Here is a 72089-nt window from a genome sequence, read left to right as displayed (position 1 = left end):
GGTACTAATTGATCCAAGGATGGATATCAATCTTCATAATTTAATTTTGTCCAGTGAATTTACTTATATTGGTGTCTCTTTCCCTCCCCAATACTCCCTCTCTCTCTGTACACACACACACAAACACACACTCACACTCACACACACATCTCCTATATATCCCATTAGTTCTGTTTCCCTGGAGAATCCTAATATGGCAACGAACTCTTAATGGGCCAGAAAATTAAGCCACTCCTGCCAGCATAGAGAGCCTGGTCCCAAGAGAAGTTGCATGTCAATACAATACAGTTTTTCACATAGGAACATGTTTTCCCTAGCTCTGACATTTCTCCCACGTGAAGGGACGTCCTTTCATGTGACATTCCTGGACCTTCCCACCCTTCACCTGGTTGGTGAGTTGGAAGGAAGCACCAGACAGAGTCATCCAGCCCCTTCCTCTGTTTCTTCTTATTCCCTTCTGCCTTCTTATGCTCAAAGTCTTACCTGGAAAAATGTCCCCTGCTGGGACAGGGTAGGCAGGTCTGCCCAATCCTGTGCTCAAATAGCAGGGTCATTTGTTTCTCACTGTAAGTTGCTTCTCCCCATGTAGCTTCTAGCAGTAATAAAGATAATATTTTTGTCTCCCTCTTTGCTGTTGTGTCTCCTGTTCAGAATCCCAGGCAGGGAGGAGGCCCCCAGGCAATGCATGTATCTTGACTTCACAGCTTCTGAAGTGTGCCTACCTAATGAATAGCCCAAGGTGGGCCCTTGGACAATGCCCAAGAACACTGGAGTGATGGAGCTGAAGTGGTCTCAAAGGTGTCAAGTCCAGCCCCACTTGGTACTGAGGAGGATTATTACACTTGCTTCTACCACATGGGAGGCCATGAGGAGCAAATAAGAACATATATGTAAAAATTACTGTAAAGTCCATTCTGGTATAAAATGCAAGGCGGAATTACTATTGTGGCTGACGTAATCCTGTTGATGTGGGATCCCAGATACCCACCCCACCAAGCTCCACCCAAGTCCCCCTAAGGCCATTACATTCATGCCCTCAACAAAGACAGTTTTCCCAATCTTATACTTGGTTCCTGGCCAAACCGCTTCCAAACCTGACTTTGAGGCTTCCCTCCCTCTCCTTCCTACTCCTCTCCTCCATCCCCTCCCTCTCCTTCCTTCCCTCCTTTACTTATCCAGGACAAGGAGATGGGGTTAGAGGGGTGAGATGTGGAGAAAGGCACAAGCATGACCCAACCTGAGGGTATTTTTCCTCCACTGCTCAAGCAGATAATGTATTTTATAGTCTGCCAGTCCCCAGAGAAAGTTGGGAGCTTTCAGGTTTTATGCCATACTTGGGTGCTCTCACCTCCTTTGGGGAAAAGGAAAACATTCTAGCAGCACAGAGCAGTCCTGCCTGCACAGAAAGTCCTACAGCCTTAACTCACAAGCCCTCAGAATTCCTGTAGGTGGGGCCAGGAGACTGGTGAGTCTGTGAAAGGGATGGTGCACCTTGCTGCTGCCCGCTTAAGCTCTCTGCCAGAGAGCAACTCTGCTTCCAAGATGGCAGCAGCAATCCCACCTCTAGCTCCCAGCTCCCATTTGGTGGAAAACTATCTGAGCAAAAATCTCACCCCGAGCCAGCTGGTTTCCTTCTCTCTAGGTCAACCTCTAGAGAGAAGGGTGAGGGAAGAGGACCGAGGAGGAGAGGGGTATTTAGAACAAGAAAAGGGTCAGGAAGGGTTTTGTTCTCTTCCCAAAAGGACCGAACCTGCAGAGCCTAAGAATTCCTCTTTACAAGCTAGGAGGATTGAGGCCACAGCCGACCAACGGATGCCATGCATTTGGCACTGATCATCCCTCATCTGGACCATAAGAGGCCTGTGATGCTTCAACCTCACCCCTGCTGCCAGAACATATGTGGCAAATGCTGTGACTGCAAATTCCTAAGGAACAGGGCTTTGGAGCAAGTGAGGCCCTTACTCTGGGTGGAAGTTCAAACCAGGAGACACATCCGGGAGGACACGGTCCAAGGGTGATCTGGAAGGTGCCCAAGGGAGCTCAAGGGCACCCTGGGACTAGGAGCCTGTGTCAGGGCACAGTTTGATGTTATACTTTCTCCCTTCCCAGCTGTCTTCCCCACTTTGACAGAAACAAAATATCAAGCACTATGAATGAATATTAGTCCACAAACTTGGTTGTACAAGAAATAGAAATGTCCTACAGCTTTATTTACTTTCATTTTAATGTGCCTCTGAGTCCCATTCCCTCCAGTCTGGTGGGAAATCCAGTCCGGTCATTACTGCAGCCCCCACCTACCCACTAGGGTTATGCAAAGGGCCCGGGCATCAGGTTCTCTAAGCAAGCTTGGGCTGCATGAGAAACTTCCTTCCTGTGGAACTTGCAGGAAAAGCAATGCAACCAAGTAGAAGAGGGGACACACTGTCACTCTGGGAAATGTTTTTAGGAACTTAATTATCATGGCTTTGTGATAACTCAGCAAAGGAAGTTTTTGAAAGAAGGATTTTGTCTTTCATTTAGAGATCCAATTCTAGTCTCCCAAATATGGTCTAGATTTTGCTTATCCACTCATTCAACAGACGCTCTTCTAGGTGCTGGGGATGCATCAGCAATGCCTGCTTTCATGAAGCTCGTATTCTAGGAGGTAATGACAGAAAATAAATAATAAAGCATAATAAATCAACTAGATGGTATGGTAGAAGGAGATAAATGCTTTAGAAAGAAAATGTAGAACAAAATAAGAGATCAGCAGTATTGGCAAGAGAACCAGTCACACTTTTAATAGGGAGATCAGACAGTTGAGTAAACACTGAAAGAGGTGAGGGAGATGAACGACCCAGACAGAAGTAACAGCCAGTGCAAAGACCCTGAAGTGGGAGTGTGCCTCGGTGTTATAAGAACAGCAAAGAGGCCAGTGTGTCTGGGGCTGTCAGAGGGAACACAGGATAAAATAAGGGGAGTTGGAGTGGAGAAGTAACAGGGTCCAAGTCAGATAGGGTCTTGTAAACCTTTTCCCCAATTTGTAATCCACCACCTGGAATAGCAATTGCCATAGGCTCCACTTTCATTTCTGTATCCCCAATCCCTGGCATATTACCTGCCCCCAGTAAATACTTGTCAAGTGGATCATTGCAGGTGCAATGCACTCATGATGTCCTACTGCATGCATCAGTGCTGAGTCATCACTGCCAACCAACAGGGGATGCCATTTCCCCTCCCCAACACTTCCATGTCCCCCTCCAACCCTGCAGGCATCCCTGATGCAATATAAGACTTAGTGTAGTCACAGCCTGTGTCTTCACCCACTCTGAAGGGGGACACCCCAGGTCTCCAGAAACCATTTTATATTAGATTCTTGTAGAAAAGGGCTGAGAATGCAGGTCGTGAGACCAAAGAAACAGGTGAGCATTCTTAATTGTCATAAGTTAACTTATCTTCTGGCCCTGTACTTCCACCTTTTATGGCTCTGCATCAGCGTCCCCCTTTCTCCCTCCCTCTTCCAGAGACCATTCAAAGAGCACTTAAGATTTCCCCAGGAAGGAATTCCTGTGCAGAGTCAAAACATGTATAAGACACACTAATAAGCAAGGGAGATGAGGTGTACTTAGTCTATTTTCACTTGAGACAGCGCAAGTCAGCATACCAAATTTATCCTAGGGCCCAGCCCTGTCAGCCAACAATTGAAAGAAGAAAGGAAATATCACGGTCCACCCCACTTCTACTTTACCTCACGACCTGACAAGACCTTGCTTCTTGCCCCTCAAAAGTCAGGGCTCTACATTTCTGGGAGAGACCAGGGGTCAGATCAGGTCAGCATATCCTTACAGGACATTTCCTCCCAGAAAAAAACTAAAGCGTCACCTTTGGGCGCCAGGGCTGTTGCACCTGGGAATTAGATATGATGAAACTAGGCACCTTCTAATAAAGCTTTGAAATGCTTTTCAAATTTTCAGGCCCCACCAACGTTTTTATTTGACTCTCAGTGCGGCATTAATCTTGTCTCTCCCCACACGTTCTAAAAGCGCTCTTGCATCCTCTCTCAGTCACTGCTTCCTGGGGCAGGTGCCACCTCACAAATCTAAGAAGGCAGGCCTCTGCCAGCCCCTCAAGGACTCACAGACAAAGGAGAACAATGGGAATGAGTATAAAGGTGCTCTAGAAAGGTAAAAGCTTTAGACAAATGTTACTCAGAGGTCAGTGCAGGTCGCTACGCTCTTTAAAATATACATCTGTTTGGCTCAAACCCCTATATTATGTCCAAGGGAAAAATCTAATGCCTCCCTTGAGATTTCTGCAAATTACAAGGGAGTTTATATTCTCCTCTCACCTCTGGCCCCAATTTCCTGCCCTTGCTGAATTCTTATTCTCTGTTCTCCATAATTCTGCACCTTCTTCATCCAACCCTATCCTCTCACCTAAAAGCAATCATTTTTAAAAGCATTGCATATTAGCAGAATTTTTATTGATGGTTTGTAGGTCATGAGGGATGGGTTACATTTTCTCACCACACAGCAAACAACCTAACATCTGATACTAGATGTCCCATTTCTTGAACATTCTCCGGGGATTTCTCACTGGCCATGCCTTAATGTGCAACACCACAGCTCCTCTCTCCTTCTCTCCCCTGAGAATTCTTCCTGCTTCTGGCTGAGAGCATGGTAGTTCTCTCCCCTGCCTTGCATATCTGAAGCGCATCTAGGTGTGCAATGGAACCAAAATCCTTTGGCTCCTTTAGAAGCATCAGCTTTCAAAGACAGCTGCTTTCAATGTTGATCCTTTTTCTTCATTTTGCCAATATAATGACGACTTTAATTCTAATTCATTAGAAAGCAGAGAAAGAGTCTTTCATTTCATTTATAAGCCCACTCTCTGATTTGTAGCATTCTCTGCCCTACTATCCTTTAGGCACTGAGCCTCTAATTACATTCATGGCTAATCAAGTGAACTTTCTACCACAATCTACCTGCCCAAACAGCATCAGCACACTGCATCTTGTAAGTAATCCAAGACATTACTATGTTATAACTGCTGCAAATGTTTCTGCCACCAAGTGGTCTTAACCTGGGGTCATGGAAACCCTAAGGAAGCTAGGCACAACTTCAGGATGTCTGTGACTCTCCTAAAACTGTAGGCATTTAAGTGCATTTTTTTAAGGACAGGGCTTGTAACTTTAATAAGATATTTACAAGCATCTACAACCTAATAAGATATTCATTGGCATCTCCAACCCCCTCTCCACCCTTAAAAGGCTTTATCTACTATTGATAGCCAGTGAGCAGGACTGTGTCGAGCTCTGCATGAACATTACAGCCTAAGGTGGTAATGTAGCCTTAAACCAGGTCACTCTTTAATTGGTAATCTGGGAAAAAGAAGAAATCATTATGAAAAGATCTAAATTTTCAAAAATGCCTGCTATGGAAGTTGTGGAAAATCAACAGGAGTTAAAAGCAGGGAAAATAAAAATATTACAAAAATGTTAAGACAGATCTTTTAAAAAATGTAATTCAATAAGCTGATGCCCAAGAGCTAATGCCTTTTCTCAGACATTGACAGAGTAATTCTGGAATGCAGAGACTTACTCCTGTATTTCATACTCTGAAGAGTCTGGTTTTATAACTTAAAAATATTAACCATAAAAACAAAGATGAACCAGATACAAAGATTTATTGTATCCATTGGAGATGGGCTTAGCTCATATAAAACAATTGACACAAAGGTAAGGATAGATGGAAGCCTACAGCCAATTAAAACTAAATGGGAAGGAGATTTAAGTCTGAAAACTGGAGATAAGGGCTGGCAATTATCCTGTCATCTAGCCAAACACACAACTGCTACCATTCTGGGTGACTTGATGTACTTTTAATTATCATATCATGCGTTTGAATCTAGCTTTAAAAAATTGACTATTAAAAAATATTAAGCTCTTTTCCCAATGAATTTGGGGGAGAAATATTCCTTTCTGTCCACATGGTTTCTTTACACAGAGACATAGTGGTGCAGTGCCATTAAAACTGTATCGTAAACTACAGAGAAAGAACTCTCACCATCTCCTGATCTGTGTTTACCTAATATTAATTCTCAGTTGAATGTGGAAATGGCTAGTTTCGCCTCATTTATATTGTTGATAGTCTTATACCAGATTACAAGAAAATAGATGAGAAAGAAGGCCCTTAAATGGTAAGTAGCTTAAAAGTCTTAATCAAACTTGCCCAGTGGGATATAGCACTACCTTTATGTTCTGGGCAAGAGAGTCCCTGCCCCAGACCTATGTGTTAGAGGGTCTCCCATTTCTCACATTATACACACATACACTTATTGAAGATAATATGAACACCTCTGTCACTTGGGATCTGGTGCTTGACTCTGATGCAGAGCAACCCACAACCCTAAACATTCACTCTTGTTTCTAGGACTCTTTGGGCCTCAGGGAAACATTTTGCATCTCTTGCCCATATCCTTGAAACAGAAGGCAGCTGCATCTGAATGCCATGAAGGTTTGTGGGGTTTGTCCTGTGGTGAACCATAGGGACAGTTTGAGCAGCAGAAGCACTTAGGTGTAAAAGACAGATTAACTTGTCAAATTCTTCCTTTCAGCTTAAATGCAATACTTCTTGCATGGCAAATCATTGTTTCCTAATAGTGCCAGATGTCTATTTTCTTCCTTCTCTTTATATTCTAATTTGAGGTTCCAGAAATATTCACAAATTAACACAGTATTTGCAACAGATGCAGGTAGAAACTGAGGTGTATTTTGCAATATTAAACAAATCATATTGCCCTTAAATTTGTATGTAGGAGTGATCTATATGCTACCAATATTTTTATTGTCAACTAAACAGATTTTGAATACTAAAACTATAAATTATTTTATTTCTATAAAAACACTTAAAATATACAATTAAACTGTTTAAAGTTAAGTTAAAATTCAGCTTCATACAAAATTTTTATTTAAAGTATTTGCATTCAATACTTCTACTTCCAGGAAGATGGAATAGACATACGTAGACATATCTACATCTCCCATTAAGTACAACCAAAAACCTTGGAAATTACATATAAAATGAAGATAAGAAGATACTGAAAAGTACAGTGAGGAAAGCAGACTGGCTAAAGACTCCAAAGCCCAGGGAATAACAGAGCAGTGAGTTCTCTGGATTTCTTTTTGCCTCATATATCTCAGATTTGGAGCTAAACAAAACAACAACCCAGAAACATCAAAAGGCATGGACAAAAAAAAAAAAAAAAAAACCACAAAAGGAGCAGTGTAGCATGACAGGAAAATTTTACACAATAACCACTCCTCTCTCATCAAACACCACAGAAAACAAACAAACAAACAAACAAAAGCCTGTGGCCCACTCCTACCTGTGACAGCAAAGTCCAAGTAGGAGCCATTTCTCTACCGTTGAGAGACTGTAATGAGTGTCTAACACATCTACTGGAGTGGTGTCAGAGAAGGTCACATAGGCAGCTGAGACTTTCATCTCCACTTGCCAGTAACAAGCTTCCCAATCCACCTCTCACCATGGTGTCCATGGAGACAACATTGGAAGCCTGAACTTCTACCCCCTCATCCAGAAGTTACCAAGAAGCTCTTTTCCTCTCCTCTGAGGTGGTGCTGGTGGAGGCCACACAAAGAGTCCAGACTTTCATGACTACCCAGCAGTGAAAGAAAGCACCTTTACTGCAGAATCAATGGAGATGACATGGGGAGCCAGAGCTCCAATCCTCACCTCACAGTAATGAGAAGCAGCCCCCTCAGGTGTCAGTTGTCAACAGAGAACAAAGTAAAGAACATGGTCTTTACCTTCATTTTGCAATAATAAGGTGGTGACCCTCACCCCTGTCCCCTGTACAGTGGTACCAAAAAGGCCAATAAAACAAGAAAGTTTAAATGAAATAGAGTCTAAGACCATGATATGAAAATGTTCAGGTTTCTATTGAAAATCTTTCCTCATACCAACAGCCAGGAACATCTCAAACTGACTGAAGAAAGATAATCATCAATAAATGCCAATGCTGAGATGAAATAGATATTAGAATGGTCCTACAAAGATTTTGGAGCAGCTACCCAAATTGAAAAGTAAGAAGTTAAATTATCCTTGTTTGCAGACAATAAGATCTTATATTTGGAAAAACCTAGACTCCACAAGAAAACTATTATAACTGATAAATAAATTCAGTTTGCACAACCAGGATACAAAATCAACATATAAAAATCAGTAGAATTTCTATATGCCAACAGTGAACAATGTGAAACATAAATTTAAAAAGCAATCCCATTTACAAAAACCACACATAAAATTAAAAACCTAGGAATTAACCAAACAAGTGAAAGATCTCTATAATGAAAACTATAAAACACTGATGAAAGAAATTGAACAGGACACTTCATGGATTGGAAGAATTGATATTGTTAAAATGTTCATACTACCCAAAGCAATCTATAGATTCAATGCAATACCTATCAAAATACCAAAGACATTCTACAAAGAAATAGAAAAAACAATCTGAAAATGTATATGGAACCAGAAAAGACCCAGAATGGCCAAAATTATACCAAGCCAAGGAAAAAAAAAAAAAAACTGTGCAAATCACATTACCTGACTTAAAACTATGGTACAGAGCTATGGTAACCAAAACAGTGTGGTGCTGGCATAAAAATCAACACATAGACCAATGGAACAGAATAGAGAACCCAGAAACAAATCCACACACCTACAGTGAATTTATTTTCAACAAAGGAGCTAAGAATATATGCTGGGGAAAAGGCAGTCTTTTCAATAAATGGTGCTGGGAAAACTGGATATCCATATGACCCATATGCAGAAGTTGAAACTAGACCCCTCTCTCTCACCATATACAAAAATCAAGTCAAGATGGATTAAAGACTTAAGTTGATGACCTCAAACTATGAAACTACTACAAAATATTGGGGAAAATCTCCAGGATATTGATCTGGGCAAAAATCTCTTGAGCAATGCTCCATAAACACAGGCAACTAAAGCAAAAATAAACAAATGAGATTGCACCAAGTTAAAAAGCTTCTGCTCAGAAAAGGATACAATCAACAAAGTAAAGAGACAACTCACAGAATTGGAGAAAATATTTGCAAACTACCTATCTGACAAAGGACTAATAATCAGAATACATAAGGAGCTCAAACAACTCTGTAGGGGAAAAAAAAAATCTAATAATTAGATTTAAAAATGGGCAAAAGATTTGAATAGACATATATCAAAAGAAGACATACAGATGGCAGACAGGCATATAAAAAGGTGCTCAACATATTGATCATCAGAGAACTGGAAATTAAAACTACAATGAGATATCATCTCACCCGTTAAAATGGCTTATACCCAAAAGACAGGCAATAACAAATGCCAGTGAGGATGTGGAGAAAAGAGAACTCTTGCATGCGGTTGGTGGGAATCTAAGTTAGTACAACCACTATGGAGAAAGGTTTGGAAGTTCCTCAATAAACTAAAAATTGAGCTACCATTTGATCCAGAAATCTCATTACTGGGTATACACTCAAAAGAAAGGAAATCAGTATATAGAAGAAATATCTCCACTTGTGTTTGTTGTAGCATTGTTCACAATATCTAAGATTCAGAAGCAATTTAAATGACTATCAACATAATTTGTATGTATTTTCAAACTTTAATATAGAATTGTAAATTCTTTAGAAGAAAACTTTTCAATAATGTACCTGAAATATAATGTTAACTCTGCCCCGTAACCTATACATTGATCTTGGTACCTAACAGTTGCTTCTGTGTCTTTCTTCCTCTTCAAATCTGCAAATGACTTGGGGGTTATTATCCATCTGCGTATTATCCATCTTTGCATTTCCAGTACTTTAAATACTGCCTGGCACATCTTAGGTAGTTAATAAATATTTGTGGAATGGCTGAATATCCAGCTTAAATGATTCTTCCAGTCTGTTGATTTCCTTGGTCTCCCCTTTTCTCATCCTTCCTCCTATATATTTAATTTCTTACTTTCCTGAAGTCCCTTAGACTTTTTTCACATAACTAATATGGAATTAATATATCATCTTGCAGTCAGCTCTGTGCATACTTGCCTAAGAGTTCCTCACAGGTGAGTAGCGTGCATTTTTTAGGCACTTTCTAGACACATCAAAGGGAGCAAAATTGATTGACAAATGCATTAACAAATGAATGACCATGCAATACCTTATATATTATACAGTATTGATAATTCTTTTGCTCTATTCCAGGACCTTTTATACATATACACACACATACAAAGAAAGAGACAGTAAGACAAATAAAAACCACATAACCCACAAGGAAGAGCCCTGTTTAAGCAAAAGCACAAACAAAAAAGAATGAATACATGGTTGGAACCATTGTACAGCTTTTGAGTTTGGGGTTAGTTCCTGCAGATTATTCTTTGGGACTGGTAGAAGGAGGGGGAGGTGTGAAATCTTCATATCATGCTGCTTAGAGAGAAATCCCAGTATGAGTCCTATTTTTCACATACCGGGAGAAAAAGAGACACAAACATATGTTAAAATCACCAAATGACACATTTTAGTTTCAACAGTCCCAACCTTGACAAATTTACAATCTACTTTCAGCCGTAATCGTTTCAAACATTTGCCTTTAATAAAATTTGGCTAGTTCAATGTAATAAGAAAATAATATGTGGGAAAGAGTGTGAGCTTTGCTTCAGATGGGCCTGAATTCAAGCCCCGGGTGGTCCTTTCTAGTTATAGGAACCTGCCATCTCTGAATCTGTTTTCTTAGCTGTAAAATGTAATATTAGAACATCAACCTGTGGGATGGGTGTGAGAATTAAATAAGATAATGTATGTAAATTGTGAAGCATAATGCCTGACACATAGTAGGCCAATCAATTATAACTGTCCCTTTCCCTGTCAAAGGCACCAATCTCTGGGTTATCAATTCCAAAACACCTTCACATGAAACATTTTTCTCATTTAAACCATATTAGAAACCAAAGTTATAACACCAGGAAAATACTTAAGAAAAGTATGATATGCTTAAAAAATGTTATGTTAGATACCCCACAGGGCTCTCAGTAAATACTTGTTGACTGACAAATGTGTAGTCAGAGCATAAAATCACATAGATAGAAAGAGATAAAAAGTAATTTGGAATCTGCACAGGATAATGATTATACTTCAATAAGTATTTGATTTTTTTAAAGCAAAGTAAAGGAAACGGAAAATCATTTTTTAAAAAATCAAGTTTTCTTTTATAGCCACAAGTTTATATAAACATCTATAGGCACAGTACCAAAAATACTGGCATCTTATTGGAAAAAACTGCTGCATTAGAAGCAAAAGTGTTCCAAATATAGAGGGACATGTGTATTCACGACATGTGACCACCTCTTTCCAAGTGACACTGAAAGCACTGCCCTATGCACCCATGACTAAAGAGCCTGCTAGAACATTTCCTAGAACATCATTGCCCTGAAGACAGGGTTTACCTAACAAATAGTTATTAAGATTCCAGGTACCATGCTAGGCTCTGGAACACCATGATGGACAGGTCATGAGCCCTGTCCTCAATTAGAGAGATAGTCCAATAAATAAATAATTGACAACAGAGAGTGATTAGTTGTTCCGAAGGCATGTATGACGACACATGGTGGCACAAAGAAAAGAGTGGTCTGTTTTACCTGAAGGATTAAGAAATATTTCGCAAACACAGTAACAATTAAGCTGGACCTTCTTAAAAGATAAGAAACTTGCCATGCCAACAGAAGGAAAGGGTAGTCCATGCAGGGAGAACCTCTTGGAAAAGGCTGAAATTATGGGGTAAAATCGGGGAACTGTGGATAGCGCCGTAAAAATTGGGACATTTATAAAGCATACATTATGTATGTGTATATATTGTCTAACATGTATAGTATAAACAAATCTTAATATACTTGTGCACTCAACAGCAAATAATTATTCTCATTTTGTTGATGCATGCACCATACCCTTTCCCTCCCTATTCTGTGATTCACCTAATCACTCATCAGATTCACCTTATCATGTTAATTTTAACACCTGAAATGTAACCATTTATAGATCATTAAATGGCCCTCAGTCATCGATACCTTGTTTCTCACAGGTTCTTAAATTCTTATGGGACAGACCACCCACAATTATGATGACCATGGGAAGGGATGGGAAGGAAGGGGGCTGAAAGATAAAGGGATACAACTTCCCAGTGTGTGCATCTCCATGGCCCAAAAAAGCAACCCAGCGTCCTAAAGGAATACAGATTTTGGATTGTTAATAAAATGATAGAGCTACGAGTAGTATGTAAGTCAGCTATGTACACAGTGAAACCTAAGACATAGGTTGTTTATTCCACAAAACAGAAATAGAAAAATTTCCTCCAAGATTAAAAATAAAGACAGTATATGACAATTTGTGGGGAGACCCAAAACACCCTAGGGTTTTGTGCTACTACAGATTACCTGACATATGCTGCAGGAACAGCCAGCATGTTACGCATGGGCCCGCACTGTGGAAGACATCACTAGATGATCTCAGTTGTTTCCCCACTGAACCTGAGAGAAGGGGATATGCGAGATCAAAGAAAAGAGTGAAATTGTTCATTGTGCTCTTAAAAATAGTGCTTTTTAGGTGTCAACCTAGGCCCTGTGGTTGAGTTTAAATTACCACTTCAAAATATCATCTACTCAATTTTATGTCCCACATCTACCACAAAGTCGCTATGTGACCTTTCTCAAGGTCACATAATTTATCTGGGCTTCTCATTCCTCTTCTGTAAAAGGAAGAAATGAACCAGGTAACCTTGAAAGTCATCTCCCTTTTTGACAGTTTGCCATTCTTTCCTTTTTCCCTTTATATCTAGTTATCTCAAGGCTCCGTCTGTATTAAGAATCAATTGTCTTGGGCAAAAGAAACCCAACTCTACATGAGTGGATTTTTGGCCCAAACGGTATAGTTCAGCTGAAGTGCTCCAGGAGCCTAGAAGGTCTGTGCCTTTGCCCCCAACCTTGGACAAATGTGTGCTAGATGTACAGCTGCCAAAATACTGACTGCTGCCCCAAAGTGGTAACTTGAAAATCAAGACCTCACTTGTACCCTGTGGTTTCACTTCCTGCCCGGAAATGGAGCTCAGTGTTGCGGATGTAGCCTTAGAAGATAAACACTTCTAAGATAGGTTCTGCATTCAGCATGGTTTCCTTTGCTGGGAGATATTGGTAAACGTTCACAGAGCCTCTTCTTTTCATGGGGTCAGGCAGAAAGGACAATTTCAGTTACCCTCACTTTGGATTCCCTACTTCTGGATGAATGAAATGAGTGTGAAGCACACCCTGGAATGTGAAGGGCACCCTGGTGTTGTGGTGTTGGCTGGGGATCCCCCAACAGTGGTTTCAGGCTCCGGATGGGGAAAAGAGCTCTTTAAGTGTTCCAGCCAGCAGGCAACAGGTGCAAGGAGCACAGCTGCACTGAGTGCCCCTCCAGGAAGACCACAGCGTTGCCCTGGGCAGAGACCTCCCCCAGCTCAGCAGCACTGGGGATGGCCTTCCAGGGCAGTGAACTCCGTACATTTGTAAGAACATATACAGCAGTGTTTAAAAGCATGAATTATAAAGCCAGAGACCTGAATGCAGGTCCTGCCACTTACAACCTCTAAGATTTGAGTTTTCCAAGCCTCAGTTTCCTCATCTACTAATAGTAGAATCTAATCACAAGAATCATTGTGAGGATTAAATAAGACAATGAACATAAACTGGCAAGGTATAGTCTCCAGCACACAGTGCCGTGCTGAGCCTTACTGGACACTGAGACGAAAGGAAAATTCCATAATAATGATCCAATCTTTCTTTAAGATTTTGATATTTTGTTCAGCATGAAATTTTTGCATTTTTTTAAATATTTTTATTTTTTAAAATATTGCATTAAAATATCACTTATCTTGATTACTGAGGCGGTTTTTTACGCTCCTTAAATTTTGCACACTTGCTAAACAAGTAAGGTAGTAAATGTCAGTTGTTACCATTTTACAATCACCACACAATAACTACATGACACAATTTAGCATTTAATTATCTAATGTCTTGTATTAGCTACTGTTCCAAATTCTTAGGTCTTGTTTTCCCAACTAATTTGTACACTGATTAATGGCAGAAATTATGACACGTGTCTTTTATCCCTAAAACTGCTGAGTACATAAGAGGCTCAAGTGAGTACTTACCCAATGATTGCTTATAGCACATGGTAGACAATTTATGACTCTACTGTTCTCTAACTGCTTCATGTGTTTGAAGGTTTTGGTTTATGATCCTTGAGGGCAGGAATGACATCTGGCATTTTTCCTGGGCCATGTCTGACACAAAGCTGGGGGCACAGAACCAAAGAACTGGCAGGGACCTTTTTGTTCATCTAATCCCCTCTGCTCATTTTACAGATAAATCATCTAATGCTCAAAGAGGTTGCATCACGTGGCCAAACCAATCAGTGAATGAGCTGGGGTGAGAAATGAGATCTCCCAGGATCTTTCTCTTCCAGTATTTTGTTAATTTTCTTTGATTTCTCTATGCCCGTGATTATCAAGCAGAGGATTCTGCATGTAGAAAAAATTTTGTTAAATGATGTAGATTATTGAATTTTGGAACTTAAGTAATCTTTGCTTAAAAGTGGTATAGGGAGTCATTGCTTGGAAAAGTGTATGTATATTTACCAACTATCCAAATATCGTGGTTCTGTGTGACAAGGTGGTTAAGAGAACACTGGGTTTGGAGTTGTTAGAGGGTTCTGTGTTCAAGTCCTGGCTTCCCTATTTCCTATTTATGTGACCTTGGATGAAATTAAGTTTTTAATTTAATTTTCCTCATCCAAATCATGAACATAATAATGGTACCTACCACACAGAGTTATGAAAAATTATACAAAATAAAAACATGTAAATAATATAGTAGACTACCTAACACATAGTAAAAGCTCAACAAACATTAGCAAGTATCACTATTCTAAAAGTAAGCCCTAAGAGTTAGGTGGACTACAAGGCAGATGGATAGATTTATATGCATGGTTCAATAATATGTCCACATTTTGCTATTACTATGTATGGTTCTATAATGCGCTCACACCTTTTGATAATGGTTGGGAGTGGAGAGTTAAATTATCAGTCAAGCCAGCACTTACGAATTATGCTATATCTATTTCTTGAAGTCTCATAAATAACTCTTATTCGAGTTATTCTGTGGGATCTCAGTGCCTTATAACCAGGAACCCCCAGCCACCTAGCTCGTGAAATTTTTCAGATTTCCCAAAGCACCAACAGTCCAGGTCAGTAGAGTATAGAGGGACCTGCCATAGACTCAAGAATATTTAACCATAATTTCATTTTCAAATGCCTCTCAAGAGAATATAAACTATGTTAGCAAGGATGCCCACTTAATAAGCAGAAGCCCAGACAAATATAATAAGACGTTTCATGACTTGGAATATTGCCAGTGCAAAGTCAGGGCCAAGAACAATGGATTGGGTAACTCAGAGAAACCAATTGCACAAATGAGATCACACCACACCTCACCTGTTTTAATTCTCTTTTGGCCTCAGCACAAAGCAAGAGTCCAAGTCCAAACTTATATGACTCCACAGGAAGATGTAAAGAGGAAGTCTGTGTGAAAAGCATCCTGTTGTTTTAAGACTTGGAACTTGAGGAAAAGAAATATACCTGGATATACCAAATTACCAAAGACCACAATGTTTCGCACTTTTGCAGCTTCTTGATTCCAAAGCCTTCAAATCATTTCAACCTTATTAATAATAACAATAATTATTTTTAACATTATTGATTATTATAATTATTTATTATTAATTCAACCTTCAACCTTCAACATTAACATGTCAATGAAGCAGCTAAGAGCCCGCTGGTGTCACAAAGCTTTAAAAAGCACTTAATATTCAAAGCTCTTTGGTAAAGAAAACAAGAGAATATTATAAATAAAACTCGTTTTTCATCCTGAGTCAAACCCTCCAGTGGCAATCTGAATGTTCTCTTAAAATGCAGTGCCCCAAAAGCAATGTGGTATCCTAAATTGAATCCTAAAATATCAAAAAAGGATATAAACGGATAAATTGTTTAAATCTAAAAAACCACCATAGTTTAGATCATAGTTTAGTTAACAGTGTTATACCATGCTAATTTCTTAGTTTTGACAAATGCACCATTGGTTACATTGGATGGTAATATTAGGGGAAGCTGAACGAAAGGTAGACAGGATCTGCAGCCATCTTTGCAACTTTTCTATAAATCTACAAGTATTCCAAAGTTTAATTGATTGTTTATTTTTAAAATCACACAAAAAATAGTAAGTTAAGGTTTCTTTGCTGAAGAACTTTTATTTGGTGAGTGGGAGTAATGGGAATTATAATTATTTCTCTCTAGAAAAAAGCATATTAAAAGGACAACTAGCTTCAGCGTTTTACTAGACGTTAAAAAAAAGATGGTGGCCAACTTCTTTTCCCATCAAGATATTATGTTGGGAACGTAAAGAGAATTGGGAATTGGGCTCCCCAGTCTGTAAAATGGGGATAGTAATACCTCTCACCACCACTACTGTGGAGAATCAAAGAGAGAGTGAACATAGAGCACTCCACACATCTGAAGCTAGGTAAGGGGCCTTTCCCTTTGCTCCTTCTCAGGCTAACCCCACAGACCCTCCTGCCAGCCTCTCAAGGGAGTTTTATAAATCAAAAATTAAATTCTATACCCCCTAGTCATCTGAACAGACCCTCCCCTCAGCCAAGGGCATTCCAAAGTTAATCTGAAAAACTAGTTCAGGCCTTAATGAGAAGGGGGAGCCAGACATACCTCATTATACCCTCCTCCCTTTTGGAATTACTGATAGAGCAAACTCTTTAATTCTGGTAAGAAACATTTATAATTTATTCTCTCCGAAGCCTGCTACCTGGAGGCTTCATCAGCATGGTAAAACTTTGGTCTCCACAACCCCTTATCATAACCCAGATATTCCTTTCTATTGATAATAACTTTTTTTATTTTATTGTATTGTATTAGAGACGGAGTTTTGCTCTTGTTGCCCAGGATGGTGTGCAATGGCGCAATCTCAGCTCGCTGCAACCTCCACCTCCCAGGTTCAAGCGATTCTCCTGCTTCAGCCTCCTGAGTAGCTGGGCATATACCACCATGCCCAGCTAATGTTTTTTATTTAGTAGAGACAAGGTTTCACCATGTTGGTCAGGCTGGTCTCGAACTCCTGACCTCAGGTGATCCACCCTCCACAGCCTTCCAAAGTGCTTGGATTACAGGCATGAACTACCGCACTTGGCCGATAATAACTGTTTCAACCAATTGACAATCAGAAAATCTCTGAATCTGCCTATGATCTGGAAGCTTACTTTTCCCACCCCCATTTCCAGTTGTCCCATCTTTCCAGATCAAATCAAATGTACATCTTATGTATATCAAGGGATGTCTTATGTCTCCATAAAATGTATAAAACCAAGCTGTAGCCTGACCATCTTGGGTGCATGTTCTCAGGATCTCCTGAGGGCTGTGTCACAGGCCATTGGTAAATCATATTTGGCTTGGGATAAATCTCTTCAAATGTTTTACAGAGTTTGACTCTTCATTGACAACACTCATAGGTGGGCCCTCTGGGCGCAGCAACTGCTCCTCTGTCTCATCAGGCAGGGTCCCCTGTGTTCCTGACCTTCCAGGGAACTGCTGGATGGCTTAGCCTCTTGACAGTGAGTAGTGGCCTCTCAATAACACTTCTAGGGACCAGCTTGCACTCTGCTGGCTCCTGCCAAGCCTGCTGGCAGCAACTCTGTCCTTGCACCACTTTTTAAAGAACAGCCCACCCATCACTCTGCTGAGATAGGGAGACAGAAAAATCTACCACATACTTGCTCATTTACTTTAGTTGAAAGTGAGAAGGAAAACAATGAGCCATGAGCTGAGGCTAGGGCCCAGCCCCTGCTCACTGAGTGTTACTTTCTCTACAGTACTACACAGTGGCTCATTTCCAGAACAACACTTGCTCCCCTTGGCTCGGCACAAACGTTAAGTGCGTCCACATTGACTCACTGTCCTTTGCTTCAAGGAAACTCTTAAATTAATTAGGCCTTGTCATTTTGTGACAGTGTAGAGCCCATCTGCTCTTCTTGGCTTTGTCTGGTCTTGTGAATAGACAATATTTAGTGAAAGTGCCAAGTTTCTTTGTCCTACCTCCATACGGGGTGAATTTTCTTGAATAATCTCTATTTCAAATATTCTGCCTTACTAGAAACAATCCAAATGTCCCAAAAATTAAAAATATTTCAGCATGTAAAGTATGGTCTCCCAGACAGTCTCATCTACCTAATGGTGGCCACATATTCTATACTAGCTCACAGGCATTTTCTGAAATGGTCAAGATACCCATTGGGTCCGTGGGTTCTGTCAAGAACGTTTGTCATGCTTTTTGGCCACTTGGCATCTGAACCCCCTTCCTATGTTTGGGGAGTCCCTCTCCCTGTTAGATAGAGCTGATCTCCCTCTATGGAGGCTAGCAATCACAGATATTTGTTTCACCACTTTCCCTTGCAGCTGGAGGGCTGACCATGAGCTAGGCACCAACAATCAAATGCACCTAACCAAGACTTTAAATTGGTAACTAGTGATGCATCAAAGCAGGAGTCACTCTGGCAATGGGAACAACTCCATCCAGCTTGCTGATGCGTCAGTGGCAGCAGATTCAAGGCTCGTTTCCAGCATCTACTCTCAGTGTGGCATGAGGACAAGCTTCGGTATCTGCACCCAGCAGGAGCAGCACTGGGTTTTCAGCAGGTCAGTTCTCCAGCTGGGAGAAAAACTAGTTCATAATTTGCATATTGTTCGTGGCTTCATAGCCCCTGAGCCAGGCCCCTGGACCTTTCTGGAAATTCTGTGAGCCAGGGTCAGCTTCATAGCTACGCAACCTGTGCCATCACACAGGGCCTCAGGTTCAGCAGGGCCCTATGCTTGGTTTAACGCTCTGCTGTTGCCATCTTGCAATTCTTACAGTTCTTTTAACAAGAAGCCTCACCTTTCCATTTTGCTTGGATCTTGAAAATTATGTAACCAATCCTGCTATGAGCTAGCTAATATGCTTTAGGTCAAGGAGTTCTTAACTTCTTATGCTCATGAGCCCTTGGTAGTTTGGTGAAACCTATAAAGCTTAGGAAGAATGTTTTTACATGCACAAAATGAAATATATAGGAAACCAGTTATATTAAAATATAGTTTAAAATTAAAAATAACAAATATAGCATCGTGTGTGCCTTTTTGTATTAATGCTTTAAATAAATCTAATGGCAGATTTAACAACTTCTGTTACTAAAAAGTAGTAACGAGCACAAACAATATTGGGAATGTCTGCAACAAGTGAAATATGACTTGAAAATATCTATGATGTGCAAAGATGACAAAGTCACAGGTACCTGGTTTGTTGTATACATTCATAACTTAAGGAAATGTTAAAAACAGGGAAAGACTATTGAGACAAAAAAAAGGACCCATCCAAGTCACAGACATCCTACATTTTAAGCAAGAAAAGCAAGAGCCCTGATTCAAATGAATTTCATTTTCATTTATATCATCCAATGATGTTATTTTCTGACTTACAATCAAGAACCCTGTCAGACACAGGGCACCAGGCACCAGGACCAGCCTAGATATGGCCTGATTCTCCATGCAAACACAATAGTGGTAGTGGGCTCCAGGTGACTCAAAGACATAGCCAACACAGCCCTGCCCTCAACTGTTAGGATCCTAGAGGGGAGAGTAAGTGTCAGTGACTCCACTGACTCCAAGTTTCCAGACTCCAAGACAATGTCTGGAAAACATGTCATAGGCACTACATGTATAGTATGAACCAAGTAATCTAGACGGCTGAGCAAGTGGAGGTCCCTTCCAGCTGGGACAATCAACGATTAATAATGGCAGTACACAATGAAATGGGAAATAAGACACATAGCAATATAACTGTTACTCCAAAGCCCACAGCAAGCTAACAGAATGTTGAATATTTCCCCTGCTCTAATCCAGGATCATTTATTAAGGCCTCAGTCACCTCTCAGGTATTTCTTTTTATTTTGGGGGGTAGGGGGAGGGGCTTGCTTTTTTTTGTTTGTTTGGTTGGTTGGTTGGTTGGTTGGTTTTGGTTTTGGGGGGATTTTTTTAGATACAGAGTCTCACTCTGTTCCCCAGGCTGGAGTGCAGTGGCCCAATCTCGGCTCACTATAACCTCCTCCTCCTAGGTTCAAGCAATTCTCCTGTCTCAGCCTCTCAAGTAGCTGGGATTACAGGTGTGCACCACCACACCCAGCCAATTTTCGTATTTTTAGTAGAGATGGGGTTTTGCCATGTTGCCTGACTGGTCTCGAACTCCTGACCTCAAATGATCCACCTGCCTTGGCCTCCCAAAGTGCTGGGATTATAGGCATGAGCCACTGTGCCTGGCCAATTCTCAGGTGTTTCAACATGAGTTTGTTTCTAGCATATTTCATTGGAAATATCAAAATATGCTCCCCCAGGTACTATTTTCTTCTCCCCCTTCTACTCTTCCTTTTGGGAGAGAGGGAGTGAAGAGCCCTCTGGGGCAAAGGAAGTATCTATCTTTTGGACACACTTGAGAAACTCGGATTTAGCAAAAGTAGACAATGATCCATCCACTTATACCTTGAACTTCTCAAAGTTGTTTCATATCCATTATCACATTTGCGTTCTAGGCATATGTTGTTATCCCTATTTTATAGATGAGGAAACTGAGGTTCAAAGAAGTTGTGACTTGCTCAAGGTCACAAAACCAGGTAACAAAACTGGAAGAAAAACTGAGGCTTCTTGCCTGTTAGCTCAGTGCCCTCTCCTCTGGCCATGCCTCCCCTATGAATACATCATAAGTAAGCGGAAGGCCGCATCTGAAAGGAAAGTACCTCCAAGCAGATCCTCTAAAAACCAAGAAACATACACACTGCTTTCTGGACAGCAGGTATCAGCTAGGAGAGGAGAGGCTCAAAAAAGAAAACAGATCACCAAATCCTCTGGCCCCTAATGACTCAATTAGATCCCTCGACATAGGATAGAATGCACTTGGCCGGTGACCAGTGCAGTCAATCCCCTTCCTGCCTAGGAGTTACACTCATAACAACAGCAACAGCAGGAAAAGGGCTTCATGAACATAAAATAAATAAACTTTCTATTTTTAGCAGGGCCGCAGCTGGGAGAGCTTCATTCTTTGCTCTTTAGCTGCAGCATTCTAAGGGAGGCAAGGGTTGAGGGGTTGGGGGATGAGGAAAAGTAGGGGCAGTCACGCTGGGAGCCACATTTTCTGTTGCTGAACTAGTTACATGCAGGCCACAGAAACCAATGTCCAGCCTGGAAGTCTCTGGAGTCTGCAGATCTGGAAAAACTGGAGAGCGTCAACCAGGAAGCCAGCCCCTGTGACTGGGCTATTTTCTGGCCATATATAGAAATAAATAATATTTTGCCCACATGGTTTTTAGAGCCACTGAAAACTGTGTTTCCTAATGACTCTGTTGGAGTGGTGGAAGATAAGCTTGTAGATTTTTTCCCCTCTTCACTTAGGCTCTAGTTGGAACCTGTGTGATTCTCACAGGAACTCAGATCCAGCATTTTCAGACTTACACTCTGTGTCCAGAATTCCTGATGAGCCTGCAGCAATTTTTCCCTGCCCAGCCCTTGCCAACAGCTGGCAACATCAGGAGCCCAAGACAGAACACTGTAATGCTGGAAGTGGAGAATAATAGCAGCTGCAGTGTCTTTCTGTTTGTCTGAAACAGGATTGGATGTTTCAAGAAGGGAGTTCCAAGGCAAAGGAGCAGCAGAGAGGTTCTTTCCTAGAATTGGCACAGAGGCTTTAGAAAAAGTGTGCACCTGATCCGGTTTCAGAAGTGCCTCTTAGCCTTGCCCTTGCCATACTCTGAGCCCATGTCACCTTTAATTATGTACTTTCCCCTCTCGTGATTTCTTTTTCATGCATAATTCCAATTATACTTTCCGGCTTTCATGAGGACACAGAACTGCAGACCCCAGAGCCATACTGAGGAAGGAAAGAACTCAATGCTTTGGGCACTCACAAGGAGGTAAGTGCACAAAGAAAAGCACCATGCTCATCCCTGCTCAGAGAAAGCTTCTAAAGCTCCCAGATCTGGCCTTGTGGCCAAGGGTCTTCATTCACTAACAAATGTTGACCAACAGCTTACCATCTGCCAGACACACCCTGCTCACAAGAGCTCACAGTGCAGTGTGGGAGACAGAGAAACAGGCAATTTCATTACTGCGGGGCAAGCTTCATGCTGGGTCAGCACAGAGTCCTGTGGGAATACAAGGAAGAGGCTTCTACCTCCATCTTGGGGAGTCAAGGAGGTGGTGGCTGAGCTGGGACTCAAGCAGGTAGAGATTGGGTAGAGGTGAGAGTTTCTCCTTAAATGTTTCCCATGTAAGGGCAGCTCCCAAATAATAACACAGCAGTGCTAAAATCCATATGAGCTAAATCCAAGCCCCTCAAAGTTAGTTGATTTCTAGTGCCCAACAATATTTGCTATGTTACCCAATAATATATACTAAGCAAAGCAATTGCTGTCAAATCATAAATAAGAGGAGAGAACTCATAATTTATTTGAATATGAAATTTCCACAGCTAACAATATAAGCCCTGGAATCTTGGGATTGAAAGAGGTCATATGGACTACTGAATCCTCTCTCCAGGTATGGCAGTCCCCTCCACAGCACCCCTCCAGGCGGTCATCCAGTCTCCGTGTGAATTGCTTCAGTGATGGAGAACTCATCATTGATCAAGGCAACTAGTGAGTTAACTAGTTAGTTTTAAAGGCAGGAGCTAGAGTATAGGGTGGCCTTTTACTAGGTTGAAGTTTCTGACTTCAGTCTCCCAGTCTCTCCCCACTCTAGTAAATCCTGCAAAAGGCCACCAGATTAACTGTCTTTGAGATTGGTCAGTCCACTATTCAAACTTTGCAGTGGTCAAAATTACCTACGTACAAACTCTGATCTATTTCTAAAAGACAAAAATAGCCCATACCAAAATGCTACATTTTAGTTACCAGAATTATGGATGTTTTGCTTTTTTCCATTGTTTTGAGTCTTTCCCTAGTTTTCTGCATAGACAAGAAAGAGGTGGGTGAAGAGGAGAGAGAGAGAGAATGAATCATCAAATGATTAACATTACTTACCAAAAGAGTCCTACCATGTTTATTCCTTCTCCACACCTTTGTTCAGGCTGTGGTCAACTAGAAACCATTCTGTCTTTCCCTATCTTCAAATTCTTCTGCACCTCCCACATTCTGGTCAACTCACCTCCACCAGGAAGGTTTCCATGAATGCTCCAGCCCTCACTGCACTCAAATCCAAATGACACAGTTTAGCACTTCATTATAAGCAGTTTCTACTACTGCTAATCATTTCAATGGTCAGTTCCACATTAGATTGTAAATTCCTCAGGAGCTTCTATATCCTATCATATCGTATCATAGTGCCTACCCAGCACAGTGCCAAGGTTGTGGCAGGTTCTTCATAAATATTTTTCAGTGGATGGATGGATGGATGGATGAAATTCTATGGCTGTATTTATTAGTTCATTTGGTTAGGGCACAGTTCTAATGCAGTTTCTTAGGTCATCTGATACTATGCTTCTCACAGTGTGGTGCACACGTCCCCAGAGGTGTATGAAAATGTGTGTCAAGTGTATGTGAAGCCACAAGATATTAAATAATGTCTTCCTAAAGCAACAATTTCCTATCTTTTAGGGATACTTCAGTGCGGAATTTGAAGCACTTTTATAGCCATTTTATAGCTTTCCCAAGTGGAAGAATTCCCTCCAAGGTTAATGTCCATACTCTGCATGAGTTCAACAGTCGGAGCTTTGATTCCAGTTACTTTCTGATGACCATTTCAGTATACTACCAAGAGATATTCCTGGAATGTGTCTCTCCAGATACATTCTTGCATTCTGCAAGTAGAGATTTTTGGATTAGAAATCAGACCCCCTGGTTTTAGCCCAGTCATGCAACTACCATGGGCAGCAGCCTCTCCAGGCCCCAGCTCCTCACTGACCTTGCTCCCTTAACAAAGGTTGGATCAAAGTAAATAATCTACGTGAAACATCTCTGAAAACTTACAAAGCTCCAGGTATTATGATTGTCATCATAATGTCATTATTATTATTATCATCCCAGAATCAGTAATTTAATTCTGCCCCATGGACATCCCACACCCGTCCAGTTGATTAAGGTGAGTAGCATTCAGGCTCTGAATTCAGAAAATTCTGGGTTGAAACTTTAGTTTCACTAGACCAGAGTCCCATTCATTTTTGCAAATCTAATATTTTGCATGGTACTGGGAACATATCTGTGCTGAATAAAAGTATTTCTCACTACTATTTATTAAAATCTCTGTCTGCCACTTACTGATCTTTAACAAATTTTTAAATTTTCCAAATCTCAGTTTCCACACCTATTAGATTGGTATTATAACAGTACCTCACAGTGTTGTTAGAAATTTAAAGGCAATATGTATAAGCAGTTTAGCACAGTGCCTGGCACAGAGAAAGTCAATAGTAATTAAAACACAGAGAGTGAGTGTACTTTTGCAACTTGATAAATGAAGGCTATCCCATTGTTCTGTGATGTTTTTGTCAGTCCTTCCTTTAACCTGTTATGAACAAGCCAGCCTTGGAAGAGGAAGTTTGTTTGTGGCAACTTTGATGTTCTGAGTCACTGAACTAGTTAAGGAAGTAAATTTCAAAGCCATATTACTTTGTGGGCCCTCAGGGCAAGAGGAATGAACAATTTCAGCCTTCACAGAAACTTCTGCCAGAATGAATGCACTGGGCAGGGCAAGCTGGGGTTTCCCAGGAATCTGTTTGACAAAGTGACAAGAAGTGTTCTACCCAGACCATGTAAATGCTACTACATGAAACCCACATGATGGGCTCGCTCAACAAGTTGATATGTAAACCCATCCCCAAGGGAAGAGCAGATGACAAGGGAAACCACAAAGAGAGGCAAAATGAGAACTCTGTGAGGCTCTCTCCCTGGCCCGAGACCCCAGCCACAAAATGGAATCCAGAGGCCTGTTGTTTACATCTGAACAAAGCCGATGCTGAATCCCAACAAAGGGTCCTGAAGAGTAGCCCTGGCCAGTTTATGACTGCCAGTGATAGTGCTATAAAAATAGCTTTAAAGACATAACTCGGGGCGGGGGGCTGTGAGCCAGAAACAGAAAATGGAAACGGAGCCCTTTCGTGCCCCAGAAGTATAAACAAAGGGCTTTAAGCCACCAGCCCACCCTGACCCCCATACTGGAAGAGGTGGGGCATGGTGCACTATCTCTAGAACTTATAGGAGTGCTCAAGAAAGCACAGAGTGCACGGAGCAGCGGGGCATGTGTGTGGAGGAAGACAGGTAGATTATTAGAGGAGACATTCAAGAGCTTCCTAAACCTCCTCCAGTGCCAAGATTTGGAGCTACAGCTGAAAACTGTAACACTTTGCCAGGTATCCTGGATGTAGCATTGAAGACATTTTGGATGCCACATTAAAAAAACAAGCTCCCAAGGAAAGTATATTGTTAACTCCGTTTTTTTTTGTTTTTTTTTTTTTAAGGTTTCATAATTAGAGTAACTTATGTCAGAATTAGATAATTTAGGAGGAAGACCTGGACAGAAATCTAATTGCAAGAGCTAAATATGATAACCAGTGGAAGCAGACACTCAAATCTGTTTAGAAGTTGAAAGTCAAAATAAAGAAGCAAAGCATTTTAAATGGGCTGTAAGGCTCAGGTAAAAAGAACATGGTTTTGCTGCCTTAAGGCAAAAGCCACGGAGGCTGAAGAATTAGGGAGGTAGTGTTTGTGCTGCCCATCAGCTCCAATCCAAGCCCTGTGGAGGCCAGGACTCTTTGACCACAAAGACCCCCAGGTATACACTGTGTAAGGCCCCATTGGGTCACCCTGAACTCCCCACCACATGGAGTATATCTCTGCTTCCTGCAGCTTTCTTTATGCCTCTGCCATTCACCCTTCTGGAATCCATTTATGTTGCCAGTTTGTACCACCTCTGGGAGATAATTCATTCCATACATTTATTACCTGCTACATGAAGTAGTATTTCCGCTGACTTGTCCTGAACTTGCCCCACTTGCGGTTCCAAAGCACTGCTATATTTCAGGATCTGATGAACAAGTCTGTGCTCATCGTATCCACACCATTTATAGTCTGATCATTTCCTCCTAACAGCCTTCTCCTTGTAAGCAGCCCTGTGACTTCTACTCAGTTCCTCAGAGCATCCAGGTTGCTGTTTGGGGACTTTCCCTATCCCCATTTTAACCTTCTAGACCCTCTCACAGTGTTGCAGGCAAGAATACACCACAGCTATTGGTAAGAGTAAAATAATGTTTTCAACTTAAAATTTCCCACACCTGAAGAATGTGTCCAATTTTGTGCAGCACTGTTCTGGGTGCAACCACATTATGAACGACATAGTTTCTAGACTCTGAGTTTGCTAACTCACAGGAAACTGTCTCCAGGCAGCACAGGTGGATCAGTACTGGCCAATACTGCAAGTTAACCTGTCTGAAATAGGGATTGCCAAGAAAGAAATCCAAGTGTAGTCAGTCTTAGCTTCAAAGCAGACTAAGTTCAATACTTAGCACTCCACTGATTTTCACAGTATCTGAGAGGGAGGCAACACCTGTTTTCCGCAACATATTGATGTGAAACCAGAGATCAGAAGGTGCTAAAGCTAGTGAGCAGTGGTCAAAAGGGGTTTCCAATTTCCAGTCTCAGTGCACAGATCTGCTTATTTTGGCTTCTTTTTAAAAAAAAAAAAAGTTAATATTTTATTCCACTCCATTTAGTGCCCACTAAGCTCTTGACCACCTGCAAATATCCTTACTGAAAACAAGAAAAATAATAAGGATTAAGCAAAATGTAATAGCCCTGTTACTGCCTGGGGCTGTCCATGAGTTCACAGGAGTTGGGATTTTACTGCCAAGAGAATAAAATAGTAGGTGGGTGCTCCAACCTGCTTTTTCATAAGGAACGCATCATTCCCAGGGTGAAAACATCCTGGCCAGATGCCCACTTCTTTTCTTCTGCATAATTGCATCTTCTAGTAGTGTCAATACAGCAACAGACTTTGCAGCCTTGGCAGTCTAGTGTGAGTAAATCCACCATCCAGCCCACCTATAAGTCCCTGATTTCTCTGCCACAGAAGTTGCTGGTTTTCAGCACTAGACTTTTCTCCTTATGAATTGAGATAGCTAGAGATACCATCTTATGGATTGCCCCTGGTTTCCTTTCTACTATCAGACAACCATGTCCATGAAGCCCTGAGCTCAACTCGGTTGCCCCTGTTTTTCTCATTTAGTTTCTTCCTCTTTTCTCTTAAAAGCAACCCTACATATCCATCACCCTGGCCAGAATCAATCTGTAATGTTTCTCCGGACTTTCGGGAAAGTATTTTCTATGGCCTCCCTGCAATAGGCATCATTCAAGACCTGCACACTCTCCCTGCTCAAGTGTGGAATTCCTTCACAGAAGGCAAATTCCTCCTCTACTAGGTGCTATGGTGGTAAAAGGATGCACTGGGGGTGGGGGGGTTGGAAACACTTGGATTCAAGCCTGGCTCTACCATTTATTAGCTATGTGACCTTGAGGAACTTCCTTAGCTTCTTCTCAACCACAATTTCCTCACCTATACAATGAGGATAATACTACATCTCATAAATGTGTTGTGAAAAGTTGAATGATACACTGTGTATCAAAGTGTCATTACAGATTTGATCTTCTCCCAGCTTGCAAATCTAGTCTTCCTTGGTAAAAAAAAAAAAAAAAAAAAAAAAAAAAAAAAAATACTTTTATTTTCCTCTTTTTCTAACCATTTTTGGCATTTCAAGCTGGATGGTGGGTTTTCTCTTTGGCCTTTCAACTCAGAACCACGTGGTTTCTACTGAATAAACAGAAAGGAACCTCTTGAATCTCAGTTGTGACAGCTGGTTGCGGTAGGCATTTTAATGCCCACTTACAGAAGCCAAAGGACCCCCATACTCAGGCGCAGTGGATTAGGGGCAAGTCCCGGCTCAGCACCTGGCACCTGGTACCTGTGTACCCGACAAATACAGTCGAGGGAACAGCATCTCAGGCCCTTGTCAGGGAGGACCTCCCAGGATGACACTGAGGAGGCCCCTGAGATGCTCCACAGCCAGGTCCTGGCATCCCCCTCTTTTCCCACCCACAGTATCCCTGGAGGCACTGAACAAGCCGTGAATCATCGGAGCTTTGTGTCTGCAGTCCCCTATTCAACCGGGAGCAGGTCTTTTCATTTCCTAGCATCCCATGTGCTAGGAACTAGAGCCAAGAGATCTGAATAAAAAGTAGATGGAGAGCAGCTGAGGATGAGAGGAAGGAACCCCTGAGAACTTTTTGAAGTCAGCTTTCCCCTCCATCATTGCTTGTGACAGCTCCTGGAGCCCAGTTTTCCTTAACGCCTCCAGGAGTTAAGACTGTTCAGAGACTCTTCTGAGATGACTCAGAAAGACTCTTCTGAGATGTCACCTGCACCCCTTGGAGCAACCGGCGTTGGTTAGAGGGGACTGTCATGCTCATTTGTCCCGATAAGACATCAGAGCCTTCACCCAACCTGCCGCTTAGTATTCCTCTCCAACGCCTCCCACCCCTTCCAGGAAGGCCGCTCTATTTAGGAAGCTGTTTTCCCTGAAGCCGGGTTTGCCCTGAGTTCTATGTCCCGTTCCTGGAACACTGGTGCGTCTGTGAAAGACACTGGGGCTGGCTCCGCAGCGGCTGTGCCCTGAAGGAGGCGTGTTCCGGGGCTGAGGGGGCAAGGACACGTAATGGCGGGGGGCGGGGTGTGGGGAGCCACTGGCGGGAAGACAGGGAGGGAGAGCGCGTCTGGGGAGTGTGCGCCCAAGGCCAGAGGCACCCGAGGTGGGCTGGCCCGGGGTGGAAAGCTGGGCCGAGCCCCTGGAGCGGGCGGAACGGCGAGCCAGATTCAGGAAGTTGTGCCTGTGACATCAGGGGCAGGACAGAGTTGGAGCGAAACCTCAACTATGCAAGGCGTCGGCCCGCAGGAGGGCAGGGAACACAGAGGGCGCTGTCCTCGGCTGCAGCGGCAGGTACGCGCGGCGGCGGGGCGGGGCGGGGCGGGCTGCTCCCACGACCTCGGCTGACGCCGGGGCCCTACACGCCAGACCCGGCTAGCAGTGGGAGTGCAGAGGCAACCAAAAAGGAACCCACACCTCGCTCCAGGGCCCGGGGCGCTGTCAGACGGGGCAGCACCCAGGAGATTCCCTGGGCAACCACGCCTGCAGGAAGCCCTTCCGCGGACCGAAAGGTGAGTTTCAGGACTTTCTGTTATGTTTTTTAAAAATACATTTTTAAGCGCCTTCTGTTTGGAAGGGGACGCCCACTCAACTGCTGTCTTTAGAAGGATGAGACCTACCCCAGAGATACAAGGAATTATTCCTAAGTAGCCTCTTGCGCCTTCACAACTTTAGTTCTGGTGTGTTTCCCTCCTTCTTGAGGACTCGCAGGAGTCTTCCCCTCTGCGCCTGGGCTGAGTCCACGTGAACTCCTCGGAGGTCGGCGGTGGAGTTACCTTACTCCAGCTGCCGGTAGGAGCGCTTTGAAGGGGACACATGGATATTCTGTTTTTTACTGAGAAAGGCCAAGGCCTGAGACCCTCTGGAAAGCATCGCGAGTTTAGGTGTTTCTAAACCATTCTAGGTGAAGCTAGATTTTCTCTGGGGCTAAGGAACTAGCCAAAACGAAAATATGGCCTGGAGCCAGGGGCGGAGAGGAAACCTGTTTGCTATTCTGAGAGTTTCCGGGGAGCTTGCTGTGACACAGATTACTTTCTAACTTCTCTCTCAATGGTCCCACTCCCAGACCCCCCATACCACCCATGAAAGTAGAATGGGGGACATAATAGGACCTGTTTCCCTAACATTATGAAGAGCTTTACGAGGATTCTTCATATGATAATAGAGTTAAGTAAACTACAGATGATAGCTAGTGGGAAGACCAGTCCTGTCTAACCGAAAGGGAAACTGAAGCACAGACAAGCACTCACCCTAATTTAACAGAGAACACTGGCAGCCAGTATGCCATGCTACGTAGTGGGATTGTGCCATCGATTGTGTTGTACGAGGAAGGGAAGGAAAAGACCACTGGAGCATCTTGGAAGCACCTCCCTTCTAAAGCAGTTGCATTTCATTTGCTCAGCTACAGCTCATAAGGACCTGAAGCGAATTTTAAGGTACCCTCATTCTGAAGTTCTGTTAGATAATGGGAGAGCCTTGAGTTACAAAGAGCAGGACTTAAAAATAGCATTGATGTAACCTGTTCCTAACCCTTTTGCAAATGGTTTGCAAGTTCTACCTAAAGACTTCTGCAAGAGTCTTACCAGCCTTTAAGCTGGATCAGTTGCATCAACCACTTAGTGTGATGTGCCTGCCCTTCACCCAGTGCTGGGTTGTAGAGGCAGCTGTACAGGAAAATCTGACCAAGTCTTTCCTTTTGTCTGAAATTCTGCCTCTGTGTCCCCACCCCAGATACAATTTTAGGAAAGAGATGTATTGTAAAACAAATGTTTCTTTGGCCTCCATACATTGTCAATATTTAGCCTGTGGAATGAGTATGACTTCTATCTTCTTCCCTAAGACTAAACCCAAGAGAATAATAAACACTCAACAAGCTAAGTTATTGATTTCACCAAAGAGGAAGGTACATCCATTCCATACATTCATTCAACATTTACCAAACCTACTGTGTGCTGGCCAGTATACCAGGTCCTTGGAGTCCAAAGATAATGAGATGGTTTCTGCTTTTGAGGAGCTTCGGTCTGGTAAGTGAGACAGATACAGAAATAAACTACAGTTCAGGATAATATACATTATAATAGCAGTAGCTACAGGGCACTGACTAATCCACGGGAGAGGACAGGAGATTCTTCCCCAGAATTATCTGTGAAGTCCACACCACAGAAGTGATGGATGAGCAGGTCCTGAAAATGACTAGGAGTTCCCAGGGAAAAGGTGTTTTGAACAAAGGAAAGAGGGTATGCAAAGTCAATGGCAGGTAGGGAACAGCATGTAATAGGAATTACACTGCTAGACTGAGAAGGGTGAACTCCTTCCTATGGGAAGCAATTTTAGTTTTTAAGCAGAGGAAGGATCCGATCAGATTTGTGTTTAGAGAAAGAATTATTGGCCAGATGGGGGCTGGCTTAGAGAGATGGGAAGCAGAGATAATTAAGATCTCAGCTAAGACAACGGCAGTGGGAACTGAGGAAAAGGAATGGATTTTAGGAAGTAGAATCAAAAGTACCTGGTGACCAAGTGAATGTGGTAAAGGAGGAATGAGTTGAACAGAGGGTGATTATAAGGTGTTGAGTGGGATAGGCAGGAGAAGGTACCTAGTGGAGCCATTAATAAAAATCATGTAAGGTAGAGAAGGAGTGGACTTGGGAAGCAGATTGTGGAGAAGGCAGTGATGAACATTTAGACATATTAAAGTTGAATATGCCCAGGAAATGTCCAGATGGAGATAAGCAGTTGGGTATACAGGTCTGAAACATAGGTGGAGGTGGAAGGCAGCTAAAGAGGCCTGTGGTAGCACCACATTGGTGCTGAAGAGTCTTGTATTTGTCAGTAGTGGCCTATAGATATTATTTGCATATCATATGGTGACTTCCAGATTACTTTCTCCAAATGCTCAAGGCTTTCTCAGGATACCTTCGAGGATAATTCCTAAAATGAAGGAGAGAATTCTGGGTTCATGGCACATAGACAGTAAAAATGCATTTAATTATCACTCCCCCATGTGAAAAATTAATACTTAGTTCAGTTGTAAGATCTATGAAGACCTTTCCAGAACTCACATTCCAAGTCTTTAGTTACCAACCCCTGTGTGGGAGAGTCCTGACTTCATAAAAACAAGAAGGATGACCTGCTTTGACTAATTTCAGACCATTACAGAGTAGTTCTTTAGGTCTGGCTGCCAATGCTCAGCTCACGATCTTGTGTGACCTGCATGGAAGAAAAAACCTTGAGCTTGGAGCTAGACATTCATGGATTCAGTTCCTGGCTTAACCACTTATTAGCTGACCTTGAATAAGTTTCTTGAATCTCTCAACTTCATTTCCCTTATATTTAAAATGAGGATAATTATTACTCACCAGGGCAATGGTTAGAATCAGGATCAAATTGAAAAAGAAAGTGCATTTAATATTCTGCATAAATTATAAGACTCTATAAAAATGTGAGGAGTTTTATTATTATTTCTAATCTTGCCTCTTGAAACTACCAAAATTAGATAGACTGTGTAGGTATAGGTTCTGGGCAGCATCTTCATCTCAAAATTGCAGTTTTCTTATTGTATGACATATTTTAAAGCAGTAATTATAAGTCTCCTTCCATCATATCAATGACATACATCTACTCTGGCCTCTTTTGTCCTCCTTAGCTAAAGTGGTCAGAGCCCAAAGAAGTCAATGCTCTGCTATTGCTTATGCAGGTTGTGTACTGCACAAGGACTCCTGGGAGTCTATGAAGCTGAAAGCACCAGTATTCCACCTGCTAGGCCTTAGACCCACCCCACTTGCAGTTGAGTCCACATGGAGGGGATGCTTTTTTCTAATTCTCACCAAGGTGCTGGTTTAACCCATTTAATCCAATGGCCCTGAATCTGAGCATCAGTTAATGGTTTGGATATATTTGTGATTTTTCCCTGTCCCGACCAGGGAAGCCTGACTTATTCCAACCCCGTGAAGCTGGAATGTTATGCCAACATCAAAAACCTTCAAGTAAACGAGTTCTAATAGAGGCTAAACTGTTGATGAAAAAAAAAAGAAGTAACCACAGATTCAGAGACTTCAAATGGAAAAACACTTGTGAGAGGAGCCAGCCCCACCCCTTCACTTCACAGATGTGCAAACTACAGTTCAGGGAGGGGAAGTGTGAGCCCAGTCACACAGCTGGTTAATGGAGGGACCAGAATTCTATCTGCCTCTGCCCAGGAATACCCAATACCATCCTGGGTCTCTATCCCCTTTTGTATCTCGCACACAAGAACACAGCTAGGCATTCAAATGCCTGCGGAAAGGTAAAATGAAAGGATTGTACCTGAAGTTCGAATCCTCCCCCAGTGGCCTCCGGGGCGAACTAGGAGCAGACCCTCAAGGAATGCAGGTAGTTTTCCACTTTTAAGGCAACCTCTGAACCACACTTGTCTCTTCTGTTTCCTCAGTTTCAATCCTTAAAGTTTTCTCAGAAGTTCCCAAAGACTCCTCAAGAAGAGAAACAACACCGGGTGCCTTAATTAACTAAAATCCTTTCAGCGTTTCCTCAAACTTGTCAGGAAGAGTGTTTGCCTCAGAGATAAGAACGAGCTAGAGACCAGTGGATGAGTCGGAATTACACATCCAATATTGATATGTCATTTACCATTCAGTGAGAAGGGTTCCAGGTGAATAATAGGCATTCAGGAGACTCGTCACAGGCACAGTAAGGGAGATAAAGACAGTGGCATGATAGACTTTTTCCCTCCCTGGACAGCAAAAGGAAAATCGAGTGCAAATTCTTTGAAAGACAATCCCGAGGGCCAGAGCCCAGGCCAGGTTTCTGGCTTTTCCCCCACATCAGTCCGAGCCATCTGAACAGAGCATCATCTGGGGACATGAGTGGACATTTAATGGAGACCAGGAAAGGGCAACTAAGTTCCCAAATGAACCTCACACAAACACAAGATTTCTTTCTCAGGGGCAACTCCCAAGGGACATGGTGGCATCCAAACCCAATCCCCACCCCTGGGAAGAGACTTTCTCCCACGATTGTGAGCAAGCCACTCCATGGAGTTTGTCACTAAGAAATAAAACAAAACCTAACCATTGCTGTAGCTCTTCGTCAAAACTGAAGAGATGATTGTATTTTGAAGCCACTGCAGACATGCCCTTGCTCTTGACTATAGCTTCCTCCCAGTGGGATGTTTTTCAGTTACGTTTTACTCTCCTCAAATACAACCCTAATTTCAAGCTGGATCGTCTTCAGAAAAGCCCTGCAGCATTTTTTTTTTTTTTAGTTTCCCAGGCAAGTCATAAAAAGAAAATTGGCAGAAGAGAGGAAAATAATATACAAATATAACAATAAGGATAGTTGCATGTGATAGTGTGTTTAGTCTTCAAATTGTCCTCACAGGGAAAAGAGCTGTGGGCCACAGGTTCAGAGGTGGTGTAGGGGCAGGGAAAGAGGGGCAGGGTCAGGGAAGGAGGCAGTGGGAACAGAGAAGTCCCATGAGCTTAGTATTATGGAAACAGAATAGTACAGTGGATATGCTGTGTATTAACCTGAATGACATGTGACAGTGGCCACCATAAATAAGAGAAAAGAATGCTGCACTCTGAGTCAAGAGCTTCTTGTTCCTCCCCAACCCAAGTAAGATACTGAGTGTGCATCCATCTGTTCATGGTTTCTAACCTGTGATTCCTCTGCAGCCCCATGGGCCAAAGTGCCAGCTTTCAAAAGCCCCTCTGCATGTGATCATCATGTACCAAAACCCTGGCTGTAGCCTTCACGCTCCAGTCAGCCACTCACGCACACTGGCCTGAAACCACCCAGGAACTAACGCTGGGGTCAAAGTGCCCTTCCCAGTGATTTGGAACCCAGAGTAAACAAATGTACATCCAAACTTTCTTGGCTCCCACAAATTTTCAGTGTGCATGCTAGGCTCTCAGTAACCACTTGTTAACTGGTGGTGCTAAGAATTTAAGGCATACATTCCTGCCCACCCCCACCAGAAACATACGTAGTTTCTTCAACATTATGTTAGGGAAATGTGTCAATAACAAAAGAGAGTAAGTTACTCTTAAGGCCAGTCCTGCAGACTTAGCTTATCTATGAAACCCCTTTCTTGTAAATGACTGATGGCTTCCACCCTCCCTTCTCTTTCCCCACCTTCCACTCCTGACCTGAAACTTCCCTCCTGCCCAAGGCGCACAGTCTGCTGAGTAGCAGTTGCCAGCACAGCACAACAGTGGCCTAGATAAAAGCCTCCCATCTCATTACATGGGCGACCCACACCATCCCATAATGAAACCTCCACTGGGAAAAGGGAACACACTTGCATACCACCCCACCAGGTGCAGCCTGCTCAGAGCTTTCCTAGTTTCCAAATTAGAAACTCAGATCTTGCCCTGCAAGATACTTGGACCAAAGCCTTCACGAGTACAGGAAGAAAGCAATGCGTTACCGGGTGCCTTGCTGATTTCCAAAGACTGTGCTTCTCTTGGTTTTGCATAAGGACATCATTGACCCCTTTGAGGAGAGAGCTGAGTTTTGACTATTTTCAGTGGGTGGATAGCACAACTTCCCAAAGCTGGCCATGGAAAGAACACCTCATTTCCAGACAGAAGCACTGCAGTCCTCCACACTGTCTGGAACAAGGGAGGAGACATAGTCACAAAGCATGTGTCACAGGGGAAGAAGGTCAGATGCTCCCGACTGACATTTTCCAGGAATAAGATTTTGGTGGTTTATAAAATATTATTCCTTCAAGGTAGGGCCTGAGGGTAAGGGGAAAAGTACTTAAACCACTGGGCATGTGGTCATTCAACACTTGGCATTGGAATTGATGAATAAATACACACTAAAGAGATCACAGACAACATTTTATATTTCTCAAACAATAAGGGAAACTCTGCCATTCTTTCCCATGTGACATCTATTAGTTTTCCAGAAATTTTGTTATTTCCTCTTGCATTTTTTTAATTGAGGTGAAATTTATGTTACATAAAATTAACCATTTTAAAGTGAATAGCTTAGTGGCATTTAGTACATTCAGAATGTTGTGCAATCGCCCCTCCATCTAGTTTCAAAACATTTTCATCACCCCAGAATAAAACTCCATCCTCATTAAGCAATTTCTTCCTATTGCTCCCTTTTCCCAGCCCCAAGCAACCACCAGTCTGCGTCCTACCTCTATGGAGTTGCTTATTCTAGATATTTAATATTAATAGAATTATGCAATACGTGACCTTTTGCTACTGGCCTTTTCCACTTAACATGTTTTCAGGGTTGATGTATGTTGTAGCATGTATTGGTACTTCATTCCTTTTTATGGTTGAATCATATTCCATTGTGTGCATATACCATATCTATTTATTCGTTGACCGACATCTGAGTTGTTTCCACCTTGTGGCTATTGTGAATAGTGTGCTGTGAACAAGGATTTGTTTGAATACCTATTTTCAGTTCTTTTGGGCATAAACCTAGGAATGGAATTGGTGGATCATATGGTAATTCTTACCTTTACCTTTTTTGAAGAGTTGCAAAACTGCTTTCCTTTCCCCAACATTTTTATCAACATACTTATAAATTCATTTTCCTTTCTTGAAGATAATACACATATTAAGTGGCATACCTTTTCCTGTCTGGTCTCTTATTTGATGCATTTGACCTTATGCTTTAATAAAAGATATTAAATACTGCCTCTCATTGCCCTAGAGATTCGGGAGTATTTGGATGTTCAAGATAGAAAATATTTGGGGGTAAACTAAAGCCCCAGAAAATATTTGGGGGTAAACTAAAGCCCCTTCTTGGTATAACTGAGTAGGAAGCAACAGCTAGCAACAGCAATATTTATGGGGTACTCTATCTGTGCTGGGGATAACATTAAGTGCTTTACCTATTTTCCCTTATTTAACCCTCGCGTCAACTCAACAAAATAGGTACTACTACAGGTTGAGTATTTCTTATCCAAAATGCTTGGGACTAGACATGTTTTGGATTTCAGATTTTAGAATATTTTTATTTTACTGGAATTACCAGTTCAGCATCCCTATTCAAAGTCCAATGTGCATTTCCGTGTCCTATCAGCACTCAAAAACTTTTAGATTTTGGAGCATTTGGGGTTTTGGATTTTCAGATTAGGGATATTCAACCTGTAACGTCCCTATTTTATAGAAGAAATTGAGGTCTCCACCAAGAGCTAAGTGCTCTTCCCCAGCTCCTACAAGGGAACTCTGCAGCTGCCACTACTGATGAATAAGAAGCCATTCTGTTTCTCAGGGGATTACAGTCATTTTGGCAGACAGATAGGTCAAGAGGCAGTTATAACGCAGTGTTACAAAAGCTATGATAGGCATCATGACAGGGACACAGAGGCAGAGCACTTATGCTGGACCTAAGCTGTAGAATTTTCAAAGGAGATGAAATCTAAGTCTCTTATTTTCTTGATAACCCCGTGGGACCCTAGGTAATGTTTGACCCTCCCCAGGCACCCTTTGACTTCATTACTCCATCATTGCATTGCCAGTGCACAGTGTCTGGTACACAGTTGCCACTTATTAAACATAGGTCCATAAACATGTGTGCTTCTGTAAAAGGAACTCCCAGCCCTGTCACACTGTCATGGAACTCCTATGCCTTAGTCCTATAATTCAAAACTCATAGGCTTTCTCAAAACAGATGTGTCCTGGGATGGGGAAAGGAGACGAGAAAAGGCCTCCAATGGCTTTGGCTGTCCTCTATCTCTGAACAGACACTGTGTGCATGAGAATAAGACAAGGAAAGAGAGAGAAGAAGGGTAGGGAGCGGGGCAGGAGGCCTTCTGGTGGCACTGTGTGAGGTCGGCCCATGACCAGGGGAGGAGACCCTGTAATGTCACATGAAGTCCCAGAGAAGAAATGAACTGGGAAACCTCTTCCCTAAACTCTAATTTCTCCTTTTCAATTCAAGGTTTATTGTTGCCTCAAAGATTCGTAGTGTATGGCTGTACATATATTTGCCAATTCATCTCAGCTGGCAGGTACAAGAAGCAGTGACTTCATGGGAAGGTCTAGACTCTGTCCAGTTGGCAATTCTCACTCCTCTCTCCCAGGCACTGTCAGGGTGTATCACTTACTTTGGGTCAGTCATCTGCAACTCCTCTTTGCATAAAGAGAATTTCAAGGACTCCTAAGAGGCCTGGTAGCTTTACTTTACATGGCAGAAGCTGCCCGGACATGACTCTGGCTGCTTCCATTTTTTCCCATACACAGTTCTCAAGCTCTTCTGTGTGTACCTGACACTATACTAGAGGCTGTGGAGAATTTTTAAAAAACAAAACAAAAATGCAGGCACAGATTCCACCCTCAAGGACCTACCACCTACCACCCAGGAGCCTGCAAGCACCTTGCTGCAAGCTATGCCCCTCTCATTGAGAGCTGTGAGAAAAGCCCGTTCCTGGGATTAGTCTATCCTGGGATCTCTGCTCGCTAGTGCGGCCATCTCTTCACCCACTGCTCAGGCTGTGGCTGTGCCATTCTGGAATCCCTGAGTCCTGCTTCACCCTTGTTCGGCTGGCTCCCCAGATGTCCGACCAACTTACCTGAGCCAGAAGCTGCTGCTGTGAGCTGCAACCCCAACTGTGAAAGTTCAGCCCATTGCAAGGTCTTCCTGCTCTGCCCAGGCCCGAGTCCTGGACCCCTCACCCTGCTGGAGGCCCACCCTGCTATCCCACCCCATCACCTGACTCTGCAGGGCCTACAAGAAGCTTGCATAGGTATGAGAGCTTGGGGTGCCAGAAGCGAACGTGGGCTTCCTGGCCCATGGAGACAGCACAGCCGTCACACAGATACTCTTCACTCTGGTTCTTTCTCATCCCCCCAGACCATAACCAGTCAGTCAGTTACTTAATCAAAAAGCATTTATTGTACATCTAATATGTGCCAACACTGAACCAGACCCTGGGGATACCCAAAGGAGAAAGCTCAGTAATAGCTTAATGTCAAGTGGGAAAGCAGACAGGTGCAGCCTCTGTACTATCAGTGAGCAAGCATTGTCAGGGAGGTGAGGTGGTAGAAAAGGAAAGAAATTTTCAACTATGATATCTCCGCGCTACACATGATTCCAGAAAATGGCCCCGGGGCTAACAAATCCTCCTTTTTCTCGCCTATTTAGAGGGTGCTTTGTCTCAGTTTTAGAGGCCTGAGCATTCCTCAGTCGCTCTGAAATATTGAAACAGTGGTGTCTTTCCATGATGCACACAGGATTCATCACTGTCGTCCCTTTTGCATACTTGAGCTCCTCAGCTTTGGGTCCCAGCAGAGGTCACAAGCTCAGATGCCCACAGGGTGCCTGACAGGTAAAGCCAACATGCACTGAAGATGTGCTCTGTGCCAGGCACTGTTTCACCCACATCACACAGAGTATTTAACTCCTCTGATTCCCACAATCCTACGAGAGAGGGTCTATTCTTATCCCCCTTTTATAGTTGAGGAAACTAAGGCACAGAGAGGGAAAGGGGCTTTCCGTGTTCAGAAGCCAGTGTGTGGTGGGCCCAGGCTTTGACCCAGGCTAGTCCATCTGAGAGGGTCACACAAGCTGGGTGAGAGCATAGACTGAGAACTGCAGATCAAACACAATCCGCTCTCTGGTGGGAGCTGCCTCCTGGGCTTCCGTTGTACAACCTCTGACCATGGGCCAATCTAGGCTTGACTGTTAGGGCAAAATGTCATTTGGTTTCCACAAACTTTGTGCTAAATGTTGGCAGGCTGAGTGTGGGGGAGGAGGCAGGGAAAGAGGGATCCCTTTGAATGTGAGCCAAGTGGAACTGGCTTTGGTTACCCAGGGCCTTGTGACACCCGATTTGAAGTCAGAATTATCATCAAATGTAAGGATATGCTGTATAAAGAGATAAAATGTGGTTGGGGTGAGGGTGAGGGACAGGGAGGAGGCAAAAAACTCACTATACACTCAAGTTTCCTTAACACAGTAATCTGCCTTCATAGTCAAATGTGAAAACAATTTGAAATTGTAGCCCTGAATGTCCTTAAGCCCAGTATGTCATCAGTCACTCCGGTCCACGGCCCTGTCCCCGGACACTCAAGTCATAATATGTTATGAGGTATGGTGGGAGAGAACATCAGGAGCAGCCTCCTCCTAGAGCCAGAACCTTGAAGAATCCCCTTCAGGTGCTGGGCTGGTCCCTGGAATGCCATGGCAATTAAAGCAGTGGCTGCGAGAAGACCCTGGGAGAGGGGGTCAGGTGGAGCGAGCTGTTTTAGTGTTGCGGCCATAACATTGGGAGGTTGGAGGCCTCTAGAGCTGAGTTGGAACATGGGCCACTTTGACTGGATTCTGTCCCTGAGCCAGTTCAGTTTCTTGAGCAGCCTGGAATCACCTATCTTTCCCATCTATGCACCTTGCAGGTGCCAACTCAAATCACACCCTCATCAAAATCTGCCCTGGATTCCTCATTGGAATTAACGGCTCCCTCCTTGCTGCTTCCATAAGCATTTGTTTGAATTTCCCTTGGGACACTGAACCAGTCATGCCTTATGGTACTTTGCCTGTGCTTGCCCAGTTCCCCAACAAAAAAAATAAATTCCTTGACTTTATTCCTAAAGTCTCTATCAAAACAAGAAAAGTTCAATTTTGATTTCCTTACGCAGATAGCTGGCAAGTTTTCTACTTCTCACTAGGCAGCATTATCTGGGAATGCACATAGTAGGTACTCAACAAATGTGAGTTGAATTGAATAATTTGCTGCTGTACAGCAGAGAATGGAAATGGAAGTTTTTGGCTTCCTCGGCCACAATGGTGTCAATAACCCAGAATCAGTGAAGGAAGAAAAAGCCAGCAAAGGAAGTTCCTCCCTCCAGGAAAAAGCAGGGAGGTCTTTTTACAGTAATAACAGGGAGGTAGTGAGCCCCCCTACGTACACACATACTCTACTCAGTTGACTTTGCAGCCAGAAATTACCAAATGAAATCATATCAATTGAAGAACACACAGAGGCCAAGCACAGTGTCTCACGCCTGTACTCCCAGCACTTTGGGAGGCTGAAGCAGGAGGATAACTTGAGGCCAGGAGTTCAAGACCAGCCTGGGCAACATAGGAAGACCCTGTCTCTACCAAAATAATAATAATAATAATAAATTAGCCAGGTGTGGTGGTGCACGCCTGTAGTCCCAGCTACTTGGGAGGCTGAGGCAGGAGGATTGCCTGAGCCCAGGAATTCAAAGATACAGTGATCGTGCCACTGCACACTAGCTTGGGTAACAGAGTGAGACCCTGTATCTTTTTAAAAAGTAAAAAATTAAGAACACCAAGAAGTCAGAAACACAGCCAGTCAGGGCTTTCTAACAACATGGGGGTAGTCTCACTTCCAAGTGATGTAATCTTGATATTCAACATGGCACCCCATGAAAACAAAGCTTGATGTCCATTTGAGACCAATGTTCTTTGGAAGTCGAGCCTCAGCTGCTCTCATCTGTTTCTTAGTCCTGACAGCCTCACTGGAGATTAAAAAGTAGCCAGTCTCCGAAAGAGATCTGAGACTCAGGAGCACCCAAGAATACCTGGTATTTGAGCATACTGCCCAGGCTGAAAGAGCTCTCCAAACCCAAAATACTGACATTTCAACTGGCAGACTTTATTTTCCTGGGTATCTCCTTCTAACTGACCAGCATGATCTGTGTGAACCTAGAAACTAGTGTGGCAGAGCAGAAGGAAAACTGGCTATTTAGAGGTAGAGGAATTGGCACATGATCTTTTCTTAGGTATGAGACCTTAGACGAGTCATTTAATGTCAGTGAACCTCAGAGCTTCTTCATCTATAAACATGTTCATTTGTTAATGCAGCACATATTTCCCAAGGGCAAAATATGTCCCAGATGCAGAGGATGCCATGATGGGAATAGATTCCATCTAGAAAGGAAGAACAATGATTAAACAATTATCCTACCACAGACTATGGGTTGTAGCGACAATATAGATATGGCGAAGGGCACAGAGCAGGGGCTCTGACCTGTAATGAGGTCAAGGAAGGTTTCCCCAGGGAAACAATGTTGAATAGAGGCCAGGAGATGGGGTAGGGGGCAGTGGATGGGCGTGGGGTGAGAGACAGCTACGGTTGCATAAGGATCCAAAGCTGGAGGGGAACCCCATATCTCACAGAGTTTGAGAAATGGGAGGCTTTGTAAACTGTGAAGGGGATTGGTTGCCACTGCTTGCTGCCCTCGTTGTTGCATTTTAGGAGTTACTTTAGTGCAGAAAGCATCTCACTGGGGAAGTGGAAAACTAGAGCCCTGTGTGCCATTGGCCACTAACCAGCTTTACAATTTTGAACAAATTTGGAACAAACTTTTACTGTGAAAAGACTTCATCTGTGAAATAGGGCAAGAGATCCCTCCCCTCTACAAATTACAGTAGATTGAAGGAAGCAATGTTTTCAGGAGCCTTCAAAAAACTAAACTAAGTTATCAGTGTAGGATATTGATCGGACTTTCACCAATCATAAATAAACCCAAGCCCATCTGGGTGCCAGTTTGAAGGAGGGAGAACTGATTGCATCCTGTTTTTAATCCCTCGCCCCCTATTCCCAAGGGATCAAGAGATAAATAGCCATTTCCTTCTGATTGGTTTCATGATATTTCATTTCAGTTTGTAATTAGATTTTTGTCTAAGGGAGAACGGATGCTATTAATAAAAGTTTTTTTTAATTGTGGTGTCTGTGATTACTCTGCCTGACTAGTTAGGGCAGATTGCCAGTGAGCCCATGACTGGGAGCTTAATCCTGCATAATCCCGAGCTCTGGTAGGGTGTACTTTCCATCACAAGCAAGATCAGGTAAGAGAATGTGGCCACTGAAACAGTGAGGCTGTTAAGTCTCCTCTGCTCACAACTTTCAGGGCCTCCTTGAGGCTGTTGCACCAGCCCCATGTTAGGCTTTCAAAGCCCCCTGTGATCTCACCAAGCTTGCCTGTGCTGCCTCAGTTCTCACCCTTCCTGAGAAGGCTTCTTCGCTGCCATCCCCATCTCGAACTCTGTACCTATTGGCCTCTGTACCTCTGTTCTGGCTTTTCCAACCTGTGGAGCTCACCTCAACTCACCCTTTTCCCCACCAGAATGTCCAGCCCTCCATGTAATCACACAGCCCAGGAGCTGGCACAGCCTCCCTCTCCTCCATGATGTCCCCCGCCCCCTGTCCCCCGCTCTGATAAAACCTAAGCCAGCATTGATCTCTCTCCTTTCTAACGGTATCTGCATTTTGTCACTTTCTGGTATTTAGTTTAGTATTTAATTACTATTATTTTTGAAAATTCAACTTTGCAGGACGTTCTCAGTTTACAAAGAGCTCTCATATATATTATCATTTGACTTTCACAACCACACTGAATAGTGAGGGCAATTGATGTTATCATCATTGTCTTCCCATCTTAGAGACCAGGAGCCTGAGGCTCATGAAGCTTTGTGACTTGCCCTACCACTTGGCTAAGCAGAGCAGGACTTCAGTGCTCTAAGGTTCATGAAGAAACTCTTTTAGGATAAGAACCAGTTGGTACAGTTCTTTTTCCCCCTCCAGCACTATGTCAGTTAACTAGTAAATACTTAACTAATACTTCTTGACCATGAAATCCACATGCAACTACAGGAAGCATCATTCAAATGGCATATTTTATTGATGCAAACAGTTGTTATTAGTGCTATTAGCCTCTTCATGTATAAAGAACAATATGCTTGCAGCATTATTTTTATTATAGGGACTCAGTAAACAACCTAAGGGAGACTCACACACATTTTATACAAAGCTCTCCCCAGCCTCAGAGGCCAAGCAAAAGGCAGCCACAAATGTAGGTACCATTCCCTCTGCTCACACTGAAGGTGCTGCCCCCTGCCCCCTGGCAGTGGATGGAATGTGCTTGTCCGAACTTGCTCAGCAGAGTGGACATGCTGGCTAGCCCTTGGAAATCTGGGGTCATTTGTACACATGGAGGATACAAGTTACCCAGCAGCGGCCTCAGCTCCACTACACAAGTAGGTGAAGGGGCTGGCCTGGTTGTGGAGGGGGTTTAGGGATGGTCTCCATCCAACCATTCTGGGTTGGAGGCAGGAGGACCTCCCAACATTGGACCAAATTTTCCAAGAATTTCAGGCCACTTTGACTACCTGGCGGAATTGAGGAGTGACTTTTTTTTTTTTTTTTTTTTTTTGGCCATACCCCTGCAACTGCTGGGAATAATACCAATTATGACTCAAAATATTTGTACAGTTCCTAACAGCCCAGACACACATTACATGCACTATGTGCTTTTACCTAAGGACCCTGTGAGCAGGTACTCACTTCCAGTTGTTGGTTTAATTTAGAAAGTGTATGCATGTGATCAGACATTCAGAATGGTACCAAAGGAATGAGAGAAAAAGCCAGTCTCCCTTCCAGGGCTGCCCCCAATTTCCCTCCAAAGGGGCAGTACATGCTATCATTTTCTTGTGTATTCTTCTAGATTCTTCCCCATTTTGGAGATGAAGAAACTGAGACTCAAAGCAGCTGAGTGACCTTCCCAAGGACACACACTGAGTGAGTCATAACTGCTTCTCATTCTTCAATCCATTAGCTTCCTGTGCACTCAAACTACCCTTGAGCCAAGAATTTGGCTCCTAGGGCAAGTTACGAGAATGTGAATAAGTAAAATCAGATAAAAGTCAAAGCCAGAACAGGGGGCCTAGGCCCCACAGATTCTCCATTAAGAAGCATAACTGCCTACCCCTATGAGGCACTACAAGGACATTCACTTTCTTCTCTGGCTGCTGTAGGCCAACTGCCATTCCTAGGGCATATTCTGCCTTCTAACTGTCATGGGTAGAGTCTAACATTCAGAATATCTTGCTCTATCAAAGCATTCCCACCTAACGTGTTACTTCTTCAAGACCCTGATACTTTGAGGGTTGGTCTGATAAAACATATGTCTGGGCTGCTAAGGGGAGATAAAGCCTAAAGTCTGGTGGGCAGCCTGCAGATAGCTCAGCCCTGAGACCACACCATGGAGAGCTCAGAGACAAGGGCTGAGTTCCCTGGCCTCTCCGACCATCCCCACCAGCTCCCAGTGGCCTTAAGTGCTTTCCAGAGGTTCTCCTACAAAGCCTTGAGGTCTCCAGGCATGGATGGAGCAGAGGTGGTGGACGGGAAGGAATGAGGGGGTGAGGCTCAGGGAACCCTGTGTCGAGAGGGGGAAATATGGGACACCCCCCTGCAATCCCCAGCTTAAGCAGTTTCTTCCATACATACTCCCAATTCAAGAATTTGCAGTACCTGCCATCTCCTTTGGGAAGGGCATTTCAAGGATGGAGAGGAAAACGTTTGGGCATGCTGAGGGCATCAGGGAAGAGGTGACGGCTGTTCTCAGGGACAACAATATCTGCACGCAGGCAACTAAAGCTGCATGTGATGAGACTAAGCATATGTCATCTTTATCAAAGAAAGAAGGTGCTGAAGCAAAAAAAAAAAAAAAAAGCACGCTACTTAACCTGACACTGGATGGGTATTCAGTAAGTATTTTAGCTCACTTATATATATTCTCTGCATTCATCAACCATTATTTATCAAAACCATTAAAAAAGAACACTCCCTGCAACATTAGGAATGCAGATTTAAGCCCATGCAGAGAGGAAATAAAGATTTATCTTCAGACACATGAACTCCTCTGCACAGCCCACCCTCTAGGGCGGAAGCTGCAACCCAAAGCCTGGCAAATCTGAAATCCACCACACTGAACATTCCACAGAGGTGAGTTATTTGTAATGAGAATATTTATGCTCACTCCCTCTATGATTTGATCTTTGCATTTTAAGACTTAATATTGCAGTAAGGTAGCTTTTGGCTTTTAATTGCCCAGAAATTTTGTTAACATTAAACGAAGGGACAAAATGGAAAGGAAAATAGAACCATATCTGTATCGCTTTTGAGTTGCATAATTGTATATTTTTGCCACTCCATTAGTTTTCAGCTATTCCAGCCTATAAATGTCTCCCCCACCACCACTAACGAAAAGAAATATGTCAGTCATTCTGTTATTGCCACAAAGTTTGCAGAACTCTTAAGTTCCCGTCTCTAGTATTAAAGAGAATTATGCAACTTTTAATTACTACCTGTGTAGGAGACCCTGAATGACACAAGTGTTTGGTTGTTCTCATGCTTTTTCAAAAAACACCTTTTCCTTCCAAGAGGATGTGATGTTTGAACACTTAAGCATCAGTTATTGGAGTCGGCCAGAAGCAGAGGTTTCCCTTTATTTGTGGAACAGAAAAGGCAACGCCCCGCTAAACCGCTCCTAACTCACAAATGACCTCAGAGCCTCGGCTTCTGGCTCTCCAAAAACAAAACTTCACCTAGACACTTTACCACACCCACAAACATTGGCTGCAAAATCCTTTACCAAACTATTTTGAAAAATGAAAATGATAACTGTATAGCCAAGATAGTTCACTGTAACCATGGCTACAGGTTTTATTAGCACTAATACCAGGATGTGGTCAGATCATGTGTGTTTGTATGTATGTGTGTGTGTGTGTGTGTATGTATATATATATACAGATGATGAACAGAAGTGTGAGTGGGTATTAGAGTTCCCCTATGAATTCTCCACATTGGAAATGTAGCTTCTAATGACTACAGACTGGGGGGAAGAGAGGGGATAGGAGGGTGGAGGACTGCATCAGTAAGAGAAGCTCAGTTTTCTACTTTGAGCTTTAATTCAGCCTTTTAATATAATCCCCTGTAATACCACTACCTTGCATTGAGATTGCAATTTTCCCTGCTCAGTGTTCTTCCACATGTCTTGTCTGTTCTTCACAATAATCTTGAGATATCTCCAGGTTGAGTGATAACCTCATTTCTCAGATGAGGAAAGGGCTCGGAAAGCTTAACTGATTTTGCCCTAGGTCAAAGGCCTGGAGGACAACTGAACTGGGACTAGGAGAGGGTCCTCTGACTCCTCGCTTAATTGCACCCTTGGGCCAACTGTTTGTATTGTGCCCAGGGGTGTTTTGATATGTATTAATTCCTCTTGTACATATCCCTCATCCATATCATTTGTCTGATTAACTACAGATCAGGATCAGTCTATCAAACTGGAGGTTAAATCTGCTATGTGAGGCTTGCCTTTTGTCCTCATTTATATTTTTTAAGCCCCCTGCATGGCTCTTCTCTACACAGATGACAGCACAGAGAACATGTACCATAGTCCCTACTCCTGAGTGAGTTAAATCCAGGGGAGGTGAGCTTAAAATGCTTCCAGGGACCAGGCGGGTGAACAGGACTGGGTGAAGCAGGCAGGATGGGGACTGGGGTGTGGGGTCGGGGAATGGAGAGAACACAGGCCCTTTTAAAGCTCCAGCAGATTGTGGCCATGTGGGAGGTTAATGTGGCCAAATCTTAGGACAAGCTGAAGATTGAGAATTTGGTATGAAACGGAAGGAAGCAGAAAAATAATACAAAGTAAAAGTGCCTGTGGGTTGGATATAGCTCCCAGACTGCCAGTGAGTGCTACGCCTATTTAGTGGAGTTTCATGCCTTGGGGCTCCAGCATATATGGGGTGGTACGTGTTATGTGGGATGTTGTATTACACTTCTATTCAACATGTTTGGTCCTATTAAAACATGAGCTCCTTGAGGTCACAGAAGGCATCGTAATCAAGAGTGCACCCACAGGGTGTGACGCACGTGGCAGGCTTTTACATGTTGATGGATGAATAGTTGGATGAACACCCCATCATCTTAGAAGATCCAGAAATTAAAGTCCTCAGCATTCTGAGAATGGTGGTTACAGCAGGATCTTTGGACTCAGAGAGGACTAGAGTCAAACCTCTTTCTGTGCTTGAGTAGTTCCATGTCTTTGGGCGAATCACTTAATCTCTCACAGCCTCAGTTTCCTCATCTGTAGAATGGGCATAGGAAAAGCCTACCTCTTGAATTGTTGAATGAGACCATGTCTGTAAACCGTTGATTCCACACACAGAGTTGCACACTTAGTAAGAACTCAGCAAATGGTGGCTTTTTGATTCAACAGATCATTTCCCATTCCTGTGAAAGGTAATAAGACTTTTGCCAACCCTCTGTTTTGAGATTTTGGCCTCCTGAAGTATTTAAGTCAAAAGAGGACTATCAAAAGAAAACAAATGAGCATTCTAGCTGAAATGAAGAGGAGAAAATCGATAGTGATGGACAACACAAGGCTCCCTGAGAAGTGCGATCCTGGAGGTCAGGAGCGCTGAGAGAGGGAGACGCAACTGGGAGTGAATGGAAATAAAGTTAGCAGGAAAGCAGGGGAGAGGCAAAGGTGGCTGCCCTGATTGACTAGGGGCTGATTAACTCATTCTCTACGCCAATTCAGTGAAAAGCTGATCAAACTCTAATTAGAGCGAAATAATTCTTTCACAAATGGATGTTTTCACCTTTCACACAATGTGAATAGTATAATAATAAATATAGTGTTTTGCAGTTGTCAAGGCAATTTTAAGGCACCCACTGTGTGAAATATACTTACACAACATGCTTCACACACATTATCTCATTTACTCTGCCCAGCAATGCATTAATTCAGTCATCCATTCAGCGAGTACTTACTGCCAGTCTACTTTCTACCAGGCCCTGTGCCAGATACTGAGAGTAAAATGATGTAACACAGTGAATAAAACACCTAGCCCTCTGAGAAAGATGGTAATATCTTTGTTTACAGAAGAATAAATGGAAAAAACACTTCAGTGAATGTTCCCCATACCCCACACTATGTTAGTGGTGGAGACAGGTTTTTTTTTTGGTTTGTTTTTTATCTTAGAGACAAAGTCTCACTCTGTCACCCGGGCTGGAGCGCAGTGGTGCAATCGCTGTAACCTCAAACTCCCGGGCTCAAGTGATCCTCCTGCCTCAGCCTCCTGAGTAACTGGAACTATAGGCATGTGCTACCACACTTGGCTAATTTTTTTAATTTTTATTTTTGTAGAGATAGGTTCTTGCTATGTTGCCCAGGCTGGCAAATTCTTGACTACAAGTTATCTGGCATATGAGAAGAAAAATTAGGAAATTTCCTTGATCTTGAGGAGGTAAATATAAGGAAGTTGACTTGCTAACAGACTGGAGAAATTGTATTTACTCACATTTAGTACAGCTGGAATTTTCAGGGAATCAGACATAATTTCACATGATTAATCCTAAGGGTAACATGAGGAGAACTAAGTATTCTTAGAGTATGTAGTCTGGACCCTTTGGAGAAAGATAATTAGGGATGAAAAGAGAGAAAAGGAAGGAAAGAGGAAAGGGAAAGAGTAAAGAAGTATAAAGGAACTGGAGATTCCAGACCTTCCATAATAGAAAATCAAAGAAAGTCCACATGAAGCCTTTTTAAAATTCTTTTCATTGTTCTTAAATCATTCTCTAATTATTTCCCTGGTATCATCCTGGAGACAAGAGAGGATGTCTTTTACCTCCCCCGTATTTCCTAGCATGTCTTAATTAATACTTGATTGACTGAAAGATTGACTCATTTGAACCCAAAGTGAAATGGAGCTTTTTAATTTTCTTTTCTGCTGAACCTGAAATAGAGCGTATAGTAATTAGGAAAGAATCCCTTGTTATCAGAAAGTCCCAGCTACAATGGGCTCTTTGTAACTGAGCAAAAGGAAGGTAGGTGATTATTTAGGAGCTGATAAAACACTCACTCCTGCCCCCACTTTCTATTGCTCTCAGTGATAGGAGATTTTCTTGATCATTATTTCTCCCTCCAGTGAGTTTTTGTGGCTAGAAGATCTGGCTGGACAGCACAATCTGCGGGTGGGTAATTATCATCAGAGTCCAGCCACAGTGTGACTGATGGTCACTTTTCTATGCCCTTTGGTGCTTCTACTGTTTCTCCCCAGTGACCTGGTTTGCCTGACAGATGATTATCCAAGATCTTATTTTTTTGGAACCCTTGAATAAACTTCATTCATTCATTCGGCTACATGCCAGACTCTGGGCATCCAAACACAATAGGACAGGCAGGGCCCTGCTCTCATAGAACTTATATTCTAATGGAGGAAGACAGGCAGTAAACGTGGAAACCAGCGTGACAGCAGCATTGTAAGTGACAGAGAAATTTCAAAGTGAGGAGTATCACCAAGGCAGTAGGGCAGGATGGTGAGATGGGGGTTGGCTGGGGGTTGGGCGACATTAGATTACCATACTCCATTAGAAAAGGCCTCCTGATGAGGTAACGCGGGAGAAAATTTGTATGAAAATGTATTTGAGCTGACACAATTGTTGTGAAGCAATCACGCCAAGATCTGAGGAAAACCATACCAGGCAAAGGGACAAATAGGGTCCTGAGCGAGCTGACAGTCCAGGAGTAGGTGCGTCTAGCCCACAGTGAATGGGAGAGAAGAGAATGCCAGACGAGGTCCAGAGGGGGCAGGGGCCAGATGATGGCAGGGCCTGGGGATATGAGAAAGAGTTTAGATGTCATCCTTCTAGTGACAGGAAGCCATGAGGCGTGAGCAGGGCCTGGGGATGATATGAGCTGGCTCTAGTGGGGAGAACAGGCCACAGGGAGGGAGGAGCAGAACCAGAGAGATTGGTTAGAAGCTGCTGCAGTAACCCAGGTGAGAGGTAGCAATGGCCTCACCATGGAAATGGTGAGAAGTGAATGGAGTCAGGACACAGAGAGAGAGCAGGTAGGACCAGCTGATGAGATAGGGGTGGGGAGGTAAAGCCCAGGAGAGAAGCTTAGTCCAAGTGTTGAAGGAATTCATTTATTTGTCCCATGTTGATTAGCACCTATGATGTGATAAACAGCTAGGGTGGTGGGGGTGGTGGAGGAAGGCGAGGCTGGGGTAATAGAGTCGGATCATCAGCGAGTCCTCCTTGCTAAGGAGAGGTGTGATTATCATACAAGTGGTTAGCAGCCAAGCAAGGGGTGCGCAGGCAGTGCACCTTACATCCAGATTTTAGAAAGGCAAATTGAAAGAAGGAAAAACTAGAGGTCATTTGAAGGCCTGGACAAATGAGGTAACAATGGGGATAAAGCGGAAGGCACCTTTCTGTGCCTTTCCATACCCACAGGGCCCAAGTTCCCCTCACTGAAGCCCTGCTTTACTTACGATGCTCATCATGGTTCAGCCGCACTGGCTGCCCTCTCTCACGGATGTGCCATTCTCTTTCCCACTTCAGAGCCCTCACCCTTAATGTTCCTGCTACCCAAGGTCCTGCCCTTAGCACTATGGACACTTGGTCCTCGGCACCCCAAGATCTCAGTTCAGAGTCACCTCTGCAGAGGCCACTCCAATTATTTCCTTTATTGCACTAACATGTATACTTTGTACCTGGAGAAGAGAGATAATAAGAAGTGCGCAAGCAAAATGTCTGTCTTATGCATGACTATACCCACGGTACCAGGACAAGAACTGACACATCCTAGGAGCTCATTAAATACATTGGGGGAAGGAAAGAAGGGAAAGTAGGAAAAGACAAAAGGGCAGTTTGGTGTGGGGGTAAGGAAGGAGGCTTCTGTGTCCTACTCTACACAATCTTGGGAGAGCCCTGCAGATAGGAGAAGGAACTGTATCTAAACCCTTATAATTCAGCTCCTGAGTGATGCTTATCCATATTTTCATTCTGAAATGGTCACCTTGAAAGAGAATGACGAATGAACTAATTTAGTCTACCGCAGGAAAACTAGAGAAAAGAGAAAATACCTTATAAAGGAGACCTACGTAATCAAAGTCATGACTCCAGAACTATCTCACATTTGAAAAAGACAAACAAAACCATCATTAGCTAAGGAGTCAAGGGATGTTTACTTTGGCCAGCCTATTTGTTTGGGATCAAACAATCAGGACTAACTTTTATTGCCAGGCAAGGCTCTGAGGCACTCTACTCCTACTGACTCATTTCATTCTCACAACATCCTATTACTGTCAATGCCATTCTACAAATGAGAAAACAGAGTCCCAGAGAGAGAGGTTAACCTGCCCAATGTGATACAGCTAGTGAGTGGGAGAGCCAGAATTCGGACCCAGGATATCTGGTCCCCGAACCACTGCTCAAAAGCACTAAGGTAAACCCCTCTTGGGCCAAAGCTGCCCTATAGAAGAGTTGTTGAACACACTGCACATTTGTTATAAGCAAATCATTCTAGGGATTATATATGCAATGGTAATTAATCATTACCAACATTAGCTTTTTTGTCACTTGTATTAGGCAGGATAGGCTAACTGCTATAGCAGAAAATCCCCAAATCTCAGTGGCTTCACCCAACAAAAGTTTATTCTAACCCATTTCATTTTTCACTGTGGTCAGCAGGGGTGCTCTGCTCCACGCAGTCATTCAGGAACACCTCCCATCTCTGCCATCCCCAGGGCTCTTGGAGTCCTCCCCTGGATGCTCTGCATCTGGCCAGCCAATGAGCAAGCAGAGAGAGAACAGGGAGGTCCCACGAGAAGATTTCAGGAGCCATGTTTCCTTGGCTGGAACTCAGTCACATGGCCCCACAGAGATGTAAGGGGCTGAGAAGTATGGTCACACTTGTGCTCAGAAAGAGAATATGGTGGGCATCTTGCAAAGCACTGTGTCAACGCTTATTTTTAAGGATGTTTGTAGAAGAGAACTGGCAGGAAGGTAACCTGGGCCTCAGAAGACATTGGTTCTGGCCCTGGCTCTACTAGCCACTAGCTGGGTAATCTCCCACAAGATGCAGTCTCTTTGGTCCCAGATTTCCCATCAGTAAAGTAAAGTAATCAACCAGATGGCCCATTTCAGGAGTCTTCTAATCCAGAATGTTTACATGATAAAGCATCATTTTATTAAATAACCATGGTGCCTTAATCATTTTTCTATTGATGCTCTATTTGTGCTTTTGCTCAAAATTGCAACCATAATTGTAACATCAATTCTGAGGGAAAATTCTATCTATTTTCCTTTAATACTCAATATCTAGTTACACATCATGTATACTCTGGTGGGAAAACAGAGCTTCCGACTTTGTATTAGGACTAGTTATTTGAAGCAATTCATTAAATTGGGGAAAACGTAGATACCTGTTTCAGAATGCCTAGAGCTGGGTCTAAGTAGTAAATGTAATGTTCTACAAGCAGATCATTTACTGTGATCAGACCATTTTTGTACAAAACAGTACTTACATCTATTAGAGGGCACCTGAGCATGCCAGGTTAGCAGGTGAGAACCATCAAGGAAATATATATCCAGAACAGCCAAGTTAATAACTACTGACTGAGGTTCCACTTCGTGCCCTCACTGCCAGAGATCCTTGGTTTCTGAAGTGTGTGATATTATCATAACCACAGGAACTTTGCAAGGCAGTATGGTTTGAGGGCTGGGGCAAGGTTTGAACAGGCAGGGTGGAGAGGCCTGGGGTTGAATAAGCCCATCAAGCATATTACTTGGAAATGCTTTAAAATAAGTTTATTTTGTGTTTCAAGATTTTTCAGACACCCTAGCCGTGTGTTTGCTGTTTTTGTCATTCAGATCTTAGCTCAGTCATCCCTCATCAGAGCCTTCCTAACCTCCCTGTTACCCCTTTCGTAGCATCATGGGGTCTCGTTCATGGCACTCACCATAATTACACTTTCACACCTGCCTGTATGGTTCTTTGATGAATGTTTGGTTTGGTTCCCACCCTAGACTTGGAGCACAGAAAGGACAGGGATCTGGTTTGCTTGTTCTGGATACACAGTTCCCAGCTGGAGTAGGTGCTCAGTAATTAGACACTGCGTGATGCCTGCTCAGACACCCATCCTGATGGTCATTTCTTTTCATCACCTTCCCTCAACCCTCTCCAGGCAGGACTGCTGGCTGCTTCTGCCATGCTGCTCCCAGGTACCCCCTACACAGAACTTGACCACAGAACTCATCACACTATACTTCTATTTTTGTTTCTCCCCCTTGCTAGACTGGGCAGTGATCAGGATCTGAATGCACAGGGCTGGTGTTCAGCGATTGTTTACTACGTTGAACGTGACCTCCAGAAAAGCAGTTCTGGCCGAGATCCCCTGACAACACAGAAGAAGAAGTAACGTGGAAGGAGGCTCCCCAAGCTGGCCATTGTGCTGCTGTGTGTGGAGGTAAACTTCTTCCCCCCTCTCCTCACCCATGATTCATTCCCTCATTTAGCACATGGCTCCTGTGCTCATAAACGAAGGTCGGCTGCTCAACTTGCTTATGCAATGGGTCTCAAACCTGACAATTGTCCAGAAACACTCGGGCTGCTTGCTACAAACATAAATTCCTGGGCCCATCCTAGACCCGACTGAATCAGGGTCTCCAGGAACAGGATGCAGGAATCTGTATTTTTAACTGCTTAAATGACTCTTCGTAGCCAACAGTCCATCCTGCTGTCACCTGGGATCCTGGGCAGAGGAGCTAAAGCAAGCACAGTGATCAGCGCAACCCAAGGCAGAAAACTCAATGGAGCTATTTGAGCAAAGGCCCAAGGGGAGGTCTTTGCTCCCAGCTGTCAGTTATAAAATGGCCCCCCTCACAAATCCAGGAGTCAGCAGCCGCAGAAGAGGGGCCTGTTAAGGTTCTCATAGAGAACTGAACCTCCCACCTCCCCCTACAAGAAGGGGACAATTTGTACCATTTGGAGGTCACTCTGGAGTTGGTCTCAGGGATTCTAATTGGGTGCCAATGTGATCCTTATTATTAACCTTTCCAGAAAATATTTACTGTCTCACAGACACTGTTCTAGAGCTTTACATGTATTATTTTATCTAACAAACAAGAACAGTGAGAGGCTGATGCAGAATAGAATGTCCTGCTCCCTTCTTGGAGAGCACTGGAAAGAACAGTAGTGTCAGGACCAGCCCTGAACATAGCCTGCAGTAGCTTTTGGCTCTCAGAGATTGAAGCAGACCTCCCTGTGGAATGACCCACCCCTGTAACACTTCCAAGGGTCCCAAAGCCTGGGAGGGAGGCTGGGGCCTGTAGATGGCCAGCTGTTCTCCTCCACCTCACCTATGAACTCAGCAATCCTCCAGGCGCCTTCAAATGTTCCCCAAGCGACTGCTCTCCATCCTATTTCTGGATGCCAGAGTCTAGAGCAACAGCTGCAGACCTACAGACCTGCCATATCAGGGAGATTACTTGTGAAGACCTTTTCATTTCAGTGAGGTGGGGGCCCATGATTCTTTGGCAATAGGGATTAAGCCCTGCACTAGAATTAGTCCATTGTTATTTCAAGATAACTCACTTTTTATGGATTATATTTGTGTAAATATTTTACAGTTTACAGAATGCATTAAATGTATTGAACCCTTTTGATCCCCACAATGTCATTATAAGGGAAGCTCATTAGCTTCATTTTGTAGCTGAGGTCTGGTAACTCGCCAAGGTCTTGCAGGTTGACCCAAGACACAAAACCAGGCCTTCTGGCTCTGGGATCCCTGTTTCCCATTGACACCTCATATGTGGGTGGATAGAAGCTTGTGACAGAGGATATAGAGGTAAATAATATTTGGTTTCAAAGAAATTGAAAGTAACTTTTCCCCTCTTCTCTCTCCTCTCACCCACCCCCACAGTCACAATCAGACAGATGAGGTTGGTTGGCACCTATTGTTGGTCTTACAAAAGCAGATGAATTACTTTTCAGACAGTGTCAGTGCTATTCAAAAGCCAACAAAAGGCTAGAGTGTACTTCCAGGGGCCGAAGTGTGTCTTCTTTTGCATTCCATGGAAGTTCTCACTTTTAATTCATGCCACTAAGGAGATATTTGATTGTTTTCTGGAAATGCTAATAATGCAAGACTCATAAATACTAATGAAAGGCTATAGATTAGCAGAGCTCAGCAAGTAACCTAGGGGGTACCTAGAAAAGAATTCTTAGATTAAAAAATATAAAGAATACCTTTTAATCGAATTTTCCTCAGACTGGCTTCCCAAATGTTAATGAATACTCTTTGGCTGTATGGAGAGCAGCCTCAAATAAGTCCCTTAGGAATCCAGATGTGAATTATTGACTTAGCTTTAGCTTGAAAAGAAATCTATTTATTCAAAGGCCATTTTAGGTGCCAAGGGATGGATGAGTTTAAGGCAAAAGTTGGGAGGGGTGGGAGGCCCCGAGACATTGAGATAAACATATAATTCAAATGCATGCTTCTACTTCAGCCAACTAAGCAATCTAGTTTGGAATTTTCTTATTATACTTGGCTTTTATGACTTGATCTATCAATAGTAATAACTCCCCTGGAATGGTCGAGGCTCCCCGATGTCCGAAACCATATCTTTGTCATTCACTATTGAATCCTCAATACCCAACAGTGCATGCAACACATTAGGTGCTCAGTGAGTGTTTGATAAATGGATAAGGAGTTTTAAAGAACCTTCTTAACACATTTTCCAGAGTTCTTCAGATCTTGTTATCTTTTCCTGAAAGGCAGCTCTGATCACAACATTCTCCTGTTGTAAAACCCCCAAATAAGCGCAAACCCTGTGACAGCCTCTCTACCCTGGCCATGCCTACCTCCTCTCTTCTCCCTTCTCATCCTCTCTTCTCCCACTCTGAGCTCCAGGCTCACCAGAAGACACCCTGTTCTCCTGCTCATGTTCTAGAAGTTTCTCTGCCTGGAATGTTTGAACACCCTTTTCACTTATATTTTTCTGTCAAAATACTACGCATCTTCAAGGTCTTCCCCAAGTGGCTCCACCTTCATGAAAACTGCCCTGATGTTCTCCATGGGCTTGCCCTCCTTCCTCACTGGCTGAACGCAGAGGGGACCCTGATACCTGTCTGCTCCCTGCAGGAACAGCACGACCCCTGGCACAGAACAGCTGGTGAACATTTGTGGTGGTGGTGGTATCTAATGTGAATCAGGAAAGCTGTGAGTAGGATCAAATTAGAGAAAAGCACCCAAAGCCTTTCCACAACAGAGCAGAAAGATCCCAACAGACAGGGTCAAAAACCCACCCAAGACTGAGGTAAAAGCAAAGGTCATGGCAAAGGGAGAAGGAAAATCCAGAAGAGAGATGAGTGGCCTGAGATAGAGCGTCACCAGGGCTTAGAAGCATGCTAAGGGCTGCTTTTCTCTACAGAGAACCCGGCAGCTTGATGGTGTGTGGGCAGATCCACGGCATGGGCTGTTCCCAGGCCTCAGAGGGGCTTGAGCAGAGCCTTGGACGAGAGGACATGACTCCTCAGGATACTTTTCTTTGTTGCATGTTGAGTTTAAGTTCGGGCAGCCATATGCTTTCTAGAAACCTGCACTTGGGCAGGACTTGGTTTTTATTTTATGTATCTTCATGCATTTGGGAAATATTTAACAATGAGAAATAAATCTTTTTGCAGTCTTTCCTATAATAGACTGGGATAAGCATTTAAGTCAATCTGGGGAATAGCCAAATATTGTAAGATTCTGTAAATCCAGGGCTGCTTGCCAAAAATGGGTTAATTCCACACAAAGGAATAGGAGGCCACAGAGCAACGCCTGTGAACAGCTCACTCCTTGGGGATCTGGAGCCAAACTCTCCAGAATGAGGGAGACCGGCTCTGGCACTTACTCACTGTGTGGCCTGAGCCTCCATCTCTTCAGCTGCAGGATGGGGGAATCACAGTACCTACTTCATAAGGGTGTCATGAAGATGAATGAGTTAATAGAGTGCCTAGAACAGTGCTTGGTATATAATTAGTGCTAACTAAAAGTTGGCTAAAGTTATTATTGTCATCCTATAGCATTTCTTCAGGCTCCATGGACCAAATGGCTCAGAAGTAGGTGCCAATTTCTACACCTGTAAAAACTATGTAAATAATGCCATGAGAGGGTGGGATTACATGCCAGCAGACCAGGACTGAGGTCAGCTGGGGCTTAGATGGGCACATGGGCACTGGGATCATGAGACATTGATAGAGCATGCTATCCAAGGAATTAGACCTCTGAGGACAATTGCTGGGGCATCAGGTAGAAAACATCACCCAGGAGGGCTGCACATGTATGCAATGAAGCCTGAGCTGATCTTGAATTCCAGGCCCAGGTCCCCAGTGTTCCCATCCGTAGGCATGGCACCATCCTGTTTCTCACACAGAAGATTAAATGCAGATGAAAATGATTAGAAGAGTATCAGGTGAAATGCAAGTATAAAGTGACATCATTATCATCCTTAGTTCCTCTGCTTGCCTGGCAGCCTGGGGAGAGTGCTGACCCCATTGTCGAGGTCTGGGTGGGTCTGGGTGGGCCTGTGTGGCCTGGGTGGGTCTCCATGGCCTCAGACATGTCACCTCACTGCTCTGGACCTCAGATTCTTCATACTTAAGTGAAAGAGTTGGTTGGGATGATCTCTAGAGTGCCCATCCTGAAAAGCAACCACTCCTTAATATTTGGGTCCTGGGGAATGTCTTACACCAACAGGCCTCTTAAATTTCCTTGAATCATGCCTGTCCTTGAAGTCTTATTTGTACAAAAGAACCTGTAATTCCAGAACTGAAGGCAGCCTCTAAGACCTTATACTTGAGAGCTGAGCTTTAAGATATATGTGGAGGGGTGACCAGGGAAGAGGGGCAGCTCCGTACAAGCAACCAGGAGAATGGCCCCAGCTATATGCTGAGTTCAGAACAGGAGCAGGGAGGCACCCAGGAACTTCACCCTGGTTTCTAAGCACCATCACTAAGCAGCCTGCAAGGACTCCTTTCCCATGGAGAAGAAAGAGAGCAGGAGACTTTGGAGTATTTGGTCGAGCAATAGAAAACAGAGACAAGGGTAATGAGGGAGAGGAAGGTAGAAAGTGGAAAGGCAGCAAATGGTCACCTCTGGTTCTCTCAGCCTTGGAAGGAGAGGACTTTTCAGGCACAGGAATGGGATGTAAGGAGGGGAGGAGACATGGAGCAGGGAAGAGATCATGAGGGGACAGCAAAGAAAGCAGGCATGGGGCAGGATGAGGAGTGATGACCTCTTAGACCAGAGGAGACCCAAGTCCCCTACTACAAACAGCAAGACATAGACATCTCACCTCGTGCTTAAGCTTCAATAAGCTTTGAAAATGGCAAGTGATGTTAATAACAGGTTACATACAGATCTGTCCCGTGGGGAGTGTGTGTTCAACATCTGTCAGTTGAGCTGCAGTGGAAAAAAGATTGAGAACTGCTATTGCAGAAGGGTTCAGGGAAGCAACCCCTCATCAGAACACTGAACACACACATTGATTCATTTATTCAACAACTGCTGAGAACCTCCTACGTGCCAGACCTGATATACCATTCATTTTTATATCCTAAGCCCAATATAATGTGTGTACATAGCAAGAATTAGTTGATGCTTATTGATTACATGCATGCATTTATCTTGTTTATTGAGTCTCAGTGCAAGTTTACTGAACCCTGGAAATCTTCAATTCCTTCCCCTTTCCTAAGCCTAAAATCTATGAAACTATTAAAATTGTAGGCCAGTCCCTCTGCATTTCTCTTCAGTTGTCTGTTTTAATCCTTCAGGTGCTGTCAGTGGCATGCCCAAACCCAAAGCTGGAAGAGGAATAAATTACAAGTGGTCAAGGTTGCATCCTTTTGAGCCCAGGACCTGCTAGTAAGCCGAGAGGGTTCTCTGGCCCTAATCTAGCCAAGCACCATGGAGAGAATCAGCGCCTTCTTCAGCTCTGTCTGGGACACCATCTTGAGCAAACACCAAGAAGGCATCTACAACACCATCTGCCTGGGAGTCCTCTTGGGCCTGCCACTCTTGGTGATCATCACACTCCTCTTCATGTGTTGCCATTGCTGCTGGAGCCCACCAGGCAAGAGGAGTCAGCAGCCAGAGAAGAACAAGAAGAAAAAGAAGAAGAAGAAGAAGGATGAAGAAGACCTCTGGATCTCTGCTCAACCCAAGCTTCTCCAGATGGAAAAGAGACCATCACTGCCTGTTTAGTGAGGCAGGAAGCAGAGGTGTATCCTTTCTGGGGCTAAGCCTCCTTCTGACCACACACAGACATTTCAGGAACCCCTGAAATGATGCACTTTGTCCACAGAGTAACTACTCAACCAAGGAACAAACCTCAGACTAAGTGTCCCAGTGGAGGGCAGTCCCAGGGACCACGTGGACAATTCTTGGATACTGTCTTGGCAGCTATGTGTCCAATAGCAGTGCTCCTTACTGCAGACCCAGGCATGCCTCCCACCTGTCTCTGGCATACCCCATATGCAAAAGCACAAAGAACATTTATTCATACATCTTGATATGGTTTCCAAGTGTGTGCGCATGCACATAACACACACACACACACAAATTCAGGCAACAGGTACATGGGCAAGCATATTCTGCTCATCAAATGGTCATTGGCTATGTACTTTGTTCAGGGAAGTACATTATCTATAATCACAAAAATGTCTCACGGGAAAGCCTTGCCAGATTCAGACACATGTATACAAATTCATAACCAGCAAGGCCCCCATACACCATCTGTTCCATAAACCACTCAGGTTAGATATGCATGCTTTCCTATTTCTATCTCTACACATAAACTTTTACTGGAAGTACTCATAATTGGACATTCCAGCAACCTGCTACAGTCCCCACCCCTGTATGTCTTGATACAGACACACCAAGTTTATGTGCCTCTGACCCCTCACTTGTGCCAAGATGTTTAAAGTGTGATGGTTCAAAATTCATTGAAAGCTCTTTTCTTGTAACTCATGACAAGGTCCGTCCTCATTGTCACTGAGAGGTGTGTAATGTGGTCCAAGACCTCTCTTTGAAACATGACCCCCCGAAACCACTCAGCAAAGTGCCTTTCTCCAAGCAAGAACAAACAGCTCTTGGTAGTGACTACTAGAAAGCTATGGAAGCCCACTCATTTATGTCAGTGGACTGCAATTGTGTACCTGTGCAATGTATGTTTTACAGATGGAAAGGGTAAGGAGATGCTACACCTGAGCTAGGTGTCTCCTATATAACCAAAGTTTCCAGCAGGGAAGGAACTAGACAATCATCAGGACAGTCTCCCAGAAGGCAACACTGGAAGTGATGTCATAAGGTTGTAATGCGTGCATGGGATGGCACAGGTGGGATGCAGAGGTAATGGAGTTTAAATGAAAGTAGGATGAAGCTATAAAGAGGTTTATTTATATTTATCTTGAAGCTCAGGCAAGTGCCTTGCACACAGTAGGTACTTATAACTGTCTGTGGTTACTGTTGGATATGTGATGCTGTTAAGGGTAAGCTTGTAATACCTCACCAATTCTCCCCAAGTGATCTTCTAAGTGAGCCCATTAATTGCTGCAATGGATGAAATTGGGTGTTTAATGCTGCAGGAGGGTACACGTAAGTGATACATGTGCCCTGAGGTATGTGAGGACATGTAAATTAGATCCACAGTGAGCTGAGGACGGCTTTCCCCACCAGAGAGAGGCTGGGAAGCAGAGTTAATCCGCTTATAGGATGAACTGGTTGGTATTTTGATTGTATTGTGACTGTATTGCAAAGATGGACAATTCACTCCTCGGGAGCAAGTTGTGCTCTAGAAGTTTATTTGCAAATATGCTAGGAAGCTCTCTTGAAGTATTTTCCCAAGGAAGCTATTCTACACAGTGGCAAAATTGCTATCTAATTAATAATGTAGCTACACTATGATATTTATAGTAGCAAAAAACTAAATTCTATAAGATTGCATTAAACGAAAGATATATTCTATTTGCTCACTTGTGCTGCCTGGTACTCACCTGCCCTCCAGGTGTACTTTAGGCCCGTGGAGGGTGGGCATTTAGTGGTGACCCTTGCACCAGGGTTTTCTAACAGATGACCCTGTGAATCATCATTCAAACCTGCATATATTTTACAGCCAGTCGCCTTTGCCCTCTCACCATATATGGCTGTAAACTGCCTGAGCGCTCAGGCCTCCCACTCATCAACCCCTTTGACCACAGAAAGAAGCACTCTGGTTCTCTATCCCCTTGTCATATAGAGAGGTTTTCATGGAGCCTCTGGCTGTGCCCTTCACATAACAGAATGACTTGCCATCTGCCTGCACCAAACCCAGGGATGTGGGAGATGTCTCCCCACATCTCCCACTGCTCACCAGGACAAGCTGCCCTTCCTGTCTCCACCTCTCAGTCCCCTTAAAATGGATGGCTGGGGAGACGTGGAGGCTGACAGCTGAGACATGGTGTCAGATATGATCTAGGAGGGCGGATCACCGGGATCCGGGGCCATACAAGTAACATGGTTTCCATGGCAACTGCTTGCTCCTTTGAATTAAGACAGCAGTCAGTTGTCATTGCCATGACAAGGCCTCTATCTCCAGGCACAGGGTCCCTGCTGTCTTCTAATCCAATGGACTTGCTGTCACCCCAGGCATGAAACACCCAGGACCTCACTTCTCAGTCATTTCCACAGCCTATGACTCAGAAGAGCCAAACCCAGAATGGGGCCTCTCTTTTCCTCACCACAGCCTCCCCTGACAACATTTCGTGGTGTAACTAGAGGAGTCCCAGCGCAGGATCGGCCTTAAAAGTTTTGTTAAATAAACAGGTGCATGAAAGGAGCCTAAGGCCATTTGTTGGTGTCCACTCTCTTCTTTCCACTTCCTTCTCATCTTTTTCTCTGTGTTTTATGCTTCTCTGATTCCCTCTTCTGCCTGCACCAGGCCAGCCCCAGCCCTTTATTCCTCTCCATTTTCACTCCTTCCAGCAGCCTCTGTCCCTGAACTGCCACTGGCAACCCATGGGACCTCAGAACCAGAGACTGCTTGACTCATCTGGGAAGGTTAAGTTCACGGGGGACAAAAAAAGGATTCCTAAAGAAGAGGCTTCCTAGACCAGCACAGGCTCGAGAAAGAGATCCCCTAGGCCTGGACTTCTCCGGCTGGCGGCCAGAGGAGGCCTTTCCCCATTGCTCAATGGATTCCATGTTTTTATTTCTCAGGGGGAGCAGGGAGGGAGAAAGGTAGAAAAATGGCAGTCAACTTTCCAAGAAAAATATAAATGGTCCAAGCTGTATAGTATTTGTCAGTATTTTTTTTTCTGTAAAATTCAAACACACACAAAAGAAAAATTTATTTAAATAAAATACTTTGAAAATGAAAAGTCTTGATGGAGTCAGACGGTTACTTTCTCAACATTAGGTATTACCCCCACTCAGACATCACTCAGAAATGATCGATGCAGGGACTCTCTGTGACATAAATGTCCCAGCCCTTCCCGGTCACTGCCTTCACCATGGTAGAGGCATAGGTCTGAGGACCAGGAATGTGGCTGTCTCACGCTTGCTTGCAAAACATATGGCCTTGGAGACCAGACTCCCTCAGAGGTGCCAGCTACAGGAAAAATACACTGATGTTTCTTGGCAACACTTAGAGAACTTTCTGTCAATGAGGTCCATCAATGGCTTCTTAAAGGAAAAGGGGGGAAATAGCAAAAACCTAAGGAAAAATGGATCTTTGAGTTAAATCCAGTGTTGGCAAGGAAGGGATCAAAAACCTCTATAGTAGCCACTAGGGCAAAACATGTGTGTGTATGTGTGTGTACACTGTCCAATATGGTTCAATATGGTACCACTAGCCACATGTGACTATTTAAATTCATGGAAATGAAATAAAGGTACACTAGCTCAGCTACATCTGCCATATATTTTTTTTTTTTTTTTTTTTCCTGAGATGGAGTCTTGCTCTGTCACCCAGGCTGGAATACAGTGGTATGATCTCAGCTCACTGCAACTTCCACCTCCTGAGTTCAAGCAATTCTCATGTCTCAGCTACCTGAGTAGCTGGGATGACAGGCATGTGATACCATGTCCAGCTAATTTTTTTTTTTTTATTTTAGTAGAGATGTGGTTTCACCATACTGGCCAGGCTGGTCTTGAACTCCTGGCCTCAAGCGATCCACCTGCCTCAGCCTCCCAAAGTACTGGGATTATAGGCATGGGCAACTGCGCTTGGCCATGCCAGCCACAACTCAAGTGCTCAGTAGCCACACGTGGCTAGCGGCTGCCATCCTGGACAGCATAGGTCTATGATCTTGTTGGGGGCAGGGTCAAACACCTGGGTAAAACACCCATGCAGACTGGAGTTCAAGGAGGGCTTAGGAAGGAAGGCCTAGAGCACAAGTGGACTCTTGCCTTCTCTCCCCCAAGGCAGATTATGTCTGTAGTTCCAGATGAGTTCATTCCTGGGCTCTCTTCCCCATCACCACACAGTCATGACAACCAGAGAACAGAGACTCCTCATTCAGCTCCCTGTTCATCCACCCAGAACATTGCTAAACTTTTCAGTGCAGAGGAGGAACTGATGCTCAGAAGCCATCTGAGAGGGGAGCAGCTGCTGCACACCTGAGGGCATGCCGGTGCTCAATGCCTGCAGCCCCACCCGCCCTGGCTCCATCCTGGCCTTGGGGTATAATATGGATTTGGACAATGCCATCACGCCATTAGCATTCTCAACTCACCACAGCACTCTGCGCTGGCCCCTTGCCCTTTGACCTTAGTAGTATTTCCTAATTCAAAGTCACAGGTTTACAAGACTGAAAAAAAAAAATCCCTTCAACCTGCTTTCTGTCTGTCATAGACTCAAAGGGGTGTTTTCAAACACCTGTGTGCACAACGCCACACTATATTTATTCAGGAATGGCTGTGACTGTGTACCTCCAGCCCTCTTTTGAGGCTGTTCATCCGATTAACATTTCTGACTGTTTACTATATGCCAAGCACACTAGGTGCCAGTGATACTAAGTTGTCCTAGAGGGGCTCAGAACCTGGTAGGGGGGCACAGACAAGCAAACAGACCATTACAAGACCGTGGTCATTCCTTCCTTAGAGGGAAGCTCCCAGGATGGCTTCAGGACAGGCCAAGGGAGATCGCCAAGGAGGTGTCTAGAGACTTGCACAGGAAGAAACTGAGAAAGGAGGGCCCCAGGTGCACAGTCTACAAAGTGCAAGTGCACCCTGGAGTAGTGATGCAGGCAGACAGGGGGGACCCTTCAGAAGCCATCGGGGCTCTCTGGAGGCCATAGGTGCAGTGGGCTAGGACTCAGGACTAGGGTTGTCCCAACCCTGATGCTAACTCCAATTCTCACTAGTTATGTAATTGGGACCCATGGCTTAATCTCTCTGTAAGACTTACCTGCTAAATAAAGCTAATGAGAGTAACTACCTCAGAGAGAGCATTACATGATCGTGTATATAAAGCATTTCGCACAGAACCTGGCTTATATTAAGTGCCCAATAAATGTTACTTATTATTATTAAGGATTGAAGGAAAATCATGAGACAGCTGTGTCCTAGGAGTCAAAGGAAAAGAAATTTCCAAGAAGAAAGCAACAGTCCATAGAGTCAAATGACGCAGTAAATCGAATGAGATAGGGATTGAAAATAATTTGCATTTTCTATTCCCCATGCTGTGATGTGTTCCCTAATTTCACCACATACTGCACTATCTACAGGATTACCAATACTGCATGGATTAAGGTCTCCAGATTTGCAGTATGTGACAGGCGAGGCTGCCTCATTATCTGTCCCGCCTCTGCCCACAACCAAGTCGCCCTAGCCTGACAGTGCCACCTGGTGGCCAGATTAGGAGAAAGCGTGAGTCAACATCTTACTCACCTTAGAAGTGTTTCCTGTAGAACATCCATCTAGCTAGTTCACTTGTTCTCAAATTAAATGTGCAAAAGAGTCACGGGGCTTTATGCGAAATTCATAAATCTGTCAGGGTCTGGAATGCCGTGCTCATGTGACATATGGGGGATTTCCAAACATCATAGGTCTCAATTGTCGTTACAAACATATTTTGGTGACGTGTTCCATATATAGCCTCACTACAGTAAAGCTTCCCTAACCACACACGTCTTGCCCATTGCAGTAAGACCAGACCACATTATCATTGTGTGTTTCTTCTATTCCCAGCACTTCACCCCTATTCTGACCCCCATTAGAAATAGCCTTTATGAGATTATAACTGTCTTATTCACTATTATATCTTCAACACCTCGCATGGAGCCTGGTACACACTATATGCTAAATAAATGTGTTGATTGGGGAAAAATAAACACTGAGATGTTTCTTAAAAATGCAAAATCCCTGTTTCTCTTGCCCTTCTGGCTGATTATTAAGTCTAGGGTGATGCTAGACAACCTGCTCTAATAAACGCTAGGTCAATGCAGGTGGTCTCTGAACTACACCTTGAGAAATACTATCTAGATATTCAAAACAACAAAAGAAACGTATACGGTCAAATAAGTTTGCAAATACTGCATAATATAACTTTCCGACTTCACGCCCTTGGGATCTGCAATGCATTTATCACTTTAAAGTTTCTAGCAGGTGATATAATAATTTGGTTTAACTCCACTTAAAATTTTCCCAAATTTATTTAACCATAAGCCTTTTTTTTTTTTTTTTAATAGCACATCTGGAGGAACAAAGGTTCCAGGGGGCACCATTTGGGAAATGGTGCCACGGAGGGCTAGTGCCCACCCCAGGCATCCTCTGCTCCTGTCTACCATGGAGGGCCGGTGCGCACTCCACGCGTCCTCTGCTCCCGCCTTCCATGGAGGGCTAGTGCACACGCCACGCATCCCCTGCTCTCGTCTTCCATAGAGGGCTAGTGCGCCCTCCAGGCTTCCTCTGCTCCTGACTTCCACTACAGGCTCAGTCAATGCCATCTCCAGAGGAAACTCTTTCTGCAATGTACACAGATTTTCACTAACCTTTATGAACCTTTCTTTTTTACTCTTCCCTTTCTCTTTCTTCCATTTGCAACCCATAATAATCCTGTTGGTGACTGTTCATAGCAAATATGCTTTAGAGCTGCTAAAGAGACATCTCCATCAAAAGGAAAAAAGAGAAAAAGATTTAAATTAAAATATGAAGACTGAAAATCCAAGCCCACTATTCTACCATTCCAGAGTGCCTTCATACATAAAAACCACTTTAATTATTTCACCTGATTCTCGCTTTATACGTGAAGAAAACAAGGCCCAGAGAAGGTAAGCCAGTTTACCCAAAACTGGAATAGAAACCCACGCCTTCAGACTCCTACCCCAGTGTTCCTTCTGCATATCAGGCATCGAGATCCAGGTCAATCTGATCCTGGCTCTTAAAAGACTGTTGAACTTGTAGACGCATCTCCCTTGAGTTGGAAACTTACAGAACACAATCAAGGGCCTGCCCATAAGCCTTGAAAGTGCCCAAATGTCTCCTTTATATGTCACACAGCAAGCCTCATCTGCCTCTTTCTCCTTCTCTAATTAAACCTAACTTTCTTCACTCACCAAAATAAAGAACTGTTTCCATTCCATTTTCTTTCTTTCTTTTATTTAAATTACAGTACCGCAATACTATTCTTTTCTATTTTTCACTATATATACACAGCAACTCATCTATGTTGTAGAGTAAACAGAGTTTTATGGGCTAACCTGAGAACCTACCTTCTTTATATAGTATTAGAATTGGAACTCAAATCATTTCACCCACAGAAACAGCCAACTGACAGAAGGAATTGGAGAAGTGAATTCATTTGCAAATTAGGAGCTGCCTGAAATCCCTCCCAGGGGTGCTCCCCTTCACCTTTCATCAGGCTGACAACCTCCAACCGCCTTTCCTCCCCAGCAGCCCACTACGTCGGGTCTGGGTCTGGGGATAGAGTCCAATCTCACCAGGCAATCTCCTCAAGGTTGTTCGCAGTTATTTTTTGCGCATTAGTCCAGCAAGAACCCTGCCTAGAAACCACCAAGTGCAGGCCCAATGCTAAGCTGTACCTCACCGATCGACTCTCCAGATAGCATCACCCAGGAAAAGAGAAAAGTGGGGACCTAGCCCCTAGACCTCCTCTTTACAGAAGAGAGAAGTGGCGCTGAAATGAGAGGCTCCCGACAGCACAACACTGCCGTCTCCTGGCCATGCTGAATATAGCAAGCCTCTTGCACTAAGCTGCACGATACCGTCCCAACGGTATTGATCAGCTCCGTATTGACATGAACTCTCTCCTGATCCCCTCCACCACCCTAGCGATGAGCTTGAGGTAATGACTTACTTATAATTTTTACTTTTTTTGAGACGGAGTTTCGCTCTGGTTGCCCAGACTGGAGTGCAATGGCTCAATCTCGGCTCACTGCAACCTCTGCCTCCTGGGTTCAAGCCTTCTCCTGCATCAGCCTCCCCAGTAGCTGGGATTAGTGGAGGGCCTTTTCCATCAGCTGGTTAAATTTCACCAAGAGTTTCTCGCTGTTATACTTGTTTTTCCTTCTGCCACGCCATCCCTTCATCTGCATGTTCCCTGTTCACATCTCTTCACACACCACACCTGGCCTTTTTCCTTCCATGATCACAGTTTCTGGAGGCATTTTCTATCTTTCTCCTCAGCTCCTTCAGCATTTCCTGGCTTTAATCATCTTGAAATCCCCGAGAATTCAAATTTTAAACGCAGAGCTTTTGATCTCATTTGAAAACATAAACTCTGGGGCCCTATTCCCAGAGGAAGCCACTGTCAGGAACAACCAGTTCTAAGCTCTGACATGAAAAGACCCATCTCTTGCCTGTACCACCCATCCTCCTCAAAGCCCCCCATTCCTTCTTCCTGGATATCTCACCAATCTAGGTCCTCCTCCCCTTCTCCACCACTTCTGCCACAGGCCAAGGAAGTTATGACCACTTGCCTGAACTATCACAGTAGCACTCAACTTGCCTGTGCGTCCTTATCCTTCCTCCAAAACTTCCCTCAACACCTCCAGCCCTGTTCTCTATCCTATCACCAGACTGATATTTCCAAAATATGCATCTGACCTTGTCACTCTGAGGTTTAAAAACCTGTGTGTTCCCCACTTTCCACACGCTTTCGTCTGAGCAGTGGCTCTCAACCGTGGTCTATGTTGGAATCCTTGGGGGCACTTTAGGAAGCTCAGGTGCACAGAACTCACCTGAGACCCACTGGAGCAGAGCCTGTGCAGGGGAGGCGAGCTTCTGTACCCACGGAGGCCCCCCCACTGACAGGTAGTGGGCACTGAGAACCACAGTACCGGCCTGGCAAAGGAAGAATCCCCACCCATCTCACCAGCCTGTCTCCCCACCAAGCTCTCCTCACCCCAGTAAGAAACCACTTTGCCCGCTCAGACACGCCACACTCCACACTTTCTCTTCCTTGCTGCCAAGTCTCCTGTACCCGATGGGCCCCACCCCCCTTGGGCCTCTGGTTTCTCCCCTCCGGAATTCATCCTTCCAGACTTAAAGCCGACATCACATCCCCGTGAAGCTCTCTCCCTTGGCACCCCTGGCAGGATGAGTCACCCCGACTCTGCCCACAGTGTTCAGTCCACCTCCCTGTGGACTCACTCTCCCCGGTGTGTTTCCACGGCTGCCTCTGCCACCACTCCAAGAGCTGCTGGAGGGCTGCATTTGTGTTCTGTTCATCACTGTCTTGCTCGTGTCCTGCATAAAAGGCAACACTTTGGAAACTTTACCAAGACTTCTGTCTTTGCATCTACCCTAGTGCCTGGCTTGCAGCCTGTCCCTTCTATGAGAGCTTTTGTTTGCTTTAGTTTGTCCTAAAGGGTAGAAATCGTTCCTATTAAGCTTCAAAACCTTGATGGCTCATAACCTGGTTCTAAGAAAATGGACTCTCTCTAAAAAGCAGGTCTATCCAGAAACTCATTCCACGGGCCTATATTCAGCTACCAGATGGGAAGTTGTGAGCACTGGTCACGTCAAAATGAGGTTAGGCATGGAAGTTTCCAGTTGGAATGTTCTCCCCAGTCAGACAAAGTCCCCTTGAAAATGAGTTTCTCCCAACTTCCTTCCTGGTCCCCAGCAGAACCTTTGAAAGGTCAGCTGAGGTTTTCGTCACCCGCTCCTTTGTGCACCATGGGTCCTACAGGCAAAAGAATGTAAGAAATAGCTCCTGTTTCCCAAAAGTCCTCCTCTTGGCCAGTGGTGGAGAAACCCTGGGGTCAATGAACACAGGGGTGTGCATTTTCTAATTTGCTACCATCACAGACTCCTCCAAAGCAAAAAGACCACCAGCAGCTCCCTCACGCCAGAGCTACTCAGAGTGGACACCACTCCAGCAGCAGCCCTCGGCCCAGACCCACTTAACCAGAGTGTCTGGGGAAGGGACCCCGTAATCCCTGTGTTAACAAGCATGTTCAAAGTTGAGAAGGATTGCCAACAACCACCATCCTTGGCGCGAAGTTGATCTCTGGGATTTGATCCATTTTGCAAAGGAGGCAGTTTTCTAAAAAGCCTGGACCACTGTGATGAGCCCAAAGCTTCAGAATCACGAAGTTGAGTACTCTACATGCAAACAGGGTCATGGAACAGCAGAAGGGAATTCCAGCCAGGTGCGGCGGCTAGCACCTATAGTCCCAGCTACTTCCCAAGTCGAAGCTGGAGGATCATTTGAAGCCAGGAGTTCAAGACCAGCCTGGGCAACATAGCGAGAGCTGCTATATATCTATAGAGACAGACATAGATACAGATATAGATATAGATATAGATATAGATATAGATATAGATATAGATATAGATACAGATATAGATATAGACGTATAGTTGGGCATGGTGGCACTCACCTGCAGTCCCAGCTACTTGGGAGGCTGAGGTGGGAGGATTGCTTGATTCCAGGAATTCAAGGTTACAATGAGCTATGACCACTTCCCTTTTTTTTTAATTCCCTTTATTCTTCCTCACAACACCAGAAATTAAAAGGGAGAGATTTACACTGCTTTCCTCACACAGCCTGGGTGACAGTGAGACTCCATTTCTATTAAATAAAACAATAAAAAACTAAAAAATTGTTTTTAAAAGAAGAGAATTTGAGGAGAAGACTTGGAACTGGCAAGTTGTGCAGACAGACCTTTAAGACAGATGAGGAGACCAGCCTGGGTAAGATAGCAAGACTCCATCTCTACAAAAAAGTTAAAAAATTAACTGGGCACAGTAGCATGTGCCTGTAGTCCCAGCTACTCAGGAGGCTGAGACGGAAGGATTGCTGGAGCCCAGGAGTTCAAGGCTTGCAGTGAGTCTTGTCATGTACACAGCAGCCTGCATGACAGAGGGAGACCCCATTCAAAAACAAAAAAAGACAGACAAGGAAATTAGCTCAGGCTCAGGCCCTGACAAAGCTAGATCAAGACTAGGAGAAATCTGGTCAATCTCTGTGAACATCTCCTCCTCAGAGAGGCTTCACAGTCCAACGCCATGCAACACCCTCATCTTCTCATCCTACTTTTTCTTTCATGACACTTCCTACTTCTTGTAACTACACATTTTTTTTTCCTTTTTTTGGATGGAGTTTCACTCTTGTTGCCCAGGCTGGAGTGCAATGGCGCGATCTCGGCTCACCGCAACCTCTGCCTCCCAAGTTCAAGTGATTCTCCTGCTTCAGCCTCCCTAGTAGCTGGAATTACAGGCATGTGCCACCACGCCTGGCTAATTTTGTATTTTTAGTAGAGATGGGGTTTCTCCATGTTGGTCAGGCTGGTCTCAAACTGCCAACCTCAGGTGATCCGCCCACCTAGGCCTCCCAAAGTGCTGGGATTACAGGCATGAGCCACCATGCCCAGCCGTAACTACACATTTATTTGTTGTTTAATGTCAGCCTCCACCACGAGAATATTAGCGCAAGGATGGGATTATGATGTTATGTCCTTGATTAACACCAATGCTTAGAATGGAACTTGGCACATAATAGGGCTTCATCTCCATTTGTTGAATGAGTGAATGTAAACAAATGAATGAATGACAGCACACAAGCTCCATTAATACAAGGACAGTGTCTATCTTGCTCACCTCTGTTTCCCCAGGCACACTGCCTGATACAAAGCAGACAAACACTTAACAAACTCTTGCTGAATCAATTAATAACATGCAGGTACATTTTTTCATTGTCAGCGTCAACACTAAAACTGTATTTCACTGAGACCACTCATTGTCAGAGCAAGCAGTTACCATGGCATTGCTCAATGTGTGTGTCTGGGGAAGGAAGGCAACAGGCGGGTGCTGAAGACTTTAAAGGTTGACAGACACGGTTTCAGGAGTATGGTTTGACACTTACCCAGAGGTTAAAACATGGAGACACCTAGGCAATAGACTACACCCTTGTCCTGGAGGAGTATGGCAGCTTTCAGGGCATTGCCTTCCTTCCCATTCACTCGCTTCTATATTCTAAATACCATTATTTCCCATCATGCAAATCAGAGTCCACAGCCAACCAAATTCCATTACAATGCACAAATTGCACTTAGGTTCAATTTAGAATTCAAGGGCACTTATGTGGGAGGAAATAACACAAGGCAATTTTTTTTGTTGTTGTTTTAAATCAA

The 72089-nt window shown here is 43.8% G+C and overlaps 2 protein-coding genes across 5 annotated transcripts in view; one reads left to right on the top strand and one right to left on the bottom strand.

Annotated features, from left to right (window-relative positions):
• The first annotated feature begins 28929 nt into the window (after positions 1–28929).
• Positions 28930–62867, top strand: KIAA0040 (KIAA0040 ortholog). Of its 4 annotated transcripts, none has more exons than XM_023207217.1 (4): positions 28930–29184; positions 44331–44404; positions 53763–53934; positions 59286–62867. In XM_023207217.1, exon 4 carries the CDS (start codon positions 59419–59421, stop codon positions 59713–59715), a length of 297 nt encoding a protein of 98 aa, XP_023062985.1. In that variant the 5' UTR covers positions 28930–29184; positions 44331–44404; positions 53763–53934; positions 59286–59418; the 3' UTR covers positions 59716–62867. The 4 variants fall into 4 exon arrangements, with proteins under 4 accessions (XP_023062985.1, XP_023062984.1, XP_023062987.1 ...); XM_023207216.1 differs by having other exon boundaries at positions 28930–29402; XM_023207219.1 differs by lacking the exon at positions 44331–44404.
• A 9211-nt stretch (positions 62868–72078) lies between these two features.
• Positions 72079–72089, bottom strand: part of TNN (tenascin N) — a 72648-nt gene continuing 72637 nt past the window's right edge. The window contains exon 19 of the mRNA XM_023207215.2: positions 72079–72089. This exon is cut by the window's right edge and continues 1152 nt beyond it. The gene's annotated coding sequence lies outside the window, so the exon portion shown is untranslated.

Source organism: Piliocolobus tephrosceles, chromosome 1 (assembly GCF_002776525.5).
Source record: "Piliocolobus tephrosceles isolate RC106 chromosome 1, ASM277652v3, whole genome shotgun sequence".
Taxonomy (NCBI): domain Eukaryota; kingdom Metazoa; phylum Chordata; class Mammalia; order Primates; family Cercopithecidae; genus Piliocolobus; species Piliocolobus tephrosceles.
The sequence above is the reverse complement of the archived record's forward strand: the minus strand, read 5'-3'. Positions and strand labels throughout refer to the sequence as shown.

What these genes read in the sequence shown, in the direction of transcription:
- KIAA0040 (XM_023207219.1), top strand. Translation starts at nt 59,419, where the DNA reads ATGGAGAGAATCAGCGCCTTCTTCAGCTCTGTCTGGGACACCATCTTG.